Below are 72,089 nucleotides of genomic sequence, written 5' to 3' on the forward strand. Positions count from 1 at the left end.
AATGTGGAAATTCTGTTATAAAACACCAGATCAATCTCCCTCTTTCCCTGATGAAATTTGAAATGGAATATTATAAGTAGTTCAACTTTATTATATCTTTTGCAAATATTAATTATATGTTCAGTGTCATATAATGTGGCAGGAGGTAATGAAGTTGTAACATAATTATTAATCATCTTGAAGTATAAGAGGCATATTTTTCAGCTGTTACACTCATTGATAGAGATGATGGAAATAATTTCCCTCTTTATGTTCACCTGTATTGCAGCAACTTAAATAGACTGAAGTCCCCCACCTTCACCCAGAGATGCTTAATATTTTCCAGTTTTTCTTAGTATCTTTATTAGGCAAGGCTGGATTTCTTTTCAATTTTGCTCCATGTGTTGAAGCATTGCTGACCTTCACTTTATAGGTTGTAAGCAGCAACTGCAAAAGGTACCTGTAAAATTAATCAATCTGTCAATCAATACTCACCAAATAATTGTTTTTAGAACTCTGCGAAAATACTGTTAAAAACACCCTGTTATATCAATCATCATTAAGAATAATCATTATGCAAAAGATACAGCTAGGCCCTTTTTGTTACCAATGAGCCTGTCCTAAAACACAAAAGAGAAAAATCATTGCTATTTGCATTTTTTGAGATCCCTATGAAAAAGCACCTAATTATCCTTCACCTAACAACTAAATTCAAATACATAATTGTAGCAAGAATTGAACTGATTAAATGTTTAATTAAATAAGGTGAAATTAGAGTGTAAATGCAGGGTAGGTTCTATCATATATACAGTATTAATAATTGAGCATAGAACATGGCCACTTTTGGCTTATGGTATAATTATCTACTGCTGTGAAACAAATCAACTAAACCCTTGTTGGCTTAAAAATATATTAATTTTGCACACAAATCTGCAATTTGGACAAGGTCCACCTGGGTAGCTCTTCATTTCTCCACATAGTGTCCGCTGGAGCAGCTCAAAAGGAGCTAGAGAATTCACTCCCAAGATGGCTCACACACATGGATGGCAAATCATTGGTGGTAGCTTCTTTTCCCCATATGGACTTCTTCATGGGGCCAATTGGTCTTCCTTGTACCTGGGTTTTAAGTGCAAACATCTAAAGGGACATAACATGAAAGATGCCAGCTTCTTAAGGTCTGAACTTGTAAAGTATCTAGTGTCACTCTTGATTTTACAAAGCATTACAAAGTCCAGATTTGAGAATTCAAGTCAAGGCATCATAGATTCTACTCTTGATGAGTTGGGAATAAAGAAAAGGGGAGCCATCTTTTTAAATTGCCACTTAAATTTTTCATTAACATACTTCTCTTAACAACTGCATTAAGTTCCAGAATACTAACTGTGATCTTTTGTTAACAAATGTATTATCAAAGATATTGCTGAGACTTTCTCCAATTTATAGGTATAGAGTCCTAATGCTTAGGTTGGTGATGTGATTTTACTTGTTTGATCAGTTACTTTGCCAGTGGACAAGTACTGACCTAGAATAAATTAATCAGAGCCTGTCTTCTAAGAATTTGGAATAGGGTCTGAGAAACCATTAATCATCTCTGAAAGTGGATTGATTTTGAATTATATAAACTCAGGAATTTTGAGTTTATATCAGTTTATGTTTTAGCCTACATCAAATATGTGCATACAATAAAAGGAGAATCAGCTTAAAGAAAAAGAAAGAAGTGAATCAAACACTGCCTATGGTAGAAAAAATAAATGAGAAAGAGATAAGCTTCCCAGAGACTTGAGTGCTGATCATATTTAGGTTCCATTTTCTCAGTCATTTATGCATCACTTTATACCTACTTAATCTTCCTCCAGGCCAGACCCTGGAGATACCATAGTGAACAAAAAAGACAATGTTCCCACTTCCAGGGACTCTACTAAAAACAACAGAAATAATAAACAAAATAGCAAGATTAATATATAAAGAAATATGATACTTTCATATAAGGATAAGTCTTAGGTTTGGAGATAAGTTTTTCAGCTAGACTATTTAGGGATGGCCATTAATTTCATGGTTAGCAGCATATTCTACATGAACGTCATGCTCACTAAATAATCATAATTTTTATTATAGCTTCTTGATAAAATCTGTCATCAACTCTGCAATGCAGATCAGCAGTAATTATACTGATTCAATGATAAATTTTCAAGCTAAGGACTGAAATGATTAAAAAGAGCTTTAGTTTCAAAGTTCTGCTAATGTGTATGACATGATAATATAATTTTTCATTTTTCTCTGCTTTTTTTTGATTAAAAAGATACTGTGCAAGCAAAAAGTATGTTTAAGAGATGGGATAGGAGGATCATAGAACACCTATATTTGCTAATTGGCCTTATCCAAAGGAAAGCAAATATTAATAAGTTCCTGACAGGAGATAGTTTCACAATTTGAAGAAAGGTGCCTGAAATCAGGCTTCTACCCTCCCATAGAAATTAGGAGACAGAGGTACTGTATTAGTCAGTTTTCATGCTACTAATAAAGACATACCCGAGAGTGGGTGATTTATAAAGAAAAGAGGTTTAAAGGACTTGCAGTTCCACATGTCTGGGGAGGCCTAACAATCATGGCAGAAGACAAAGGAAGAAAAAAGGGACGTCTAACATGGCGGCAGGCAAGAGAGCTTGGGCAGAGGAAATCCCCATTATAAAACCACCAGATCTCATGAGACTTATTCACTATCATGAGAACAGCATGGGAAAGACCTGCTCCCATGATTCAATTACCTCCCACCAGGTCCCTTCCGCAATGCATGGGAATTATGGGAATGACAATTCAAGATGAGATTTGGGTGTGAACATAGCAAAACCATATCAGGCACTATCCTATTTGATGGTTACATTTCAAAGGGATTACTCTCAGGTCCTTGAGAAAGACATTCCTGAATTGTAAAATTGTCAAGAACTTTTTAAAAAGACTTGCCTCTGAAAGGAGCAGAGAAAGAATTTCTAAAGTAAATGCTCTACGGAAACAGAGGTCAGTAGCCTGTTTAAGTCATCTCCATTCTGTAAGGTTGGAGGTGATAGTAAAGTCAGGGGCCTAGAGTCAGGAAGAAACCTGTCTGAAGTTAGGCCAAACTGAGGGAAATGTCCAGGCCACCATTGTCGATAGGTTATCATAAAATAAGAATAGTTAGGGTTTCATGAATGGGATAGTTAGACTGATTGACAATTACAGCATTATAAATATTTATTATAAATACACATATTTGACATAAATGCATATATAATATAGTATTATATGTATAGTACAGAGTATAATGTAGTGTTATCCATATAATCTAATATACATATATGAGCATCATTAAGTGTACATAGTTGTATTAGTCCTTTGTGTTGCTATAAAGCTGGGTAATTGATAAAGAAATTAGGTTTATTTGGCTCTCAATTCTGCTGTACAAGATGTATGGCACCAGCATTTGCATCTTATGAGGACCTCCAACTGCTGCCTTTCATGGTGGAAGGCAAAGGGGAGCTGGTAATTCCAGAGGTCAGGTGGTGAGAAAGCCAGCAGGAGAGAGTGGGAGGCAGTCAGTCTTTTTTAAAATGAGCTCTCACAGGAACTAATATAGCAAAAACTCACTCCCCTACTCTCAGGAAGGGCATTAACCTGTTCATAAGGGGTCAACCCCCATGGGATTAGGTCAACCCCCTAATCCCATTAGGTCCTAACTTCACTATTGGGGAATCACATTTCAACATGAGATTTGGAGGGGAATTCAAACAATAGCAACAATGTATTTTTATGCTACAAATAAATATATATATATGTATATAATATTAAAGAAAGTTTCACTAATAAAATTTTTCCTTCATTTTCCAGTTCTTGTCTTACATATTTTACAGAGTTTAATTCCTGTCATACTTAACATCACCTTATAAAGAGCAATCATCCATCAGTATCCATGGGGAATTAGTTCCAGGACTCTGCATGGATACCAAAATTCATGGATGCTCAAGTTCCTTATATAAAATAGTGTAGTATTTGCATATAACCTATGCACATCCTCTTGCATATTTCTAATCATCTTTAGATTACTTATAATACCTAATGCAATGTCAATGCTATGAAAAGAGTTGTTTTGCCATATTGTTTAAGGAATAATTAGAAGAAATGAAGAAGCCTGTACATGTTCAGTACAGTCCTAACCATCCACTTTTAAAAATAATGTTTTTGTCTATGGCTGAGTCCATGGAAGCAGAACCCATGAATACATAGGGCTACCTTGTAAATATTATTACACTTACTTTAAAGAGAGAAAACTGTGGATTAGAATAGTTAATGTAATACCCATGGACAAATAGCATATAAATGATAGAAACAGGTAATCATAATAGAAGTATCTTACTCTTAACAAAAACAACTATAACAAAGGTAAATTTTACTTATATTAAATATAGAAGCAAAACAATAAATTTAGATATTTGAGAATAAAAATCTAAAAATTTTATTTATTTAAAAATATTAAAAAATTTACAGGGCTTTTTTGTAATACATACACAGTTTATAATGTGGATTTGGTTTGCTGATCAAATCCCAGATTCAAGTGTCACAATGATGAGGGGTCCAGGCTACCTGACCCATTTTTTTTCTTTTACACAGTAACAACTTGGTTAGCAGTTAAGGTTTGTTGTGGGAAGTCAGGGACCCCAAACGGAGGGACTGGCTGGAGCCGTGGCAGAGGAACATAAATTGTGAAGATTTCATGGACATTTATCAGTTCCCAAATAATACTTTTATAATTTCTTATGCCTGTCTTTAGTTTAATCTCTTAATCCTGTTATCTTTGTAAGCTGAGGATGTACGTCACCTCAGGACCACTGTGATAATTGTGTTAACTGTACAAATTGATTGTAAAACTTGTGTTTGAACAATGTGAAATCCGTGCACCTTGAAAAAGAACAGAATAACAGCAATTTTTAGGGAACAAGGAAAGACAACCATAAGGTCTGACTGCCTGTGGGGTTGCGCAAAAAGAGCCATATTTTTCTTCTTGCAGAGAGTCTATAAATGGACATGCAAGTACAGAAGATAGCGCTAAATTCTTTTCCTAGCAAGGAATATTAATATTAATACCCTGGGGAAGTAATGCATTCATCGGGGGAGGTCTATAAATGGCCACTCTGGGAGTGTCTGTCTTATGCAGTTGAGATAAGGACTGAGATACGCCCTGGTCTCCTGCAGTACCCTCAGCCTTACTAGGGTGGGGAAAAACTCTGCCCTGGTAAATTTGTGGTCAGACCAATTCTCTGCTCTCGAACCCTGTTTTCTGTTATTTAAGATGTTTATCAAGACAATATGTGCACTGCTGAGCATAGACCCTTATCAGTAGTTCTGCTTTTGCCCTTTGCCTTGTGAACTTTGTTGGGCCCTTATTGGTAGTTCTGCTTTTGCCCTTTGTACTGTTTCCTCAGAAGCATGTGATCTTTGTTAAACTCTTACTAGTAGTTCTGCTTTTTGCCCTTTGAAGCATGTGATCTTTGTACCTACGCCCTGTTCTTACACCCCCTCCCCTTTTGAAACCCTTAATAAAAACTTGCTGGTCTGAGACTCAGGCGGGCATCACAGTCCTACTGATATGTGAAGTCACCCCCAGCAGCCCAGCTGTAAAATTCCTCTCTTTGTACTGTCTCTCTTTATTTCTCAGCCGGCTGACACTTACGGAAAATAGAAAGAACTTACATTGAAATATTGGGGGTGGGTTCCCCCAGTAAAGGTTCTCCTTAAATGTCTCATCCTCAGAAAAATATCCACACACTCTACTCTCTGTTCAGAACATCAAAGACTATTGAGACACAGGAAGACACTTGAAGACATTTCAACCCAAAGTCACTTCTATTCTCTTCTCTGGTCTTCTTCAGGAAGCAGTTTTCTCTTTCTACTTAAAGGACTTGCATCTTTCTCTCACTGTATGTGCCTTTACACCTTCTTTTTCCCCTATACCCATCACCATTTTGTCTAGTTTCTAAGTAGGGGAACAAGTGGCCCTGAAAGTATGAAAAGCCTGAAAGCCTTTAATCCTTTATGTTTATACATACGCTGAATATGTTAAACAAAATTATAGGAGTCTGTTGTTGTGAACTTTATCATTAGGCCCCAAGAGACCAAACTAAACCAAACTGGAGTCATTCATGCTAAATGCCATATAATCAAACAGAAATATTGAGGAAGGAGATCAATCCCAAACATATCAGTGTTTTTTTATTTTATTTATTTATTTATTTATTTACTGAAAACAGAAGATTCCAGTTGCTAACATTTAAAAACACAAATGCAATATTTTACAAATTTGGAAAGGAGGAAAGGAGACCTTATTTCTTCTAAAGGGTTACAGCCTGCAAGGCGGTCATCCCCCAGGCTGAGAAGCATACCTCCAGCCAAGTCAATAGACATCTACTTCAAAGGAGGAGGGGTCAGAGTAGGAGCTTTATGTTGAACAGTTTAATTAAACATATTCAACAGGTTACAGGAGGAGCTACGATTACTCATCAGGGTGGTTCCAATTCTTGCATATTAAACAAAAACGCATGCATTCTATGACCCATATTCACTTCTGGATGGAGACTTAACATTTAAATGTATTACAATTAAGCATTAACATCAAAGTATCTTTTCCAGATACTAAGGCACACAAGTGCACAATCTCTGTAAACCAGCCAGAAGTAGTCCATGGTTCATGGTCTTCTTATCTTGAGAAAGTTATTGAAATCAGTCTCTTGCCCAAAGAAAGCTGTCTTTTTGGCTGGTGGAACAGGAGCTGGGGTTAAGTAAGTTAGTCAGCAACTGGTGGAGCTACAAATTGTTTTAATATTATCTCAAGGCCAGTGCTTGTTTAACACTAAGGAAAAAACAAAAACAAAAAAAATAAACCTTGTGGCAGTTAGAACATGGTTTATTCTTTAAGTGTAGGGGTGCGTAAATTAACCCTTGCCTGGCATAGACGTAGGTCCTGTTTATAACGTGGAGTCTTATTGCCACAAAGAGTCTGCTCTGTTAGTCTTGTGATTTCTATTTTAACATTCATTCTGGTCAGTTGTTGTGTGTAAACCACAAAAGGGAGGAGGTTTTAACAAGGCATGTCCAACCTCCCATCCCATCATGACCAGGAACTCAGTATTAAGGTTTTCCTGGGGTCCCTTTGGCCAAAGGGGAGTCCATCCAGTCACGGGGTTTTAGGATTTTATTTTTAGTTTATGCATTCTACCTGAGTCAGCATAATAGGAAACTCCCCTCTGCTTTACCACCTACAAAAAAGTAACCTGAAGTAACCCGATGTTGACTAATCTTTTTTTTCCTAGTTTTTCTATTGTTTCCTTTCCTTGAGTCCATCTTACAAAACCCACTGTTCTGCTATTGCAGAGTGGGAGCTGAGACCAAAGAAGTCCATTTACAATGGTGACAAAGAATAACTTCAATGCTCAAACGTTTGGTCAGTCTCTGAAAATTGAGAGGCTAACCAAAAGGGGAGGAGGTGTTAATTTTAGAAATCTCCATAGGAAACCTACATAGCAAACTGCAACCTAACTTAGTATGTAAACAAACTCAAAACCTAACTTAGGAATTTGTCATTGTAACAAAGAGCTCAGCCAATCACAGCAGTTGAGCTTCAGTCAATAGTGGCGGGAGGCCAACTGTTCAAACCAGGTTAAAGGCAAAATTAAGCATTAACCAACTCAGCTCTCTCTGTACCTCACTTCTGTTTTCTGTATGTTATTTCCTTTTTCTGGCTATGAATATAATCTACGAATGTGTTGGGATAGAGCATTCTGAACCATTTTTGGTCTAGACTACTGTCTGATTTTAGGATGGCCAATAAAAGCCAGTTAAGTCTGCAAAACTAGATTTGCCATAATTTGTCTTTTAAAAAATATTTCTCATGCAGAATGGACAGTAGAAATAAAAAATTTAGTTTTTTTTTGTACAAATGGGTTAGAAATAAGGGAAGGAAACTTATTTTAAAAATCAGCTATTGTTCTGATATGTAACTTAGCCACAAAGGTATGCTTTTGTTGGATTTTGTTTGCTTGTTTGTTTGTTTCTGTTTGAAGCAGAAACTTTTTTGGCTTGCATGGAGTAAATCCTAATTTTCCCATTGTAAATGGTATGCTCTGTTGGCAAGCTATGTGTCCAAAAAGACACATTAACTGTTTCAAGGCACTTGGTTACCATTCATTATATGGAAGCTCTAATGACTTAAGTAAATGACCTGTTTGTTAAGCAACCTTAATGGATCTTATTATATTTAGTTAATGGCTGAAAATATAGTATAATGGTCAAAATATATGAGTGTCATGCTCACACTCTGTAGACTACAGTATGACTTTACTACAGAAAAAAATAATTTCTTTTGCATTCTGGCCTTTAAGAACTATACCAGAAGTTAAGAAATAAGATTACTTTATGGATGAGTTACAGATATCATAAAGAAAATCGTCTATTTGACAGAACAAATAATATATGTATAATTTAATTAAAGTCTTGTGTCTTTGAAAATAATGGGAAATATTATAGATGATTTATTTAATGCAATAAAATATCAGTTTTATTCAGAACCATTAATAAATGACTCATTAAACTAAAGAACCACCATTTCTTTTGTTCCATGAAAACATTATTAAAACATAATGGATTCAATCAAGAATACAGTGTTTTTTTATCTTTAGAATACATGTCCTGAGAATATGCATCATTTTACTATTGTTATAGCTAATAATACCTACCATTTATCAAATATATTATTTGTAGTCACACTACTGAGTGCTTCAAATACATACTTTTAAACATTCTTACAACTATCAGTGATTTTCATATATGAAACTAGTTGTCTAAAAATGGTTAAATAACTGCCCCTAAGTAATAAGAATAGTAACTGGTAAAGCTGGAATCTACAAGTAGGTTTAATTTTAAAACACATGATATGGAATGATGATTGTTGTTTAATATAAATTAACATTGCTCAAACTGCATATTTAAATATATAGAGCTAAACTGGGTAAGTAGCATTGAATTCCAAATTTATTATATGAGTTTGTTGAATATTCGATTGTTACCATTACCTTTTGATGTTATAGCCCCTTCAATTCTGTTGTGTATGTTTTGAACAAAAATGTTGCTACCTGTATAAAAGTATTATTCCCCTACTATTGCTGTCAACCAATTACCCAGAAATTTAGTGTCTTAAAACAATAATTTTATTGTTTTATTGCCCTAGGTTTCAGAATAACTCAGTAGGCAGTTCTGGCTTGGAGTCTCTAACTTAATTGCCATAGATGGTGATTTAGTCTGCAGACATCCCAAATGCTCACTTACCTGGCTGGGCATTGATACTGTCTGCTGAGTGGTCATATGGGGCTGTCAATCTGAGTGTCAAAATGTGTGTGGCCTTTCCAGCATGACAGTCTCAAAGTGGGCAGACTTCTGGCCCTAGAATAAACAGCTCAAGAGTGTGCTCAGAAGTCAGAGTATAACTTCTGCTGAAAACTAGTTACTAAAACTGAAAGGGGATATAAGCCCCCTCCCCTAATTAATGTTGTGTCGAGAAATTTGCAGACATATTTTGCAACCACCACACTGCAGATATACATATAACAGAAAGTTATTATCAGTCAAGATATAATGGAAACATCAATAGCTTCAATATGTAACTCATTTCAAACATATACAGAGTTATTTTCAAAGTTTATTTTACCCTTTTCTACATTAAAGTGTTATGTATTTATTTCTCAACATTTGAAAAATACTGAAAATAATAATAAAACTTTTGAAAGCACCCAACCTCAATCCAAAAATAACTACTATATTATTTTATGATTTTATAGTCTTACTAAGATCTGAAAGATGTCTTACTAAGTTGAATTATATAAAATCATTATTAACTATGTTTCTCAATTTATGCACTAGACTATCTACTATATCAGTTTAATAATATTTATCTAGTCCAGAATGACTTTTTTGTAACCATTGATCATTAAATGACAAAAATAGTTTTATAGAGAATATAAAACTCTCTGTGTGGATTGAGAACTAAATGTATTTTATTATATAACATAATTATGTAGAAGTAAATTTAATGAATAAATAGTAGGCTTCTGATGAATACGTTCAGCTTTTCTTCATTATAATGTGTAGAAATGTTTACTGGCGAGCCCAAGAGAATAGTTTCTATGCCGGTAGATTCTTCTGATCCAATTTTCCCCCACAAATCCTTTGTGCTTCATGCTATTTAATTTTCTAATTTTAGGGCCCTTATCCCTATTGTTTGCAAGTTATTCTCAATCTCTTGTAAGTCAATTGCTCCCAGTACGCATTAAGTAGAGTATTTATCAACTAATTTCTATGGAGACTTTTTACCTTCCTAAATATTTTTCAAAACAGTGACATTCTGATTTACTAAAATAAGTCTTGATAAACAGCATCTTATTGTAACTTAACCTTTCAATGTAAGGATTATCAGTAGAGTTTTCCAGAAATATCAGAATTCTATGATCTTTCATTGCAAATATATTAAAATGGTTACACTCTGCTTCTTTTAGTGACTTCCTAAATCTTGTGTATTTGATGAAATCATGGACATCATGACAATCCATTTGCTATCTCATCAAACACTATTTTGTGCAAGTAAATGTTCAAATGTTATACTTTTTTAAAGGTGAATGCAGAAGCATATTATAAAAAGATATCTACATTTTGTTTCATTTGGAATATCTTCAGTCAGCCTCCTATCTTCCTAAAAAATGCAGTTGCAACATATTTGTAATAGACATTTTTTTCTGTCTCTCTAACCACTTGTATTCACTGTTTAGATTCTAACACTGTAGATATTTCATAGATGTCTTTTTATGTCTCTGGCATTTATGCATTAAGCTGGGTTCTATCCAGGGACTTTTGGCCCAAATTTTCAGCCTGGCTTCAAGACTCAGAAGGCCAATATACCAAGGAAGAAGAGATAAGATATTTAGACCCATTATCTTGATGCTTATTTATTAAAGTTTTTCTTGAATTCTGTAATACATTCTAGTATAGTTTATATTTAAACTAATTTTTGTTGTTGTTGTTGTTGTTTTATTTGAGATGGAGTCTCACTCTGTCGCCCAGGTTGAAGTGCACTGTCACAATCTCAGTTCACTGCAACCTGTGCCTCTCAGGTTCAAGCGGTTCTCTTGCTTTACCCTCCCAGCTGATATTATAGGCCCATACCACCATACCCAGCTAATTTTTTTTTTTTGTATTTTCAGTAGAGATGGGATTTTTGTCATGTTGGCCAGGCTGATCTCCATCTCATGACCTCTTGATCTGCCCAGCTCGGCCTCCCAAAGTGCTGGAATTACAGGCATGAGCCACCGCGCCAGGCCTTAAACTAATGTTTTACTTAAACTTTGGGTTCTTTCATATATTTTCAACTCTAGTGTTCTTAATTAATGTTGCCAACTTTTATATACTCAGCCTAGCACTAGCATTACTCACTCACTCACTCACTCCATTTATCTGAGAAGAGTTTGCCCAATCACCACCCATTTCCCCAACCAATTCACTTTTTGGGAGTATAAGCTTTGCTACTACAGCAACTCTGTGAGTGTGTGTGTGTGTGTGTGTGTGTGTGTGTGTTTGTGTGTGTGGGTCTATAAAATTCAACTGTTTTCCGTCAAGCTGAGCCAGTTAACAGGGCTATTAGAGATAAATTCATATAGGATAATGAGGTTTGATATTCAATTATTAATTTTTCTAGATTGGTGACTAATATACAGCTTCATATAATACACAGGCAAAATTTTGTATCATGGTTTAATCAATTGTTATGCCTCTTTTTGATGATTTTCTGTTACATCTTTGCTTGCTCTATAAGTGAAAACATAATATTGTAGTACACTGATTTATCTGAATTCTTTACACATTAAAGTTATTGCTAATTTGTCCTATATATCTGTCCTAATTTTGTATCAGTTTGCTTGTTTTAACTTCTCATTTCATTATAATTGTGGCATTTTAACATTTAAGGGTAGTCAAATATGTTATTATTGTTCTTTAGAATTTTTCTAAGTCTTTGAGGTTTAAACATGTATTGCCCTTCAATATTTCTGTAAAGTAGCAAAAATATATAACATGAGAGCTACCCTCTTAAATATTCTTATGGACAGTTCAGTGTTGTTAACTATAAACACAATGTTGCACAGCAAATCATTAGGATTTTTTTATCTTGCATGATGTAAACTTTATATCTATTGGACAATACCCGTTTCCCTTTCTGCTAGCACGTGGTAACTACCATTTTCTGTTTTGATGATTTTGATTATTTTAGATAAGTCATATATGTGGAATCATGCAGTGTTTGTCCTACTGTGGCTGGCCTATTTCACATAGCAAAATGTTCACAAGGTGCTTCCGTGTAATAACATTACAGTTTTGTGGCTGAATAGTATTCAATTGTATGTATGAACCACAGTTTCATCATCCTTTCATTCATCCACAAGCATTTAAGTGGTTTCAACCTCTTGACTATTGTGAATAATGGTGTGATTGCTGTGAATGCAATATATCCTCAAAACCTTGATTTTAATTCTTTTGCATACTTAGAAATCAAATTTTTTTAATAATATGATATTTCTATTTTTTTATAAAGAATATCCATACCATTTCACATTTTCACCAACAGTGCACAGGGTTGCATTTTCTCCACGTTCTTGTCAATACTTGTTTTTTCTTTTGTTTTTGTTTTGTGTTTTTTAATGTTGGCCATCCTAACAGGTATGAAGTGACATTTTATTGCAGTTTTAATTTACATTTACCTGAAGAATAGTGATGTTGAGAGGATCTGTTCATATCCCCATTGGCCATTCATAACTTTTCTTTGAATAAATGTCTATGGAAGTTCTTTGCCCATTTTTAATCAGTTTTTTTGTTATAAAATTATAGGATTTCTTTATACATTTTGAATAGTAACTCCTTATCAGATATATTATTTGCAAATACATTCTCTCATGTTGCGGGTTGCCTTTTGACTTATGATTGTTACCTTTGCTCTGCAGAAGCTTTTTAGTTTAATATAGTCCCAATTTGCCTATGTTTACATTTTTTGCCTGTGCTTTTGGGGTTCTATCTAAGAAATCACTGGCAAAACCAATGTTATTAAAAAAAAACCTGTTTTCTTCTAGGAATTTTACAGCTTTGTGTCATAATTTTAAGCCCCCAAGATATATATTATATATATATTTATATAATTTTGGGGCCCTCTATTCCATTCAGCAGGTTTATGTCTGTCTTTACGCCAGTACCATACTCTCTTGATTGCTGTAGCGTTATACAGCTTGAATATCTTATTCAAAATGCTTGAGACCAGAAGTGTTTTGCATTTTTTTTTAATTTGGGAACATTCGCATGCATATAATGAGATATGATGGAGATGGGAACCAAGTTTAAACACAAAACTAATTATATCTCATGTATACCTTATACAAATAGTCTGAAATTAATTTAATATAACATTTTAAATAATTTTGTACATTAAGCAACATTTGGATTCATTTTGACTGTGACCCATCACATGAGGCCGGGTGTAAAATTCTCTACTTGTGGGGTCAACATGGCACTCAAAGAGTTTTGGATTTTGGAGCATGTTGGATTTTGGATTTTCAGGTTAGAGATGCTCAGATTGCATTATAACATGTTTTGAAATACCAAAAAGTGATGCTTCTAGTTTTATTCTTTTTTCTCATTATCAACTTGGTTATTCAAGGTCCTCTGTGGTTCCCTGTGAGTTCAAAATTTTTTTTTTATGTTCCTGTAAAAGCATGTCATTGAGATTTTTATTTATATTGCATTGACTCTCTAGATTGCTTTGTGTAGTATAGACATTTTAATAATATTGTCTTCTAATACATTAATATAGAATTTTCTTTCATTTATGTCTTAATTACTTTCATTTTTTTAAAAAATACAGTGTATAGTATTTCACCTCCTTGGTTAAGTTTATTCCTAAGTATGTTATTCTTTTTGATTATATTCTTAAATTCTTTTTCAGAGTTTGATATTAGTGCATAGTCATGTAACTCATCCTATTATATTGATATTGTATCCTGAAACTTACTGAACTTATTAATTCTAACTGGTTTTTGTGTGTTTTGGTAAAAAAGATCTTTAGCGTTTTCTACGTGTAAGATTATGTCTTCTGTGAACAGAGATAATCCCACTTCTTCCTTTTCAATATGGTTAATTTTCATTTACTTTTCTTACCTAATTGCTCTAATACAGCCTCAGGTATTATGTTGTCCAGAAATGGTGAGAGTGGGCCAGGTGCCATGGCTTATGCCTATAATCCCAGCACTTTGGGAGGCCAAGGCCATATCAAAGGAATGAAATGAATCTCAAGATATCCACTCTAATGAAACATTACTATATTAGTTTCCCAACAAATAATTCAGAATAACTACCATAAAGATATTCAATAAGCCCAGGAAAACAATGCATAAACAAATCAGAATGTCAGCAAAGAGAATGAAAATATATATTAATAAATAAACACAAACATTTTAAAACTGACAACTGAAATAAAATATTTGCTCCAAGAGTTAAATAGCAGAAGTTATCAAGTAGGAGAATCAGCCAACTTCAAAATATAACATTTCATATTATCCAATCAAAAGGTTGGGGTGGGGGGCAGAAATAATAAAAAAGAATCAAGAATAACTAGGGGACTTATGGGAGACAATCAAATGGACAAATACACATAAAATGGGAGTCTTAGGGGAAAAAGAGATAGATAGGGCCAAACAATTTATTTAAAGTGACAGTGGCCAAAATTGCTCAAATTTGGGAGAGAAATGAACATCTAGATTCAAAAGATCTAATAAATTGCCAAACAGGATAAACCCAAAGAAGTCCACCAAGACACATTATAATCAAATTGTCAAAGTCAAAGACAAAGGGAATTTTGAAAGTAGCAAGACAAAAACAACGTTTCATATACAAGAGAATACTCCAAGAGTAACATTTCATATTATCCAATCAGAAGAGTGGGGGGGGGGGCAGAAGTAATAAATAGCAACACAGAAGTATATGAAAGTATAAAACTCATTGATGAAAATAAATATATGTAAAAATACAAAATATTGTAACATTGTAATGATATTGTATAAATAACTTCCAATTCTGTTTTAAAAGTTTAATTAAAACATATAAAAATAACCAAAATATAAAAAATAAAAAATATTTCCATAGATAAATGATATAAAAAGATGTAACTTGTGATATTGATACCATGAAGTGTAGGAGGGATATGAAAGTGGAGAGTTACTGTATGTGATTAAAGTTAAATAGTTATCAACTTAATTTTAAATTGTAACTATAAAATGTTTTAAGTAAGCTCCATAGTAACCTCAAAAATACCTATAAGATGCTAGAAGAAAATGAGAGAGAAATCCGAACATATCACTAAATAAACTCAATAAAACAAAGAGGATGAAGGCAAGAAAGAAAAAGAGGAACAAAATAATAATAAGACAAGGGAAACGTGAATAGTAAATCTTTCCCTGTGAATAATTTCTACAAATGTGAGTGGTTTCAACTCCTCAAAGACATAGAGTGGCTGAATGGACACCCCCCCAAAAAAACAACAACAACAACAACAACAACAACAACAACAACAAAAAAAAAAACACAAGATTCAAATATGTGCTGTCTACAAGAGACTTATTTTAGGTTTAAGGCAACACAGAGTGAAAGTGGAAGGATTAAAATATATATTCCATGAAACTGGTACCTCAATGAGAACAGAAGTCATCATACTTAATATCAGACAAATAGACTTTAAGTCAAAAAGTGTCATAAAAGTCAAAGAGGGACATTATGTTATGATAAAAGGGTCAATTCACCAGGAAGATACTACAATGATATGTATATACCCAACATTAGAGTATATAAATATATGAAGCAAACATTGTCAGTACTTAATGGAGAAATTGATAGAAACAACATAGTAGTAGAATATTTTAAAACCCCATTTCAATAACTGCCACACAAACTAGACAGAGAGTCAATAAGGAAATAAAAGACTTGAACAATATTATAGACCAAAAGAACTTAACAGACAGGTACACAACATTCCACTCAACAGCTACAGAACACACACACTTCTCAAGTGCTCAGGGAATATTCTCAAGGTTAGATCACATGTTAAATCACAAAACAAGATTTTTTTTTTATTTTTGAAATAATATGCTTAGGTTTTGTATTTTATTTTAATTGACACATTGACAATTGACAAATATCTATACGGCAGAATAGGAAGACCCAGACCATTCTTCCTGCCACAGAGACTCTGATCCAACAACAACACACTTACCAAATTCTTCGGTAAGAAATCCAGAAACCAGTTAAAAGTACTCTACACCTGAGGAAAGCATGATACCAGCTTCATAAAAGCCAATAGGACAATTTGTTGTACATTCTTGCCATAGTGTTTCCCACCAGCATGGTGCTACATGATCAGGAGAAAAATTCCAGCTCCTGGCTTTTTCCTGAGAAGGAAAAGAGAAGACTAGACTATACATCTGATATTTGGACCTTTTTTGGGGGGAATGGGGAAGCTGCCTAAAGGAATGGTTTCTTTCTTGCGTGTCTTGAAATGCCTATGGGACATAGAATACTCTAGATGTCTGGGGCCACAGAAAACAACAACAAGAACAGAAAGCTGGGTGGCATGCTGTTGATCCAGAGCAGGCAAAGGGGGATTCAGATTAGTGGCCTCTTTCTCAGAGGCAAAGAAAAGAGTGGAGCATGTGTGCTACATTGTGGATTTTAGGGGCCTGTCCAAGAGACTGATTTCCATTTTGCCTCTCAGGGTGTTGATGGCCCCAGCATATTCTAGATTCCTGGGAGGCACTAAAAATAAACTAAAAAAAAAAGAGTTGGGTGGTGTACTATGCTTCTACAGGAACCGTTATATAGCAAACAGACACTAGAGAGACTATGAGATTACAAATTACTGAATAAGAAACTGGTGACTCTAATTAGGGATATACATGCACAAAGAAAAGACATATACACATAAAATGTTTGAAAGGTCCGCAGAAACTCTAGAAGGGCTAATTGGTGAAGGTACTTTCATATTTGAAGCATGTTCATAAAACATGAAAGACAGGTAGCTGTTTTTCAAATATGTGAATGTCAATGTAAAGTTACATTGTTGTGGTAGTCTGGGACAGAACCCACGATATCGCCAAGGCATGCCTGTATACAAATTTTATATAAATGGCTAGTCTTAAATAATAATGCTGGTATTTTGGAATAAATCATTTCTACCTCTAACCCAGTAGTGTGGACCACTATGAAAACCTACAAAATATGAAGCCAGGATAGCTGACTAGTAAGAAAGAATGTTTAGAAGTCCTACGATGATGTGACAATTGCTAAGAATTTCCATAAATAGAGTGGCACTTGAATATAGTGGCGTGAATGCACATAAGTGCAATCTATATTAAAAGTAGTTTGTTAGTGACATAAAAAACATTTTCACAAAGAATGAAGTTTAGAAAAAAAACTGAAAAATATAAAAATTACTGTATTTTGTGACAGGTTGTAAATAAAAGCCTTTTGAACTTATTTTTACTTTAAAAATGTCTTTTAGTATTATAAATATATATCTGAAAGATAATTTAAGTTGTATTTTTTGTGACTTAATTGATGTTGCTTTAAACATATTCTGGTAATTACAACATAATAATTTTGTTAAAACAAAATAAATTAGCTAAGACTCAGGTAGCAATCTCAAAGTACATTGATTATGAGAACATTTTTCTGACAATGGAAAATCAAAATATTATATTTAGGGAATACAAACAAATAACATAGTTTTATTTTGAGTATAATGTGAAACCAGCTTGCCTAAAAATTGTTTTAATATTGCCTACAATTAAATTGAGTGAAATATAAATACAATTAAATAAAAATTACTGTATTTGTGTGGTATTTAACACTTTGTACACAGTTGTCATGGGTAATTAATACAAAGAGGTGAATGTTATTATCACACATGCTTTGGGAGCATATAAGTATATACTACTGTAGTAGTAAATAGTGTAGTTTTAAGGTTACAATACAAAGGTTTAACAGATAGCCTACGGTAATGTACACTTAGTGACCTAGTTTCCTAACATGTAAAATGAACAAATGGGCATCTAATATATCTACTTGTTTGGAGCATTAAACTTTATAAATAAAATATTTATTAATGTTAACTACAATTAATGTTAAGATTGGACTATCTCCTTGTTCTCAGGCTTTTAATTGCTTAATCCTTTTATATTTTTATTTTAGTTTGCTTTAAGAGGCATGAGCATCATCTAAATGGAGGCCAGAGTTCATAGACTGTAAAACAATTAAGGGGCCATCTATTCTGAAGCACTCCAAAATCAACATTTAGTTTACAATTTCAAAGACAAAGTCAACAGATTATTTCATATACACACACGGGTGTGTATGTGTATGTCCAACTTTAAAATATACTGATTTCTATCATAAATATAAAGAGAGATTAATACTTGTAAGATGTTTTCAGGACAACTATGATGCTGGATAAAATTTTATTTTATTTTATTTTTTTAAATTGATGTTTGACATGTACATATTTACAGGATACAGTATGATGTTTCCATACATGCATACATTGTGTAATGATCAAAGCAATGTAACTAGCATATCCATCACCTTAAACATTTATTATTTCTTTGTGATGAATACATCACAGTTTCTTCTAGCTGTTTTGAAATACGTGAAACATTATTGTTAACTCTAGTCATACTATTATGCAATAGAACACCAGAACTTACTTGTCCTATCTAATTGCAACTTTATACCCATTGACCAATCTTTCTCCATCCTCTCTCTCCTTTACTCTTCCCATCCCCTGGTAACCACCATTCTACTCTACATCTATGAGAATACTTTAATAGATTTCAAATATGATTGAACTAATGCAGTATTTGTCTTTCCCTGCCTGGCTTATTTCACCTAACATAATGTCCTCCAGGTTCATTAATGTCATCACAAATAAAAGGATTTCATGTTTTATGACTGAACAGTATTCCACTGTGTGTATATATATACACATACACATATATATGTTATATATATATATATGTTATATATATGTTATATATATAACACATATATGTGTTATATATATGTTATATATATAACACATATATATGTTATATATATAACACATATATGTGTTATATATATGTTATATATATGTAACATTTTCTTTTATATGTTAATCTTTAATAGACACTTAGGTTGATTCCATATTTTGGCTATTGTGAATAGTGCTGCAATAAATGTGGGTGTCCAGATATCTCTTTGGCATACTAATTTCATTGTCTTTGGATATATATATATATATCCGGTAGTGGAATTGCTGGATCATATGATAGCTCTATTTTTAATTTTTTGAGGAAACTCCATATTGTTTTTTTATAATGACTGTACTAATTTCCATTCCCACAAGCAGTGTGTAGGGTTTCCTTTTCTTCACATCGTCACAAACACTTGGTATATTTTGATTTTTTGATAGTAGTCATTGTAACTAGAGTGAGGTGATGTCTTATTGTAGTTTTGATTTTCATATCCCTGATGATTAGTGATGTTGAACATTTTTTAATACATCTGTTGGTCATGTGTATGTCTTCTTTTGAGAAATATCTATTGGACACAAACTATTGTACATTATATATGGGCAAACTATAGTGGAAAACCTTTTTAACAATAAATAATGCAAGCTCCAAACTCATGTAGATTGCATAAAAATAAGAAGTTTATCTTTTTTATGCTAGCAATACATACTCTTCCTCATAGAAAAACATCAGATAATCTATTGCATCTTCACATTAAAAATAACCATTTAGGTCTTTAAACCAATGTTCTCACCATAGAGCTAAAACAAACAAAGAACAAAAACTGATTGATAAAAGCCCATTAATTAAGGGTGTCATATATCTCCGGATATAAAAATTTTGAAATTACACTCCTAAATACATTTAAGACTGAGAACTTTGTAAAATTCATTAAATTATACTCTTCATCACATGCATTGTTTGATATATTAATTATTCATTTCAATATGACCATTACTTAAATAGTAGTTCCCATATTAAACATATTACATATTTAAAAATTCAAACAAGCTTTTCTTACTGGTGTTCAATTTATTTTCACATATTTTGATTAGTACTTTGGTAGAATGCTTAAAATAATGTTTTGTCCATTTTTTCCTAAATTGATTTTTTAATTGGCAAAAATTATATATCATTTTTATGTATAAAATAGTATTGTGAAACATGTATATACACATAGTGGAGTGGCTTAAGCTAATTAACATATGCATTGAAAGTAATGGCAAAAAATGCGATTAATTTTTTACCAATCTAATAATTTCTTAGTAATTTTCAAAAATGAATACATTGTTATTAACTACAGTTACCAAGTTGTTGAATAGATCTCCTGTATTTATTCTTCTAAGCTAACTAAAATTGTGTGTGTGTGTGTGTGTGTGTGTGTGTGTGTGTGTATGTGTGTTTGTTTTAGACAGAGTCTCTTTCTGTGTCCAGGCTGAAGTGCAGTGGCATGATCTCATAGCTCACTGCAGCCTTGAATCCATGGGCTCAAACAGTCCTCCTACGTCAAACTCCCAAGTAGCTAGGACTACAGGCACATGCCACAGAAGCCACCAGGCCTGATTAATTTTCTTATGTTTTGTAAAGATGGGGTGTTGCTCAGGCTGGTCTTGAACTCCTGGCCTCAAGCAGTCTGCCCATTTCAGCTTCGCAAAATGCTAGGATTATAGGCATGAGCCCCCACACCTGGCCTCAAAAAATTTTTTTAATGAAAACATAAAATAGCAAAATTTAACCAAGAGGTATTATACCTTAATTAAAGTATATAGTTTAAAAAAATTACTAAATATAAGGCAAAAGATCAGTGGTTTACAGAACATTCTACTTCCGAGTAATAAAATAAATGTCTCACATCCTTTCATAAAAATGGCAGAACAAAACAGGGTACAGAAAATGTCTGCAGCCAACAGAGTAGCAGAATCATTGTTGATCTTAAGGTCAGTGCATTGTACATCAAGTACTGAAATTTATGAAACGTTGTTGAAAAAAATTGTGCCTCTACTTTCCCTTGCTTTATCTGTTTTATTTTCCTGCTTGCTTCCTACAGCGTCTGCACTGCATGAATGATTGTAATGTCACTAACCACCCATTCTTGATTTTCTTTAGGCCGTCATTTTATTGAAATGTTTCCCCAAAGAGAAGAATGACCTCCTCAATGATAATTTATGTGAATAAGTTGCTGTTCATTCTGCAAACTATAGTACAGTAACTGGTGAACAATGGGTGCTCAATTAGTACTTGTATTACTTAAATGGGTGAGAAGTAACATCATTTACATTCATATGGTAGTAATGATATACACAACACTTATACTCATGTGTATTATAGACTCTGATGTACTGCATTTTATTCCTTTTAAGATGCATATTTTTTCACATTTTAGCAACCTTTAAATAATTTTAAATCTCACAATTAATGTTATTAAGAGATATTGGATAACGTTCTAATTAAAATAATTTTCACTGGAGTCTCCTTAATATAGTATGAATAATGGCGCATTTTACAATTTATGTCATCTTTCTTTTTCTGGCAGTTTCTTTTTTATTAGAAAATAACCTGTTTATATTTTCACATGTGTGTTTACTTTATGCTGGTAAATAATGAACAAAATATAGGTGATTTATGTGAGCAAACTTTGTACACTGGACCTGCCTGAGGGCAGTGTCAAGGAGTGACAAGTGGTTGCCTGGGACACTTTGTGCCTACAAGGTCCATGTAGGTGTCAATCATGGAATATTTCCTAGAAGAGTGGAAGAAGGAACTCCGGCCCCTGTTGACTATTTTTTTGGCATTCTTCTGTAGTAGATAAAATTCTGTTCTTTTTCACAGTCATCTGTAAGTGAAAGATCAAAGTGAGCATAGATCTCAGTTAATCGGGTAATAATTAAAAAGTAGTAATTAGATGGGATGATGGTTATCTATCTATCTATCTATCTGTCTGTCTATCTGTGACGTGGGAAATGAAGAGGCTAATGCATCTTTTCTTATGAGGGGTCTTGGTTTATCTGGAAAGAAAATCTTTCCTCATAAGGAGAAACACTGGGAAGGGGACTTTCAGTCATCTCCTTACTGTCTTACCCTTGCCTCCACAAGGGAGTGGATAGTGCAGAGTCTGACACCCATTGGGCCATGACTTATTAGAGTAAAAGAGGGTTTTTTAATTATTATTTTCAAAGACAGGCTCTGGATTTGTCACCCAGGCTGAAGTGCAGTGGCACAAACTCATCTCACTGCAACCTCGGCCTCCCAGCATCAAGCAATCCTCCCAGCTCAGCCTCTCAAGTAGCTGGGACTACGGTCATGCACTAACATGCCCAGCTAATTTTTGTATTTTCTGTAGATAGCGTTTCACCTTGTTGCCCAGACTAGTCTCAAACTCCTGAGCCCAAACAATTCGCCACAACACTTTATTTCTCTCCCTCATTCTACTAACTCTTCTTCCTTAATATACTGATAAGAATCAGGACCCAAGCTGGGGTCATGTGATACCTGTTTTTTCTCCCACAGGCACAGACTACTGCCCAAGTCATAAATTAGGCAATTTTTTTAGGTAGGAGTTAAGCATAAGGACAGAACATTCATCTCCGCCTCTTGGGTCAATGCCCGAGTGAGAGTTCAACCCACTGCCTTATCCTAGGGTCATGTGAACAAACTCAGGATTTGTTCTGGGGACCAATTATCTCACTCTTTTCCCCTGTAGTTGCAGTTAAAGGTACAGATCTTAAGCCTAATATTTTCATGGAATTTTGAAAGTATAGTTCGGGCTGGGCGTGGCTCAGGCCTGTAATCCCAGCACCTTGGGAGGCCAAGGCGGGCAGATCACGAAGTCAGGAGCTGCAGACCATCCTGGCTAACACGGTGAAACCTCGTCTGTACTAAAAATACAAAAAAATTAGCCAGGCATGGTGGCGGGCGCCTGTATTCCCAGCTACTCGGGAGGCTAAGGTAGGAGAATGGCATGAACCCGGGAGGCAGAGCTTGCAGTGAGAGCAAAACTTCAAAAAAAAAAAAAAGAAAAAAAAAAGGAAGGAAGGAAGAATAGTTCCGCATTTCCCCATTTCCCCTAAATCCCATTGTCCAATATATTTGGCTCCTTATTTTTTTCTGTATACTCAGATGTGGAAAAAAAGAGAAGGATTGAAGGGGTGAGCATAACACAAAATATTAGCATATATTATTACAAATAGTTATAATTTCATTTCTGCACTATGATAGCCCTTTAAATACATAATCACATTTAATCCACTCAACATCTGTATATATGATGCTGTACCTTTACCCTCATTTATTGCATGAGATAAAGGAGCCTCAATAATTTACTAAGATCTGAAAGGCGGTAAATGGCAAAGTCAGGTTTCAAATCATGGTCAGTCTGACTCTACAACTTGAGTTCTTACCCTATATGGAACAAAGGCCAGTGATTTTGACTGAGAGACTCCAAGAAAACAGCTGCTAAGTGAAGATCATAGAAGTTTCACACTGTGATTCAAAAAAGACAACTACTGCTCCTGCTGTTGTTTCCATGCCTGCATGTGGGGCCGCAGACACCACCACAGATCTGAAAAAGTTTTCTTTTCATTGTAACCATCATCTCCATGGGTGGAGTGTGGGAATGGGTGGTGATGCAGTAGATAACAGAAATGCTAGGGGCACAGGTATGTTTCCAGATTGGTCAGGAGGCATCACAGGCACAAAGAATCCCTGACTGAAAGAGATAGATAGCAGATTGCTTCCTTACATCCCAGACAGCAGGGCTCCTCCTGTCTTATCTTTAGGTCCTGGCAACCCGGACTGGTTTCCCTGGATACAAGAGCTTCCCTGCTTGGAGGGACTGAGTCATCAAATGTGTTTGAATTTGTTCAGCCTCAAAAAGGATGAATGTTCCCTGAAAAATATGAGAGGTTCTATTTTTAGAAAAATGAGCATACATATGTTGGTTTATAAAACATATATGATCAGATTTTATCCAGTTTTAGTTATTTTACAGTGATCATTAGGAATTTGTAGTAACACCTCTTTCAGCTATAAAAAAGTATCTGAAACAGATCTTGTTTAATAAATTGTTTTAAGATATTGCTTACTATCTATAAGAAGTCATCCAAGAATATCAACACATTCTATTTATCTGTCTTTGTAATAAGTGAATATAAGTCTGGACCTAAAGGAGTGTTATAATTGCTATGTTCAGGGTATCACAATGGGAATCATGTCTTTTCATTCTTTCTATCACTCATAGCACATATAACGGTTTCTTACAAATAATTTTTGTGTTCTTTCAGGTGAAGCTCCTTTCTCCAGATCCTAAATTAAGCAAAGTAAAAAGCGAACTGAATATAATCTTTACCATAGCAACTTATGTACCTACTCACTAATTCTACATCTTGAGATATTTTAATATTGACTGGCGTATATCAAAAGTATTTTCAAGTTTGCAAATGTAAAGATACTTCACTAAGAGTATATTAACCTGGAAGTTCCCAGGTAGGACCAGCTAAAAATTGAGAAAGAATAGAGAAAATGTCAGAGGCAGAGAAATTGGTTGTGGTCAAAAATCTGGCTTCTGAGCGAAGTGACCGACATCCTAAATCAGTGTGTAAAATATCATAGAAAAAATAAGCTTGACCTGATTTGCTGTGATGTCTTCCTAGGGAATCTGAACTTTAGGGGCTGAGTGGATGTGATATCAACAGAGACTTCTAAGAAAAGACAACACTTAGGTGGTTAACAATACTGTTGACACTTAAGGTGGTGGTGTCAACCACCTTCTTAGCAGTTCTTTGTTAAGAACTGTGAATCAGACCACACTTGCTGGGGAGAGTGTCCAGGAACTAATGTTCACGTCTTGAGGAAAGACGATAAATAGAGCAGATAATGTTATTTCAAAGCAAGCACTAGTTTGACTTAGAAATGGTCTGAGCTTCAGTGAGGGAAATGAAAGACAATTTGAAAATTGTAGTGATTGCAGTTAGGATAGTGTGGCTTGGTTGACACTACAGGACACCAAGTCCCTACTCAAGCACACAGAATACAGGGTGTTTATAATCATCTTGCTGTGGGTGAAACCTGGAAATGTCACATAAGCTAAGTGCTTTACTTCATCTGAAATATACCATGAAAGTATTTCAAAACCTTGATGTATAGAAAAACACATCAATCTCACACAGAGACTACATCTCTTACCTGAGAGAGATGAGACAGCATGTGTCTGTGAAAAAAAAATGGACCTAGGGAACCATGTTGTTTATCGCAACATCTCCTGCTTTGCCTATCAGCTTTGGTTGTAAGTATCTTTGTAATTATAAGTAAAGCTTGATATTCTGGAAAGATGCCTGATTTCTGAGATTCTAACTTGACAATTTGATGCATTATGTTAGTTCAAGATAACATACTGGCTACCAGCTGAAATAAAAGCTTGTAAGTCACACAACGAAGCATACATAGCTTTTTAATTTCCTTATAATCATTCTGTGGCTTATTTTTACTTTTATCTCCAATTTCATTACTGGGGAAGTTAGATTTCCCATGTCCTACTTCTCTTATAATAGCAAATAAGTATTATATCATATTTTTATATTATATTACCAAGTGAGGTTTTTAATCAATTATGTAATGTAAAAATTGCAGTCATTTGGCTTTATAGAATGGAAAGAAATATTACGTATATCTAAGTTATAAATAGGAGCATAAAACATATTTAACATTATCTATGAAATCCAAGATGGACTGTCCCCTACCTACCTCTTCATCATTCTTCCTCATGCTTGGTGCTATGTTCTTGGAGTGCACTGGTCTCATTGCACTTCTCATGCTCATGTTCCTTCCATCCACAAATTCTTTGCAAATGAAATACTCTATATCTGTAATGTCCCCTTTTCTTATACTGTTTAATTTTTCAGACTAGTTCAAGCATTATTACATATGCAAAACCTTGGACCACCCAAATTAATTTTGAGCATAAACTATTACTGTTATGCACTCTCATGGGACTATGCAACATGATTTCATAGCCCATATTGCAGTTTTGCTTACTAACTAATTTATTCAGTACATATTATTGAAAACTTTCTATGTATCATATACTGTTCTAAGCTTTGGGGATACACTAGTAGGCAAATTAAACACAATAATTTTATGTATATATTTATTATTATTTGATCCATGCTTGTCTTTCTCATTAGATTGTTTCCTAAGAGTCATTGGATCTTTATTTAAAAGGAAAGATTGCATCAGCTTTTGGTCACCCTTGTTACCAGCCTAAATTAACATGTGTTTAACAAATTAATATATTAATTTAATTATATATAAATATATATAATAGAAATGGCCTCATAATCAACTTAATTATCTTGTTTAGTGTTACTCAGGCCTGCCAGAGCAAATTTTTTCTCTTGACAAATTAAATGTGACCATGTATCTTAGTGTTTTCAAGTTTATTTGAACAATCCAGTTGGCTAGAGCAAGAGATCACAAGATATTCTACTCTTTCACTTTTCAGATAGCAAAATTGTGAATTGAAAGAAGACAAAATAAAAGCCAAAGTAAGCAGAACAAAATAAATAATAATAATTAGAGAAGAAATCAAGAAACTAAAAACTACAATATTAGTGAAGGCAAAAATTTGCTCATTTAAAATATCTTTCAAGGCTGGGTGTGGTGGCACATGCCTGTAATCCCAGCACTTTGGGAGGCTGAGGCAGGTAGGTCACTTGAGGTCGGGAGTTTGAGACCAGCCTGACCAACATGGTGAAACCCCATCTCTACTAAAAATATAAAAATTAGCCAGGTGTAGTGGTGCACGCCTGTAATCTCAGCTACTTAGGATGCTGAGGCAGGAGAATCACTTGAACCTTGGAGGCAGAGGTTGCAGTGAGCCAAGATTGCGCCACGGTACTCCAGGGTGACACAGTGAGACTCCATCTCAAAAATAAATAAATTTTATATACATACATATATATATACCAGCAATGAAAAATTAACCTGGAAATTTAAAACACAACACCATTTATATTAGCTACCCATAAAAATACTTAGGTATAAATCTAACAAAATATGTACAAGATTTATAGCAGAAAACTACAAAACTCTGATGAAAGAAATCAAATAAAACTAAATAAATAGAGAGATATTTCATGTTCCTGAACAAGAAGACTAAACATTTTTAAGATATCAAGTCTACAGGACTTGATCTATGCATTCATTGAGAACCCAATCAAAATCTCAGAAGATTATTTTGTGGATATTAATAAACTGATTCAAACATGTATAAAGAGAGGAAAAAGACTCAGAATAGTCAACACAATATTAAAGAAGCATAAAGTCAGAGCACTGACATTACTGGACTTCAAGACCCACTGTAAAGCTACAATAATCAAGAGAGTAGAAATAGTGAAAGAATAGAAGAAATAGATCAGTGGAACAGAATAGAGAATCTAGAAACAGATCCATACAAATATAGTCAACTGATCATTGGCAAAATATCAAAGGAAATTCAGTGGAGAAAAGATACTTTTTTCAACAAGTATTTCTGAGCATTCACAGGCAAAAAAATGATTTCCGACATAAACCTTACATCCTTCACAAACATTACGACAACGGTGATCAAAATTTATTTTTGATAAAGGACTATTCTTTAAAATAGCAGTCCCAAAACTTTTTGGCATCAGGGATCAGTTTGGAGGAAGACAATTTTTCCGTGTATGGAGAGGAGAGATGGTTTGGGGATGAAATTGTTCCATCTCAGATCATCAGGCATTAGTTAGATTCTCATAAGGAGCATGCAACCTAGGTCCCTCGCATGTGCAGTTCACAACAGGTTGGCACTCCTGTGAGAATCTAATGCTACTGCTCATCTGGCAGGAAGTGGAGCTCAAGTGGTAATGCTCACTGGCCCACTGCTCACCTATTGTGCTCCCACCCAGTTCCTAACACGTCTTAGACAGGTGCCTGTCCATGTGCAGTTCACAACAGGTTGGCACTCCTGTGAGAATCTAATGCTACTGCTCATCTGGCAGGAGGTGGAGCTCAAGTGGTAATGCTCACTGGCCCACTGCTCACCTATTGTGCTCCCACCCAGTTCCTAACACGTCTTAGACAGGTGCCTGTCCATGGCCCAGGGGTTGAAGACCCCTGCTTTAAAATATAAAGAAGTCTTGAAACGACCATAAAGAAGCAAACAATGCAGTTACAAATTGAGCCAAATTGGTGGACTTTAACAGACACCTCACCAAAGATGATACACAAATGACAAGCATATGCAAAGATGCTTCAGATCAAAAGGATATAAAATCCCAGTTTTACAGGAGGAATAAGTTCAAGAGATCTATTGTGCAACATGGTAACTATAGTTTTAAAAAGATACATTGTATACCTGAAAATTGCTATGAGAGTAGATTTTAAGTTTCCTCCACAAATAAATGAAAAGTATTTCCAGTAATGCATATGTTCATTAGCTTAATTTATCTATTACACAATGTTTACATATTTTAAAACATCATTTTGTATACCATAAGCTAGATCTAATTATTGTCAATTAAAAATAAATTTAAAAGGAAAATATGCTGTACACCATATCTTATAAGGAAAATGCAAATTAAAACAACATTGAGATACTACTGCATACTTATTAAAATGGCCAATATCCAGACCACTGATAATACGAAATACTGGTGAGGCTGTGGAGCAAGAGTAACTTTCATTCATTGCTGATGGGAATGCAAAATGATACAACCACTTTGGAAGATGGCTTGACAGTTTCCTGCAAAACTAAACATAATCTTACCGTATGATCCAAAAACTGTACTTCTTGGTATTTACACAAGTATGTTGAAAACGTGCACGCTAAAACCTGTACATAGATGATTATTGCAGCCGTGTTCAAAATTGTCAAAACTTGGAAACAACTAAGATGTCCTTCAGTAAGTGAGTGGAAAAATAAATTGTGGTACATTCATACAACAGAATATCATTCATTGTTAAAAAGAAATGAACTATTAAGACATAAAAAGACATGGAGGAAACTTAAATGCATATTACAAAGAAACCAAATCTAAAACTTTTATATACTGTATGATTCCAGCTATATGACTTTCTAGAAAAGGCAAAATTATGGAGACTGTAAAAATATCAGTGGTTGCTAGGGGATAAGGAAGAGGAAGAGATGAACAGGTGGAGCATAAGGGATTTTTGGAGCAGTGAACCTGTCTATAGGGTATTATAACAATGGGTACATGTTATGGTACATTAGTCAAAACTAATGTACAACATCTAGGTGAACTCTAATGTAAACTATAGCCTTAGGGATACTGGTATGCCAATGTTGGTTCATCTACTATAGCAAACGTACCATCTTGGTATAGAACGTTAATGTTGGGGAGACTGTGGGGAGAGGGAGCATATTTGAACTTAGTTTTGCCATGAACCTAAACAGGCCAAAAAATCATCTTTTAAAAATATAAACTGATATATTTTAACTGCCATGATACAAAATTTAATGAAATCAAGTTTAGAAATAAGTAGTATGTATTACTCTCATATTTAAGCTACAATAAACACATGCCTTAATATTAACATATTAGATAATTTTAGAGACTAAATATCACTGATGCAACCATGTATTACCATACTTGATAATTTTTGCTATAAAGCCCTCAACAATGTAAACGTATAGTGATAAGACAAAATCCATAATATTTCTATGTTACTTGGTGTATTAGCGTGTTAAAGATCCAAATTCATTAAAACAAGAAATTGCATTGTAGTAGTATTTTGAACTTAAATGGAACCACCTTTTCTCTCTTTATAAGTTCCAAAGTTTAGTTCTTGCTTCTTCCATACGGTTGTAATGCCTCAGAGATTTCCAGAAATGTAAACAGAAACATCAGAAGGAAGTTTATGGAGCATCCTTCCCTTATCCAATTGAACAGCACTACATGAAAGCTTCTCCTGGTGTGTTTGCACAAAGAAATCCATCGTTTTCAAAACCCTGTCCCTGATGCACACAGTTACGTAACTTAACTTCACTCTTCTTACCCAATTCTTCTTAACTCCACTCTTCTTACCTATTTCCAAAATAACTTACTTGTGTTGTTTTCAGTTTTACTTTTTAAATGTTTGTTACAATCCCATATGTTTAATTTACTAGTTTTTTTTTTTACTTTTATCCCTTACACTGAATTCATTAAAAATATACATATATTCACACAGAAATGAATTAGAACCTCAGCACCAACCTCCAGCAAGTCATTCAAATTATCAAAGCCTTAGTTTTTTCATCTGAAAATGGATCTAATGGGGATTATTGTATGGATTAAATGAGGTTTTATATAATAAACATTTATCACCATATCAAACACTTACTTGTTCTGCTAGGGCTGTCTATTGCTGGGAATGTTCACAATTTGTTATTTAAATATTGCAGCAAACATATAGCTCGTAGACAGATGTGCAACTCCAAACAATGCTGGGAATTTTCTAAAAAAAATGTGTGTGTCCAGGATCTCCATAAGAATTATGTATACAGTACTTCCAGTATATGAAATAAGCATAAGGATTTCGGAAAAATAAAACAAAACCTGATATTCTGAAATGCATGCCTTTTTTTCCTTAAACTTTTATTTTACATTCCGGGGTACATGTTCAGGATGTGCGGGTTTGTTACATAGGCAAATGTGTGCCATGGTGGTTTGCTGCACAGATCAGCCCATCACCTAGGTAGTAAGCCCAGCATCCACTAGCTATTCTTCCTTAATGCATGCCTTTTTAATAGTCATGAAATAAAAATGACAACTCTAAATGAATACATAAATTAAAACATTGACTTTATACAAAGAAATATCAAAACATTTGATATTATGCAAAATATTAGATCTTCCTTAATGCATGCCTTTCTAATAGTCATGAAATAAAAATGACAACTCTAAATGGATACATAAATTAAAACATTGACTTTATACAAAGAAATATCAAAACATTTGATATTATGCAATATATTAGATGTATGGTTTTTTGTTCACATAGAAGTATTATTAAAATTCCACTTTTCATCTCCCCTCAAAAATATATAATATTTTAAAATCACAAAATATATAATTGATAGATAAGAAAGTATGATTTCGGTAACCTTGACGGTGAGTCAGATCTTCACCAATTAACATATGAACATGGATTCAACAGTTTTTAAAATAAGCTGAAGAATGTGAGATTAACAAAATTTAAATTCCATTATATTAACATTTTACAAATATGATTTTGTGTCTGACTAAAATTGATATTGCAGGAGTAAATAATGACCTTTTACCTTTTCAGTACTTAACAGTAAACAATGTGACTATATGTTATTTTACATTAAATCAATTTCAGAACCAGTTTACATCTGCCTCATATTTAAAGAAACAGGTTGAAGGATTTTACTGCTTGCTCATAAGGAAGTGGCTGAGACAGTGGTTAACACCAAGTCTTAGAATTATATTACCAAAGATTCTTCTACTGCATCAGACAGATTGTAAAATCCAACAGTGGACTTTAAATTATCTTTAATTTTCCCTCCTCCAAACTCAGGAAGTATCTAACTAATTGAACCTTAAAATCAAAATTTTAAAGAATTGGCTAACAGAGATATTCAAATATATATGCTGAATATAATTTAATAATTATTTTAAGTGCTAGTCCTAAATCTTAAAAAGATTTTTTCTAAATAAAATCCATCTATTAGTTTAATAAATTCCTTTCATATAGGACTTGTGTGTCACTTATATCTTCATAATATTTAAAAATATTGTGTATTTTATCCTTTAATTTGAAAAGTAAACATAAAAATCTATCTGTAATATAGTATAGAATAAAATATAAACCTAAGTTCTATTGTTTTTTCGTGTTTTATTTTCATATTATTTAATAATTGGCAAAATTTGATGAAGTCATTTTATAAAATGTTCATTTATCTAAAACCATGCTAAAACCATTACATATACTTATTGATAATATTTATATATAAATATTATAATTATTTATATGTACACACATGTATGACATTTGAACACTTTTGACCTATGAAAATTCAATCTGTGTGTTTTATAGGTGTTTGTATGTGTATTTATATTGCCAACCAAAAAAGCAAAAATGAGAGAAAAACCCTCCAAATATGCTGAATGTATTTGGGAATTAGAAAAGAGGATTATGGCCTAACATGCACAGCTACGGCAAGACGCGTATGCAATGAAACAGGGGAGGATAAAGGGAAACTTACTGGCAAAAGAGGAAATTCATGTAAGCTGCTTGGAAACAGAGTTTGTTGGTTCCAGAGACCCAAGTCGAAGTTGGCATCCGTTCATTGGTGGAGCTACGTTACTGGGCACATGCCCCTTTGAGAATATCTTATATGAATTGCTGCAGCCCTAAAGAAAAAAATGTTTTGTAAGGTTATTTTAGAAAGTCCTGGAGACAGTCTTTATCTCAGAATTGCAAGAATGAGCCTTCCCACTTTAGGCTCTCCCAGCAATAGCTTCTTTGGATCTGACAAAAAAATGATTTCATATTGGTATCCACAACTTTCACAATATATCACATAAACTTTTTAAATGGACACAGTCTTACAAAAATGGAAACAGAAATTATATAAACAATTTTATTAGTGTCCATTTCCAAATGTAGCACTCTATCTATTGTACATTTTAGTAAATAAAAATTGAGAATTTTGAAAAATGTTATGCAACATGAATATCAAATTATATTATAAGCTCTATTGTAGATATCATCATATGTTTCAAAAATGCTCATCAAAATCTGATGATCACTTCATAGTTTATATTTCTGAGAAGGCAGCTTCTCTTTGAATTCTTGCAACCCTTAGGAAATGTAAAAATAATGATAAAACATGAAGTTATGTTTAAGTTTTCTTCCAAATGACAACAGCTGCTTTTAAAGTGTACCCTTGTTAGGATGAAAACTCCCAGTTACTTTGTTTGGGATGCATAATTCTAAATTGAAGCTATGTTGAGAAGAAAAATTAAATTTCAATTATTTATGAGTAAATCTGCATAGATAGCCTTGACAAACAATAGCATGCTCTGAAAATGTTCAGAATAAGCTCCTTAAATTTCCATGCCAAGCTCTTGGCAGATATTTCTATGAAACTCTTTTCTCTATGGTAAATTTTATTTTGTTTATTATCTGACACAGTTGCACAACTTTCTCATAAAACTTATAAGGAATTTAGAATTTAAATGTGTTCATTTAAATATTTTATATTATATATATATATATATATATCTCCTGTGAAGTCTTCAAGTGCCGTAAACCTAAAATTCATAACTCTGATGGAACATATTGAACAAATTGTAACAACGGAGTATGATTTTTTGATGAAATAAACTGCAAAGGATAAATCATAATCAGTCACATTGCAGAAAAATATGCAAGCCGACTTAATTGTAATTCTTGCTATTAATTTATTCTTTCTTATTGTTGTCATCTGCGAATATAAATAGCTTACTTAATTTTTAAATTCAACATGTGGATGTAAATAATAGTTCCCATCTTGATGATGATTGTGAACATGCTGAAGATTATGATGATTGTTGTGCAAATAATTTATAAATTTTGTGTGAAATGATTCATTTTAAATTGAAAAAGAGTAAAGGAATAATGTAAATTCATATTACCACCTATAGTCACAACATGCTAAAATCAGAAATTTAAAATTTATCTAAGATCAAACTTGTCACATCTTAGTGAAATTAAAAAAAAAAAGCCTAGAGTGATTACGTGACATGCTTATGTTCTTACAGGTATTTATTATTGTTTACATATCACTTAGGATAACATTCAGTGAAGACATAGATTTACTGGGTTCATAAGCATAGGAAGTTAAGTCCTCGTATTTCAAACTCGTTGTGGACATTAAATACTTTTATAGCACTCTATTCTTTCTATCTACTGCCTACTGACAACTTAATAAGACTGAAAAAGAACACATTCAGCTGGCCAATAGGGGTCTAGTGTTGAATAAAATATATGTGGTTCATTAAGAATGTGGGCTCTGGAATCAGACCACTTGCCTTCAAATCTCAGCTCTCCTACCTTCTAGCATAAGATTGTATACATGTGGTTAAAAGCAGTTGTCAGAGCCAGACTGCCGCCATGTGAATATCAACTTCACAATGTATTGGCTATGTGTCCTTAAGCAAGTTACAAAATTTTCTGGACATCAGTTTTCTTCTTTGACAAAATCGAAAATATAGTAATACCAACTCTAATATGGTTAGCTGTTCAGCTAAAATGAGTTAGTGATCCAAAGCCCTTACAGCATTATCTATTTCTGTCTCGCTTTGTCTTGCTTTGTGTGTGCATATGTATGTGTGTGTGTGTGTGTGTGTGAGAGAGAGAGAGAGAGAGAGAGAGACAGGCAGACAGAGACACAGTGAGTCAGAGAGACAGAGAGAGACACAATACTATCTACAAGACCTGCAAGGTACTTAGTACTGCACTGTGTCTAATAAATATTAAGTGCTCAGTAAACATTACATCTTATTATTTCATTTAGTTTAAAAAAATAAGTGCCTACTCTATATCAGGAAATATTGTAGGCCCTTGGGATATATTAGTAAACCAAATATCCTTGCTTCTTTGATAACATGTATTAGGGAATACAAAAATTACAGAAGTAACTTACAATGTAAAAACAAATAATAAGTAAGTTAGAAGATAAGGGCCATGGGAAAAAAAACCTATGTAGAACTGGACAGAAAAGGTTCAGAGGTTCAGGAATGGCACAGGTAGGTTGTAATTTTAAACATGTAATTTTAAAACACTAAGGGAGGCTTAGTGACATAGTGACATTTGTGCAGTGCTCAGATGTGAGCCATTTGAGACAGAGGGACCCATCTGCAGAAAAGCTTTATGGCAGAGACACCTGATACTTTCATGGCCTGGAAAGAAGGCTGTTGTGTTTGGTGTAGAGTGAATGGAATGGAAACGATCAGGAAATTGATTAAAGACGTAACTGGGGGAAATTAAGTAGGCTCTCAAAGGGCATAGTCGAGCTTTACGATTTAGCTTTTGTGAAATGGTAAACACTGCATAGTTTTCAGTAGAGTAGTGATATGATCTGAATTCTATTTTAAATTAACCCCTCTAACTGCTATATGAAGAACAGATTCTAGAGAGTTCAGAGTGGAAGTAGAGAAACCTGTTAGAAGGCTGTTGCTAAAATCCAGGCTAAAGACATTGTTGGTTCAGCCACTGTTTGTGATAGGAGATTTGGAGGTTATGGGTCAGATTCTTTATATATTTTGAAGGTAAACACCACAGAATTTTAAACAAGTATAGGGATATAAGAAAAGTGGGTTGTCTAGAATAATTTCACGTTTTTTTTATTTAGGGCAACTATATTGGTGTAGATGCAACTGGTTGAGAAAGAAAAAGTTGTGAAGACAGTAGGTTTGAGGGGGGAGACCAGAAATTCAATTTTAGACTTGTAGAGCTTCAAATCTCTGTTAGACATTCAAATAGAAATGTCAAGCAGGCAGTGTGATATACATGAGTCTGGAGGTCAGAAATTAATTCTGAGCAACAAACTATAACAGATAAAAAGACAGAAAAATAGACAAGATCAGATGGAAAATATTATAGCTACTGAAAAGAAGGAAATCAAAGCCTGAGCCCTGGAACTCTTCAAATTGAAACAAAAAAGGGGAAAAATGAACTATGAGAAAAGATGGAGAATGAGTGGTTAGTAAAACAGGAAGGAAACTGAGTTCTTGGTTTCATGAAAGCCAAAGGAGGAATGTGTTCTGAGGGGTTAGAGGGATTGATTGTATCATATCCTGCTGATAAAAGTTGCATACTGATTATATTGAACACAGAAAATTGAAAATATATTTAGAAATATGTTGCATGTAAGTTGAATTTAACAAAAGCAATTTCAGTGGAGTGGTTTTAAATAGAATATAGACAGTGAGTACAGACAACACTTTTGAGATGCTTGCTATGAAGAGGAGTAGAGGTAGAGTAGCATCTGTGAAGACAAGTGTCAAAGACGGGATTTCAAGATGGAATAAATAATTGGTTGTTTATACTGAGGGGAATGGTAGAGAAGGGAGAATTCATGATATAGGAAAGAGAGGGAAAAATTGCTAACAAATGACATGAAATAGGTGGGAGGAGATAGTATCTGCTGTGTAAATGGAAGGATTGTCTTTAAAGAGGAGCAGGTGGGAAGATAGAGCTTATGAATAAAGATATTTGTAGGTGGATGAATGTAGTTTACTAGATTTGTTTTCAAATTACTGAAAATTTCCCAGTTAATTAGAAAATAAGATCATCCTCTGAACACGCAGATCAGCTAAGGAGGTATTGGAGGTTTCGGGGAAAAGAAAAACATATACAACAGTTATCTGAGGGAATAAGGAAATAAACAGAGTTTCGAGTATGATTATCTAACAGGAGTAAAGCCTCATTTGTTTCTCATATTCATCTGAATGAGTACCTGAACAGGAGATAGACAGTTACATCTAACCATCTCTGCAATTTCACCAAACTCAAGAGTGAGATACGGGCAAGGGAAGCCAATTGCTACAGGACAGAGTGATCATGATCATTGAAAAGAAGATATAAAATAGGTAAGAAGGAAATCTAGACTTGAGAGTTTTAGAGGATGAAAACATCAGTGGTCCAGATGAAGTTAAAGAATTGTAGGAGCCTGTGATCCGAACTACTTGGGAGGCTGAGGCAGGAGAATCGCATGAACCTGGGAGACAGAGGTTGCAGTGAGCTGAGATTGCGCCATTGCGCTCCAGCCTGGGCAACAGAGCAAGACTCCATCTCAAGAATAGAAAAACAATTGCTAGATTCAAGTCACCTGAAGATTAGAGCTAAAAGGACAATAACTTGTCAGAGAATGTAACGAATGATAATATAGTGTATGTATAAAATTCTTGATAACATCAAGACCTTTGTAATGACCATAAGACCTAGATACTAAAATATAGTGGAAAAGAGTATTATTGGAGAAAACTAATTTTAATAAACTGAAAGAACCAGAAGTTGGAAGGTTAATCTACGTTTACTTTAGAAACTTCAGAACTTAAAAAAAAAAGTCACATTGAAGAGAGCCAGAAACTAAAATCTTCTTAGCAGTACTGTGTTACTCTTTACTATCTCAACAGTTTTCTCTGAAATTTGCATATAAAAGTGATTATAATTTGTGATTTATTATTATTTTATCCAACAATAGTAATCAGATTAGAATAAAGTAAAAGCATTAAGAATGGGCACACTGAACACACATCACAAATACTTTGTTGGTTAATGGAAATGCTAAGGAAATTGTGACCAGAAAGAAAAATCTATTAAAGTCAATGTGTGCTGAAAAAAATAGAAACATATTTTATTTTAATTTGAAAGTATGATTATTAAGAATGTTTTTTCTTTGAAGTTTCAAAAACAAACAGTAACATATGTGGTAGCTAGCTGAGCACTAACAAACAGTAACAAATGTGGTAGCTAGCTGAGCACTTTTGTGTCATATCATTTATTGTCGTGCTTTTGCGTGATTATTGTAGACTTTGCAAATTTTTACTTGACAATCATTTGTATTTATTTTCGATACCCTTTATTCTAGGCCTGGGGTGGCTAGAGCCTGTCCTGGCATCTCATGGATAAGGTGGAAACCAGCCTTCCAGCCCTAGACAGGACATTATCCCATCACAGGGTACACAGATACACACACACGCACTCACTCCTACTGGGACCGTGTAGGCACACCAGTTGCCCTAATGTGTACATCTTTGGGATATAGGAGGAAACCAGAGTACCTGGAGAAAACAAAGGCAGACACAGGGAGAATGTACAAACTTCACTCACCAGACAGTGGGCCTCTGGGAATCAACTTTTTTATCTCATTAACATTATAATAAACAATGTCAAATGAAATCATATTATTTGAGGATCTACTCTACAGAATTAACTAAACCTTCCTTGGATATTGCACATCAGCTAATCACGATACTCTGAGGCGTAAATTTCACAAGCCCAGTTTGCTCGGCATTTGTGCTTTGCATTTTAGAGATGAAAACATTTGTGGTATGGCAAGTTAATCAAGGGCCATGACAGCAATGTCTGGAACATGTATTTTACTTTTGGTAAATCTTTTGAACTCTGTAATGCTATTGCAACCTTTTGACCAAAAGCAGCTTAAAAGTCACTGTCCTTAATTGAGTATTTATAAAATGTCACATATAAATTCCATTTTATTGTTTTTTGGGCATTATAAACAGCAGGAACTTTTAGCAACACAATTAACTCTTTGTTGACACATGGGTTGTAATAAAATGTCATTCCCTGCTGTCCGGTTTCTACTGCTTTCTTGTGAGTGAGCACAGGGTTGAACTTGTTGCTGAACATTGGAGAAAGAAGGACTCTTCTCAGTCCATTTTTTTCTGATAGGCTTTCCTCAAGATTTAAATTGTTACCATAAACCTCTTAATGGCCTGTAAGGACTTTCAAAGATCTGGTCCTCCTTACTTCTCAATACCATCACCTACATGATAATGTCTCTTTCTCTCTGATTTATGGACACTAATCTCTTAAATTTACCATGACATTCCTAATATTTGTTCTCATATCACCTCATGAAAGGGATTCTTTGGCCACATGCTATTTCAAAATCTCCAGCATTTCTTGGTATCTTTTTATACTTTGTTTTTGTACTTAGTGTCTTTTATTAGCAACTTACTATAAATTTTACTTATTCCTGTTGCCTGCATTAGAATGTATGTTCCATGAGATAAAAAGTGTTTGTCTTTTATGATCAGTAATTGCAGATTTTAGATCCATGTCTATCACATAATATGAAATGTTGAATTATTAAAATATTAAAATTCTCAGAAGCTAAGTTTTCAGAATCACATTCTCTTGAGAAATCTCAGAAGCTTCTTAATCTTATCTTTAAATTTTTTAAAATGAAGTACCCTAAGTTCAGGGAATTGAAGAAATTGTCCATGGTCAACCAAAAAGTTGAAGACAGAGAAAGTACTAAATACCAATTCCATTCTCCTTGGATGAAACTGATTTTATACCCCTTTCCTGCTTTTACTGGTAAACATTGGTAGGCTTTGGCCATTTAACAAAATTCATTTTGGGTACGGCTGTTGTTTCAGGTGAGGGTGGGAGCCAAAAAGAATTTTAGAATGCCTGCTGGGGAAGTATAGACAAATGTATTCTCTCCCACTGTATATAAGGCAGTATATAGACTTGACTGCTACTGGCTGCTGTCTGATAACTCAGAGTAATTGCTCTGACACCTCAGATGGTACAGCACAGAGATAAAGATACTGAGTTCCTTGAGATATCAATGAGCCAGTGGATCACCAGATCTTGAATTGTGTCCTATACCTGTGCTTCTACTTATATTAACTAATTTTTTTATTAAGAGAAAAGAAATGTTTTTCATATACTCTTGGCACATTTTTGTCCTACCTCAGATTTTTGAAGTGTCAGAAACAATGGAGATTGCTGGTGGCTAATACACAGTAGAATAAACTGGGGAAGAACATTTATTTCTAACTAAATCTGTGTGTGTGCATGCATGTGTGTGTACATGCATGTGTATATGTGTTGATTTATATCATTGATGTAGACTTATTAATTATTGATGTGAGATTCTTATATTACTTAACAGTAATTACATAACTCATAAGACCTTTTTAGATTTCCAGCCAAGGGCATGAGCAGGGATTGAAATAACAAAACCCAAGGTCTATTAGTCTGCTTTCTCACTGCTGATAAAGGCATACCTGAGACTGGGCAATTTACAAAAGAAAGAAGTTTAATGGACTTACAGTTCCACATGGCTGGGGAGGCCTCACAATCATGGTGGAAGGCAAGAAGGAGCAAATCACATCTTACATGGATGGCAGCAGGCAAAAAGCTTGTGCAGGGAAACTCCCGTTTTTAAAACCATCCTATCTAGTAAGGTTTATTCACTAACACTAGAACAGCATGGGAAAGACCCTCCCCCATGATTCAATTACCTCCCACCAGGCCCCTCCCACAACAAATGGGAATTCAAGATGAGATTTGGGTGCAGACACAGCCAAACCATATCACAAGGCTATAGAAGCAATACATTTTATTCATTTATTAACTGTTTACACATGATTTATTGTTTTCATTTTAGTGTGTGATTACAGGCTTCATTTTCTGAACTCAGGTCCTTGTTTTGTGTGTGTGTGTGTGTGTGTGTTTGTGTGTGAATTATGATTCTTTTTTCTGACTGGTGCCTATGGACTCAATAGGGAAACCTATTTACTAATTAGTTTTGTCTTTTTCCATAGAGAAAGCTTGGACTATATTTCTGGAAGGTACCCACTGTGGGGTGCTGCTTGTTATCTGGTGTTGCCATGCAGCGACTTGGAGGAGTGGAGGGCTGCAGGAGACCCTCTAAGATTCTGCTTTGTGCACATGCTCTGCCTTCAGGGCATGGGGTTCTCCAGCCCATAAAGCAAGACTCCTCAGGCCCTGTGACTAGCATCCCCCCACACATATCAGCCACTAGCATTTTAAAGATGGTTTTAGGTGGGCACATAAAGGCCCAGAAAAAAAGTTTTACAATTATTTTAGGATCCTCAACCTTCATGTCATAGCTAGTCAGTGAATGAAGTTACCTTTTAATCAAAGAGCCTCATCCTTGTTTTCTTGGTACTAAAAACTTTTACCAGTCTGAATCCTAGTATCATACTCTATACACTAACCCCACCTATTCCTCTGTCGCCAGATGGAGATTTTAAGCTTGCAGGCTTCCAGCAAGGATTCTCCTGATAAGCGTGTGTAGCAGTGCAGCTGGACACACTTGGGAACAGCAGGCTGGCCTTCAACACCTGGCTTCAGAGGCAGGGTGGGACTCCAGGCGCTTGTGCAGGTGGTTGGCAAAATCCACCTGGGTCTGGGACAGGACCTGGTTGATGATGCTCTTGGGAAGCCACCCCTTGAGGTCGATGCTGAGCAGTCATGTAAGTTTGGTCTTGGAGGGACTTCCAGTCACCAGGTGAAGCACCATGCAAGTGGGACCATGCTCCCCCTGATGACACCCTTCTGCTCGGGCATGTTCCCGAAGTCTGTGGCCATGCCAGCCAGCACACAGGTGGAGCCTTGACGCTTGGCACAGCACATGCTCACAGAGTCACAAGGCCCCACTAGGTTTCCTGCTGCCTCTGCAGCCAGCTCATGGGCAATGAATGTATCTTTTCTGATCATCTTCTGCAAGACCTTGATCGCCTTGATATTGGAGTTGCACTCCCCCATTGCCTCCATGCACTCCACGAGCTCTTTGTAGAGCCTCTCCATGGGCTGGTCCACCACGACTTCCAGCCGGAACACCTTGCCCCATCTGGAACCACTTTACTCATCACTTTATCCCCATTGTCCTGCTGGCTCTCCTTCTTCCAGCCCTCGTAGTTGCCGAGGGCTAAGGATGCCCAAGGCCTTCTGCATGGCCTCCTCCCCACTGCTGGAGATAGGTCAGCTCCTGGTCACTGTAGAGAGTCTTCCCCGCCCGCCCCCCCGTCCCCGAGTTCAAGCGATTCTCCTGCCTCAGCCTCCTGAGTAGTTGGGATTACAGGCCCGCACCACCACTCCCAGCTAATTTTTGTATTTTTAGTAGAGATGGGGTTTCACCATGTGGGTCGGGCTGCTCTCGAACTCCTAACCTCATGATCTGCCCGCCTCGGCCCCCCAACGTGCTAGTATTACAGGCGTGAGCCACCGCACCCGGGTAGAGAGTCTCTTCCAGCAGAGAACGAAGCAGAGAGCTCCGCCGCGGAACCTGGTTAATCCAAGCGCTTGGGGTGGGGCCCCCAGGGCCCTCCGGTTAAGCTCCTGCCCGATGCCCCCTCACAGCCTGTTGCCTCAGCCCCTTCATGTTGCGCATGTGTCTGTAGGAGCTCCTGGAGCACAGTTTGAATGTCGCTAGCAGCATTCTTTCCTGGCAGATGTGGCAGTGGTGGGGCCGCCAACGCCGGTGAGGCTGCCTCTTCTTTCAAGGGTGGTTCTTCGTCCTTCCTGAGCCACTCAAGCTTTGCCTCTGAGTCCCGCAGCTGCAGCCTGGACCCGGTGTTCCACGTATTAAATGTCCCCCACTGAAGGCTGTGCATCATCATCAGGAGATATAAACGCCATCACTCACTGGATTCTTCCTGGCAGTGCTCAGCTCCCCGTGCAGCGCCTGCTGCCATCCATCCAGTGCATACCTTCGCCACTCCAGGGATGCTTGCAGTGCGGCCTCCCCTTGGAGGCTGTCCTCTGTGCCCCTCCTCACTCTACTCTTTAATTAGAATCCAATATTTTGGCCAGGCTCGATGGCTCAGGTCCTTCTTATAGACTCACTGAATATTGAAATCGGTAGGACACACCTTTTTGCTTATTTATTGTTCTCATTGAGTGCTTATCTCTGGTCTTTCCTGTCCTTTTGGAGTCACCAAAATTTGATAACAGAAACTTTGACTTCCATTTCTGATCCCATGTGATCTTCCCAGTAAGTCTAACCCTAGGATGTGATTTGTATATCTGTTACCCTCTCACCCACATACTCCCTACTAAGATAACCTGAAGCATAACTGAGTTGTCCATTCTATGACTTAGCAAAATATATTGTTTTATTCCTCTAAATAAATTTCTCAAGGAGTTAATTATAATGCAAAGCCAGTTACTCATTCTGGCAATGTGCAAATTCAGAAATATACAGAAAATGTACAACAACCCAGATTAATCTTAATATACACATTATGTCATTAAAATCAAGGTAGATATGAATTTCTATAATCTTTATATGTAAAGCTTAATATCTTTAAGAAATATTTAGGTAATGTTGCAGTTTTAATTTGTGTCTATGTAGTTTGGTCCCCTTTGTTCCATTTTAATTTATTTCCACTCTTTGTATTACTCCCTTGTTTTCATTTGTTTTGCTACTATTTCCTCTTTATTATTATTATTTTGATATTTACAGAATAGTTGCAAAATTTTATAGTGAGTTCTTACCATTTACTCATGTTTCTCTAAGGTTTACATTGTAGGCAACCATGAAACACTTATCACAACTTAGAAATTCACATTCGTATGATGCTGTGAATCAAATTGCAGACTTTATTCTGATTTTATCAGCTTTTCCATTAATATCCTTTTTTTCTGTTTCAGTATTTAATCTATGATACCATGTTGCATTTTTTTCTAGTGTTCTCCAGTTATGAGTTCTCACTCTTTATTTTTTTGTAAGCTTGACACTTTTGAATTATACTGATCAAACATTTTGTAGAATATCCTTCAGTTTGGGTTTTTCTGCTGTTTTCTCATGATTAACTGGAGTGAATAAATTTTCAGAAAACAATACCACAGAAGTAAAATGCGCTTCTCATCACATCATGCCTACCCGTCTTTAAATCATAACTTTCCTTCTGTTTCACTCTCACAGCTCTGATTTCTGAGCTTTCTCTTATTAGAAGAATATCATCATTTTCCACCTCACTTGAGTTTGTTTTCTATAAAAAAGATCTGTACCTGGAATTAAAATATTCTGCTATTCAGCATCATGATGCTTAATTGACCAGCATACTTTGAGATAATTTATAACAAACCAGTGATTTCCTACTGTATTTTTTAAGGATGCATGCTAATCACCAATATAATGTATCTAAGATCTAGTTTCTTTTTCCCCCATGACAGAAAACTGCAGATTTTATACGAAAATCTCAAAAAGAGAATCAAACTTAATTATGAAGCCGAATGATTGACACCAATTGGTAAATTCCCTTGACAACCTAGACAATTCTTAGTTAATATGAAAGTTTTATAATAAAAACAGACTTAATGCCACATATTTTAATAATTACTTCTCAAAAATGTAGTGCTAAAGAAGAAATTCTATTATCAAGGGGATAAATTGCAAAAGGGCTATTATTCTAGTTTTAAAAGACTCCTCTAAAAGTTATTTTTAATATTATGAAATATTGAAGTTGGTTGAAAGTTAAGAATATTTCTCATTAAGTTAAATTAGATATAATGGGGAACCACTTATTCATTTATTACTTACACCTTTTTTTCCCTCTTTTTTTAAGCTCTTACACATTTTTTTTTTGAGTTATAGGAAGGGCATTCTGAAAAATGTTAGGATTAATAAAGATGGCTGACTAGAAACAGCTGGGATACTCCTTTTCAACAAGAGGAACCAAAATATTGAGTAAATCTTGACACATCCAACAGATCTTTTGAGAGAGAATACTGAAATTTAATAGAGAGGCAACAGAAGATGCTTTGATTGAAGAGGGAGGTAGGAGACTTCCTGCTTGGCATCACTGGGTGCCAAGACTGCCCAGACCTAGATCAAACCCAAGGAAGGGGTGAGTAAAGGAACCCCATGGCACCACATTCCTACTCTGGGCCACTGAGATCCTAGCTAAAAGAGTTCCCACAACACCTACAAACCTTTGGACTGTCTGGGAGCTACCTGGAGAACACATAGAGGCACTGCCTAATCTCACTGGGAGCCCAAAAGATTTCAGTGTGTTGGGCAGCTGCAGTAAAACATGACTCAGTGCCCACTTCTCAAGTTTCTGTGTCCTGCCCTAAACAACTGTAGCTCATGTTGTCTGCTGGACCAGGAGAGAGTGGGGCCTGTGCACATTCAGGTACCCAAGACAGGCCACAGCACCATTGCTCTGGGACTGAGGTGCATTCTGAACCACAAACTCCCATGGCTGCTGGTACCTCCCATTACTGCCTACCTGGATTTTCTTGCAGGGGCAGCCCACAGTATAGGCTTCATTGCCCTACCTGAGTGGTTTGTTGGGCAGCCTGGGAGCAGTTCACTTCCCCACCAAAGGTAGTGCTTGACCCCAAAAGGCCAAAGGACAAGTCTGCTGGCCTAGTCCCAGTTCCCCAGTAGTCAAGCACACTACCTAGGGGTATAGAGATGAGAACTGTGGTCTGATCTCATGCTGGAGAGGGCCCCCCTGTGTTAGAACACAGAGAAGAGCATGACACACGCTCACATGATGGTGCAGGAGCTGTGTGCCCCTTCTTTTATGAAACCAGACTGCCAAGAGTGAGGCCTAATATTCTCAGTTTCTTCTACAGGGAGTCTCGCCATCTGTAACACCTGGGACAGCATGGTGATCTGGGTGTGAATGCTTGAGATGAGCTTAGCTGGTCGGGTCTGTTGTTCAGGTTAGACATTGGAGGGAGCCCCCTGAGGGTTCAGGGGAGTAGTAAATGGGTAGCCTCCATGGCCTTTTGCTAGGCTGAAAGCCCCAGACTATCCCCTCTTTCCCTGATTAGGCACTGTGGTAAGAGGATGTGCCTCCCCCATTCCCTAGAGGATTGCCCGAGTGGCCTGAGAGCTGCCTCTACAACCCCATCAAGGTCAGGACTTGCACCCAACCCAACCCTATCTATTCCTGCCATCTTGGTGGGAGAACACCAGGCAATAATATTGAACCCCATTCCCCATCCATTGCCAGGGACACTCTGATACTTCCCCCCATCAACTAAAGTCACATAGAATTCCACTGCCATCAGCACATATGCTTGTCACTTGCAAGTGCCAACTACTGATCAAGAGGTCAAACTGCATGGCCCATGACAACTTCTGCTGACATCAGTGTACAAGGCTCAGCCAGCTCTTACCCACAAGCACCACCAACTAGCATATGGTGTGGGATGTACAACCAAATATAATTACTGCTGACAAAAGTATACAGTACTGGGGAACAAAATAAGCCTCTCAAGCCTCCACCTCCCCATATCTGTTGAAGACAGTGAGCCTCACCACATACAGAGCTTATTGTAGACTTCTACCACAATCTACAAAAACAGACAGAGAAACAAAAAAACTAGCATTTGAGAAATCCATTACATTAAGGCTATCTATTAGCACAAAATTTTTATACAGAGAGTTGACCCTATAAAAACACATGGGAGCAAAGCCAAAGGACCATGCCCAACGTACACAATAGTCACACCCTCAAATGAGGAAAAAAATCCCACCCAAACAAAAGCAAATAGAAAAATAAGAGGTAATAGCTTCTACAGATAAAAAACAGTCAGCACAAGAACTCAGGTACTATGATTAAACAATGTAATAACACATCCAAAGGTCACACTAGCTTTCTAGAAAGGGATTTTAACCAAAATGAAAACTTTGAAATGATAAAAGATTTAAGATACATATTGTAAGGAAGTTCAATGAGATCCAAGAGAAAGTTGAAAGCCAACAAAAAGAAACCAGAAAAACAATTTAGGAGATGAAAGAAGAGATAGATATATTTTTTAGAAAAACAAACACAACCTCTGGAAATAAAAAAAAAATCACTGAAGAAATTTCAATAATGCTGTTGAAAGCTTTAACAATAAACTAGACCAGGCAGAAGAAAGACTTTCAGAGCCTGAAGACCAGTCTTTTGAATTAATCAAGTCAAATAGAAACAAAGAAAAAAATAACTTAAAAAAACGAGCAGAGCTTTCAAATATATGGGATTATGGAAAACAACCAAACGTACAACTTGTAGGCATTCCTAAGGGGAAAAAAGAAAAAGTAAGAAGTGTGGAACATATATTTGAGGAAATAATTTTTTTTAATTTCTCAACTTTGCTAGAGACATAGATGCCCATATACGAGAAATTTGGAGAACACCTGGAAGACACTATGTAAGGTAAACATCACCAAGGAACATAGTCATTAGACTATTTAAGGTCAATGTGAAACTCTATGTCTTAACGGCAGCTAGAGAGAAGTGTCAAATCACCTATAAATAATATCCCACTAGACTAACAACTGACTTCTCAGTTGAAACTTTCCAAGCCAGAAGAGATTGGGACCTATTTTTAGCTTTCTTTAAAAAAAATGCCAGCCAAAATAATTTTATATTCTGCCCAACTAAGTTTCATAAATGAATAAGAAATTAAATATTTCCTTAGATAAGCAAACACTAAGGACATTTGTCACCATTAGACTAGTACTACACAAATTGCTCAAAAGAGATCTAAACATGGATATGAAAGTAAAATACTCACCATCATAACATCACACATAAGTAGAAACCTTACAAATCCTGTAAAGCAGTTACACAACTGAGACTCCAAAGAACCTAGCTAGCAAGCTATGACAGGAACAAAACCTTATATATAAATATAACTTTGAACATAAATGGCATATATGCTCCACTTAAAATATATAGACTGGCAAATTAGATTTAAAAAAAAGAAGACGCAACCTTCGGCTGCCTACAAGAGACCTCTCTAATGGCTAAAGACATCTGCAGGCTCGAAGTAAAGAGATTGTAAACAATATGTCACAGTCACACAAATGAAAAGCAAAAGTGAGCAAGAGTAGCCATTCTTATATCAGATAAAACAGACATTAAACCAACAACAGTAAAAAAGGACAAAGAAGGGCATTATATCATTCAAAAGGAGTTCAATAAAACCAGAAGATTTAGCTATCCTAAATATAAATGCACCCAACACAATAGCACCCATGTTCATAAAACAAGTACTATCTGACATAAGAAAAGAGACTGATGGCAATACAATAATAGAGGAGACGTCAACATCTCATTGACAACACTAAACACGTCATTAAGGCAGAAAGTCAACATAGAAACCCTGTACTTAAACTGAACTGTAGACCAAATGGACCTATTGGACACTTACGGAACATTCTACCCAACAGCCACAATATTCCTGTTGAACGTAGGTGCAAAAATCCTCAAGAAAGTACCAGGAAACTGAATCCAACAGCATTTTAAAAAGGCAAATCATTCAAGTGGATTTTATTCCAGAGATGCAAGGATGATTCAACATTTGCAAATTGATAAATATGATTTGCCACATAGACAATTAAAGACAAAAAATTATATGATTACCTCAATATATGCAGGAAAGGCTTTTGATAAAATCCAACATCCCTTAATGATAAAAGCCCTTAACAAACTAGGCATTGAAGAAACATACTTCAAAATATTAAGAGTCATACATGACAAACACACAGCGAACATCACACCACTTGGGAAAAAGTTGAAAGCACTACCCATAAGAACTGGAACTGGACAAAGAGAAATTTCACACTTTATAAAGCAAGTAACAATGTTAACAGTATACTTGTTAACCATTTTAAATTTTACAAAGAAAGGTTATTTTTTTGTTTGTTTTGTTGCAATGTTTGTTGCTAATATTTATATTATCTTTTTTTTACTTTTTTCATCTTTCGTTATTTATTGTACTCTAAGTTTCGGTGTCATTATCAAATACAAATTATTAGTTATCTTATCAGCATGGTCAATGAAAACCCATAATTTGGGTTAATGGAAATATCTTAGTATTGCATACTGAATGGTTGCCTAATGTTCCTAAATCCTTACAATTTAATACAACACTTTTCTTCATTTCCTCAGTGGAATACTAATAGAAGGATAGTGAAAAATAGTGCTAATTAATCCAAGATCTTCTTATGTCACACAACATGAAAATGAAAATGAAATGAAAGTATGAATGGCTTATTTGAATAAATTATTAAAAATATGACTACACATGATTTTAGCAAGCATATAATTATTTAGGCAGTCTATTCAGGAAGTCTTTCACAGTTCATTGAAGAGTTAAAATGAAAACAAAACAAAACTTTGGGAAATATATCTGTTTCTGCACAGAGCCACTTTATTCCAGGCATATACCTAATAAAAGCAAATATTATATATATATGTATAAATATATACATGTATAAATATGTTTATATGTGCATATATTTATACATATATACATATACATATTTATATACATATATTTATTTATTTATAAATATGTTTATAAATTTATATTTATTTATAAATATATTTATATTTATACATACATATATTTCTCCCACATCAAATAGTATATTCTAAATACCATAAAAATTATAATTGACCAACTTAATTTTAAAGAAATGTGTTCTTTCTTTTGAAAATAAAATAGTAAGTAACTATCACTGAAATAATAATACTTTTATCAATCTGAATGTTATTCGCAGTTTTGCTTCAGTCCATAGGATCAATTTTTTTGACTCTTTACAACATTTACTAAATTAACATTTACAACATTTACTAATTTTACTAAATTTATCTTGGAATCCTTAGAAGACTCAATAATGAAAGTAAACACAATTATCTAACAAAACTATTCAATGTTCTTAAATGCTTATTATATTTCTCCATCTCTGTATAAAGTTTATTGACTAATTGCTGAAATTGTGTTTTGCTTTCTCTTACAGATAGAACATAACCATTGTCAGAAAGTTCTTATATTGCTTAGTTTTATATCTTAGCTGAACATAGAATTCTGTTTCATCAAATATTTAATACTGTACAATAGGCTTTATAATTGATTGATACTGTAACAGAAATAAATACTGGCTTACTAATAAAAAAAGAACAGTAAATCAGTAGAACTAAATAAAACTAAATGATGACACATTAGTGAAATTACAGTGACAAGTTCCTTTCTGTAACCAAGTACTTACAATACAGAATATATAAAATCTAAGTGTTAGGCCCTTGATATTGCCGTCGTTATTTTTGTCTGAGCATGAGACACAAGAGATACCTTTGACAAACGTAATCAATATGTCTCATGGTTGTTTCAATTCTATTTCCTTATCGGTCTTTGAGAAAACAGTAATTTTTGTGTGTATAATCACTAAGTCTTTAAATAATTTAGCACAGTAAAGTATAATGTATATGATTTAGATTAAACTAAATGAAGACACTCTTTTGCAGTTATATATTAGAAAAGATTAAATGCTTTTTTTCAGTCGTCACTCAGACACTTCTTAAACTAGAAAGCCTGGGCTCATTATAGTTGAAGATAATGATTCTCTGTTTGATATGGAAAATAAAAGTTTTCTCCTTAAATATATAGGACATAGAAAAACTCTTAGGAGCATAGTAAAAACAGAAGAATCTTAAACATTTTAGGAGATTTGGACCCTGAAAAAAAAGTCCTTAAAATCCTTCCTTCCTGTATTTGTTTCTACAATTTATTATTTCTCAATTGCAGCCCTTGCTAATTCTACTGCACTGCTTATAATACATGTTTTCAGACAAATGACTCTTTCTTTTGGCCAATATTACAGTGAATAACATTCACAAGTGCCTTTCATTTTTAAATGCTTTACTATTATAAATCAATCTTCTCAGCAACCAGGAGAGGATAATTAACATTATCTCCATTTTACAGACAGGAAAACTACTGGAAAAAAAAAAAAAAGGTGGGAGCTGATGCCGAGGCACAAGGTACAGAAATATATTAGAAAGGCAGAGTTTTTCCAGGATATTTAAAGAACATTCAATTTCCTAAAGCATCAGAATGTTCTGAGTGGCAAGGAACTGGTTCTGGCAGGGTCATATAGGTGTCTCTATTGTATCCGTACAACAATATATATCATATATTAACATACAGCAATCATAAACTACATGCCCTTATATGCACCCTTCATGTATGCCTCCAGAAAATCTTCCTTAATTAGGCTCTGAATATTTATTTAACCTATGTTTGGGCACACAAATATTTTATGACAAATTAATGCATACCAGTACACATTGTGTGCTACATGATGGGCATATTTTCTGTTTTTCATATTTTTCTATGTAGTTATGTATCTTCTTTTATACTCCATGACTTTTTTAGGGAAAAAAGCTGTCTTCCATTATATTATTCTAGTGCAGTCTACATAGGAGAATAGGCCTTAACAATGGGCACTTATAATAGATAAAGGTTGGAGATGACCACTATAATTTAATAACTTGGTATTGAATGGAATGAAAAGCAAGGTGTCAATTCAGGATAAAGAATCTTTGCATATGTTACATAGCTTTGCTCTTCCTTGTGTTTTTCATGTATGAATCCAAAGAAAACAGAATAGAGTCTGGTGACACAATGTGTGAGACAATAAAATGTTATTAGCTTATGAGGAATGTGGCATAAAAAACATGAAACATTTGGTGTGTCTCCTAGCTCAACACAAATACTACCTGACCAGAAAGACATTTATCCTTCTCATTCTATTCAATTCTAGAAATTCCTTAAAGCATTGCCTAGTAAAACAAGTTAGGATGTTGTTCCAAAAACATCTCCCTTACACTTTATTCTCCCTAGAGATAGATTCTGTTTCAAGTGAAGAAACTTGTGTATGAACTGTTTCGAAGATGGTGCTTTTATTTCTCTTTTACACTAATTTATCTCCAATTAACAGATATTCTGTGGGTTCCATCCAATTATAAGAGTGTAGAATATCCTGAAATTCTCTAGAGCAAGAGTCAGCCATCAACTAACCAAGGGTTAAATCTAACCCACAGAATGTTTTTGTATGGATCAAGAACTAATTTTTATGTATATTTTAGGGTATAATAACAAAAAATATATGACAGAGACTATATATTGCTTTCAAAGCTTAGAATGTTACCATTATATCTTTGAGAATGAAGCCTACCTAGCCCCTTATAAAAAATTTTGTCAGTCTGCCAATTAAAACATCTCATCAAGTACAGTGTACATAAAAATCATATTCTAAGATGTGACTTTCATGGAGACCATAATTCTGCCTGCCAAGTTTCCTGCAGAAGACTTAAAATTCACTGGGCTGTGGGTCTGGGGATGTGAGCCAGCCATTACCCAAGAACATAGATTCATGCAATATTGAAACTATTAATGGCATCTTGCTTAAACTCTATCTTTTCTAGTTAAACAGCTGAAACTGGATCAGGTGAAGTGGCTTTGCCCCAAATCAAATAACAGCTTTCAGCAGAGTCAGATCATGCTGGTTCTCTTGATGCCTAGTTCAGCAATATTTTGTTGTGTTTTGGGCCACTAGGATGTAAGCAACCAAGGACAGAGACTTAAATTGTCCTTTTCACTATAATACAGACCTCAAAAAATTGTCATTTCCCTGTAAGTATCATATAATATTTGTTAAATTAATGAATGAGAGAATGAAATACTTTGATACTCAAGGAAACTGACAGCAAGCCGCAGATGAAAGTAAAGTAATATGCCAATGTTTTACTGGGCTCCATAGGACCAAATATGGTGATAATTCTTGCCATTCTTATTCACAAGGACATCTAGAGTTAAGCTGAGGGTATTAGGCAGAAATCTCAATAAGGTAGTTTGTATATTTCTGGATATGAGATGAGATGTGAATCTGTTATTTTAATGTAGCACATGCCAATCCACATATTTATTTAGTCCTATTTATACTTTAGTCTAATTCAGAGGTTTGCAAACTGGCCCACAAGCTAAATGGAGCCCATACCCTTTTTTCAGAAATAAAGTATTAGAGTCAATGATGTCTATTCAATTACTTATTGTCTACAGCTACTTTAGCATTGCAGTGGCAGACTGTGTACTTATAACAGATATTATAATAAATTACCTGAAAAGCATAAAATATTTGTTACCTGGCCTTTACACACAAAAAAGAAAATCAGTAAGAATAAATCAAAAATCAATTGACCTGGTTAACTGCAAGTGCTAGAGAATGGGGTGAAAGAGATATGAAGGAAATGAGGGCCAGGTGCAGTGGCTCACGCCTGTAATCTCAGCACTTTGGGCGGCCAAGGCAGGCTAATCACCTGAGGTCAGCAGTTTGAGGACAGCCTGGCCAACACTGTGAAACTCTGTCTCTACTAAAAATACAAAAATTAGCTGGGTGAGCACCTGTAATCCCAGCTACTCAGAAGGCTGAGGCAGGAGAAATGCTTGAACACAGGAGGCAGAGGTTGAAGTGAGCTGAGATCCTGCCACTGCACTCCAGCCTGAGTGACACAGCAAGACTCCGTCTCAAAAAAAAAAAAAAAAAGAAATGACACTTCTCTGAGAATATCATTTTGTATTTTGTTTTATATTTAAAACAAATTTAATTAATTTTAAATAATTATAGGGGAGACCAAAAATGTAAAAATAAAAATAAATTGAAACAAATGGGCCTAACTTTTACAAATGAACACTAAGAGGCCACTGATGAAAGAAGAAAAGAGAGAAAGAAACAACAATAATTAAGATATTTATGAATATGACAGTCAACCACATTCCTTTAATTTGGGGCAGGATGAAATACTTGACTACTGCAAATAAGTCCTGAATTCTTTTTCAGTAGTTTTGTGTATAGTTTTATAGATTAAGTTATATTGGATTTATTTTGTATATATTACAAGATTGAGAAAATAAGTAAACGTGCTAATCTTCTTGGGAGTCAGGGCTCTCAGTTTGGAAAAACAGAGTTACAGATACAGATAGGGAAAGGCCAAGAAAAGCTCGGATTAGAATTGGAATCCTTGATATTAACTTGAGATTTCTAAAGTATGTATTTGTGAAAGTATATATACCTATACACACACATAGTCAATACTCATTATTCACAGAAGGTATGTTACATAAAGTTGGCATACTGAATTTCCAATTTCCTAGATGGAAAGCATGGTTAGGTTTCTCCAAGTCTGTAGTCTCAATAGTTCTATCAATAGATCAGTACATAAACTAGTTTTATATGTGTTTCTATTTAAATATATGTTATTAAGCATATAATGTTGATTGATTAACACTGAACTTGTGGTCAATAGCACTCTAAGCTTATTTTGCATAGAGAAACACTAGACATCACTTGCTTCAGCACTACCATGGTGTGCTGTTTCAAACAGTGAAATCAACAACAGAAGGCACAAAAATGCAAAAAAAAAATACATGTGACACTACATAGACCCTCAGACACTTGTTTACAGTATGAGCTCTGAAACAAGAAGGCAGGGTCAAACCTTGTTTGACCTCACTTGGGAACCTGTGTGTCAGTAACTCAAAATGCTTGTCTCTCTGCTGCTCTGTGAATTTCTGCAAATAACCGCAATAGTACCTTAAGTATTGACTTTGGGGTTACAGATACAGTTTGGTGAGTAGACAAACTCGCAAACATGAAATCCATAAATAATGAGAATTGACTGTTTATGTGCATGTGTATATATATGTATGCATGTCTCTATATGTATGTTTGTATATATGTATGTATGCATATGTACGGATGACTAGACATATATATATTTTTGAGTTGTGTGGACTAAAAAGGCCTAGGAGAAAGAACTCTCTAATAGTAAAGAATATATCTAACACTCGATTTTTTTTTTTTTTTTTTTTTTTTTTTTTTTTTTTTTTTTTTGAGACGGAGTCTCGTTCTGTCCCCCGGGCTGGAGTGCAGTGACCAATCTCGGCTCACTGCAAGCTCCACCTCCCAGGTTCACGCCATTCTGGTGCCTCAGTCTCCCGAGTAGCTGGGACTACAGCCGCCCGCAACCATGCCCGGCTAATTTTTTGTATTTGTAGTAGAGATGGGGTTTCACCGTGTTAGCCAGGGTGGTCTCCATCTCCTGATCTCGTGATCCGCCCACCTCGGCCTCCCAGAGTGTTGGGATTACAGACATGAGCCACTGCGCCCAGCCCCAAATTTGTGTTTCTAATAACCATTCCTCATTAAAGAAGCCAAAGCTCCTGTGAGAAGTGACTGAGTTCAGGGTGAGACCTAAAGAGAAGCCTGGAACAGTTCGTTATACCAGGATATAAAGAGGTGCTCAATAAAATAATGCAGCATGTCACAAGCACAGCTGTATTATTTTACAGGGCCAGCTAGAGCAACTTGCTCTGGCCACTTCTGGGACAATCTGAGCATTAAAACGATGTTTTTTATCAAGGCAATTACTAAAAATGTTTGCAGAAATGAAAATATAACTCTTCTCACTACATGTTTATTTTAGTGAGTTTAGCTTTTTAACAAAAACTATGAAAAATTTATTTATTTGGACATGTAGTAAGTTTATCGTTGATACTTTAAAATAAATAAATATATATATTATCAATTTCTGAATAATTATATTTCCGGAAAAAATTGATAGACCTTATTCACATAAACAAAAATTCTTTGAAGTCCATAGTGTTTTTTAAAGTGGAAGATGTCCTGCGTTTTTTAAAAAAATGAGAGCTGCTAGTTTTGGTAAATTCTATTGCTATTATTATTATAGTTGCAAGATATGAAGGGAGTTACCAATTATTAGAGTGAAGAGATAAGTTGTTCTTTCAGAGAAGAGTTTATCCTTCATCTCAGCTGTTCTTAAAAGATGATCAAGTAGCAAAAAGATAGGAAGGATTTTCTTGAAGGAAGAGCAAAAAAGGATGTATGTTTGATATATTTGAAATAATGTGGCATTTATCTATTAAATTTAAGTACTATAGCTTTTTACTGCTTAGGTGGGTTTTTTTTTGCTTTAATAAGGACTATAAGAAGTGAAGTAAGTATTCCTTTTAATATTTTTAATAAGAAAAATTACTTCTTTAAAATACGAGATCCTAATAGAAAAATATGAAGCCTGAATTTCCACTTAGAAATTTCCAGCGCACATTAGCTTCTCAAGCTGGGAAATAATCCAGTAAAGAAATGTGTTCTACTTTGTTTACTCAGCATTAATCACTCATTTAACCCATAAAGGAGTATTTTGACACCAACCTCTTTTAATGTTTTGGGAATACAAATGCATGGTATTATAGCATGCATGTTCTTATTGTATAGTAAGTGGGAAGTAATTTTTAAAATTTTAGCCATGGAATAATATGATTAATTTTGTGTTTACAAGTATCTGTGTACTACCAATAAATGCACTGGATTTGAAACATCATATCTAGAGGTGTGTCTCCCAAGCTAAAACAATGAGAGTTTAGATAAAGAAAGAAACAGCACGATAAAGAAGCTGGAACATATCTAAGGGTTTTTAAGGCAGTAGATATATTGAGTTCCTGACCTCAGCTGGATGGAAGGATGTGAATGAAGAGGAGATGAGAATGATTAGATTTATAATGGGAATAAGACAAATTGTGTAATTCACCAAAATAGGGAACCCAAAGTAGAGTGAGGAAAAAAAGTTTAGACATATTCATTTGAGATACAAATAAACAAAAAAGTTTAAAGTTTAACTTTTAACTTTGAAAGTTAAACTAATCTCAGAAACACCAAACTGAGGAAAAAAAGTAACTTGTAGAAAATGCATGCAGTATGAAAACATATATGTAAATGTTTACAACAAAACATTAATATACATTGTTTAAAGATACATGTGGAGTAGAGTAGAGAGATAGGAATGGCAATAAGTAATCAAATAGAGGTTATGATTGGTGGGAAGAAAGATATGATTGGAAAGAATACAGGAAGGTTCAAATACATTTATAACATTTTACGTCTTAGGTTGATAGAGACTAGGTGCTTAATACATATATGCACACATGCACACACATACGCATCCACATATATGAGCATATATTTATTTTTTGGTAACTGAAATAAAACAACAAAATCAGAAACTAAAACAAAAAATAAGTGGGAACTCTAGAATCAGGCTGCTTATGTGGGATCTTCGTGCTATATTTAGTAGTTTTGCAACCTTGAGAAATGTACATGCCCTCTAGGCATTGGGTTTCTTACTTTTAACATGGAGAAAACAGTAGAAAATACTTAATTGGCTTGCAGTGAGTGTTCGTAGAGTCACTGTGTGTCAGATACTGAGATCAGTATCTGGCCTATAGTAAAGTGAACTCTTTGTTTAATGAAAAAAGAAATCCAATAGGAAGTAAGATGTTTGATGATGAATGTGGTTTACTTACTTGGGGAAAAGAGAGCTCAGACTCTAAGTAAAGGGATATGAAATGTATTAAAAATTACCTTCCCACACCAAATATATATTCAGTGATTAAGATGAGCACCAAATGTGAAATGATCAATCAAATAGTCTATTGTCAATAAACTAATATCTTTTTAGCAGAGTGTTCAGCCCTTGATTGAGATTCAGGGATTTTTGGTGCCATATTCTTTATAGAAATAAAATGCATTATGTGTCTTAGGAAAATGTTCAGAATCTAAATCAGTGATCCAAAAAAACTTTATATACTCAAATTATTTTCATCTAAGTATTTGCTTAGGTGTATCACCACTCTACATTATTTTTAGTATAGCATCTATCATATTCTAACACAATTATGATAGATGCTATACTAAAAATAATACAAAGTGGTAATACAGAGAAGGATGACCATCTGGTTCCTGTGAGTCTGAAGAGGACTCCACAATGGAAATCATATTAGCATTGAGATCTGCAGTTCTCCCATACAACACTACTTAAGAAAAAACACTCAAGAGGAAAGAAATAAGATCTGCAAATTTTATTTAAAGAAATTCGATTAGTTTGTTAGAGTTGGAGTATAATGTACAGGTCAGGCATTGGAAGGAGTCTGGAATGTAGATTGGGGTCTGGTTATGATGTTCCACGCACTAGTTACTATCAATTCTCTGTCTAGATCTCTTTAAATCTCTTTTACCTTGGAAGGAAGATGCTAAACCAATTGGTCTATGATTCACTCACTCTGGGCTATCCTGAGGTAAAGGAACAAAAGCAGGTGACCTAATCTACTTTCATGTCAACTAGCCTTCCAGGTAAATAAGCTAAAGGTATTTCCTAGGATAAAGAGAGCTTATCTATTGAATGACCTCAGATAAAATGCCATTCATGGTAAATTAACCCATAATCAATAGGGCATAGCTTCCTGATGGATATCACATAAGGTACTAGCCTTTCTGAGGTATAACATTAGTTTTTCTTGTCATTTAAATATTTATTTTACTATGTGAGGTAACTCCAGAAACCTCACTTAAATACCTATTATTCTAGACCAGAGGTGAATGCCTTATAGGTATCAAGGGGAGCTGTTGACAATATCCCAGACTTCTTTCTGCTTGGTTGAGGCCTCTTGATGTTCTGTATCATTAACATTACTACTAAAGCTTTAAACTGGGTAAGATCTCTCATTAGTGTGCATCTAATTGACAACTGATCCTGTGTGTTATTCACAGTGATTCTCAGCACCCACCCCACAAGTCCAGCACGCTTGCCTACAGGGAGGACAAACACCGAGGTATACTTTATGTTACAGAGTTTCATGTGATCAAGCTGTGATAAAGGTTTTTGATTGAAATTGCATCCTCCTCGGCTGGGAGCAGTGGCTCACACCTGTAATCCCAAAACGTTGGGAGGCTGAGGCAGGCGGATCACGAGGTCAAGAGATCAAGACCATCCTGGCCAACATGGTGAAACCCTGTCTCTACTAAAAGTACAAAAATTAGTGGGCGTGGTGGCGGGCACCTGTAGTCCCATCTACTGGGGAGGCTGAGGCAGAAGAATCGCTTAAACCCGGGAAGTGGAGTTTGCAGTGAGCCGAGATCACGCCACTGCACTCCAGTCTGGTGACAGAGCCAGACTCCGTCTCAAAAAAAAAAAAAAAAAAAAAAAGAAATTGCATCTTCACTTGACTTCTCTTTCTCTCCTTTGCTTCCTCCATTTCCCTATCAATTTCTTTTGATATTACTTTCTCACCAAGTTACTTGCACATGAATCTTTGTCTCAGCATCTGTTTCTCAAATACTTGACTATATATATAGTGAGATACTTGGACTTTAATATAACTTTAATATGTACAAATGTTGAAACCACTGAAGGGTGTGGAATAGAAAAATAATGACTGAGAATAAAAGGAGCAGAACTGAGCTGCGATACTCTTCATCAAAGAAAAAAATTCAGCTTTCCATCTTATTACTGACTTGTTTTCTGTTTTTTCAGTTCTTCACTTTACTCATTGCAATTTTTCTGAAGTTCAATGATATAAATACTGAATTTGAAGGACAATTCAGTTCTCATAAAAAGCAGCACTTTAAGTCTGTTGGAGCTAAACAAGTAAACTATGTTATAATCAGTAAACATTTTTCTAGGTAGCATTGTGCAAATGCCAATATATAAATGAAAATTTAAATCTTTTAAGGAACCAATTGGAAAAGCAATTTTGCTTAGGAAAGTGTGAAGAGTATAGAACCAATAAAGTGCAATAAGGATTGTTAGGACATTGGTTCATTGCTCTGAACACTCGAGAGACATTTCAGGCTGAATCCATTCAGAATAGCTTCCCAGTTCAAATTGACCCAATATCTCTTCATTATTTCTGATTAAATGACAACAGTAGACATAAAGAAGGAAAGAAAGAAGAGAAATAGGCATGAACAAAAAAGTTTTAGAATTAATTCTGTATTAAGAAATTTTAAAATCTGATGTTTATTTATAACGAGTAAAATCAGACTATAAAATTCATTTCAATCCAAGTTATAAAAACTGATTAACTCTCCCCTATAAAGTAGATCAATAATAGCACTTTAAATCTTAGATAATAAATGTTTCACTAGAGTCTTCTGGGAAAAAATAAATTTTTATGTAATAACAGTTTTTTAATGTCATAAGTTAATACAATTAACTCTTGTATTTATATGATTAGAACTGACAAAAGATATTTAGTTACATTTCTTTAAAGACTGAATTTTAAAGCATAAGAAAACATGTGCCCATCTGAAATAATAAAGAGGGAATTAAGTAAAACCCTTTGAATGAAATAAGATTTTCTTACATAAGCAAAAGCAATGTGGCTTATTGTTTAAGGGCATGGAAGCTAAATTCGTTCTGCTCAGGTTTAAATCTCAGCTCTGATATTTATTAGAAGCATAATTTGGGGCAGACACTTTAAAATTCTGTCATTTTCCCATTCTCTAAATTAAAGATAATAATAGTACTTATAACACAGTGTTGTTGGGAATAATATTTATAAAGCATTTAGAATATTGTGAGGATTATATGTAAAGCACTTAAAATGAGGCTGTTATAAGCATCATATAAATGCTATATTCTGTTATTATTATTAATGTTTATGCCTTAATAATAACTGAGGAATAAAACAAGTGCAAAACAGTACTTGTTGAATGTTACATTAAAAAAATGTTTAAATAACAAATAGACAGAATAGGCGAATACTTAATTTAAGAAACTAAAAGTGTCAGACCTTAAATGCTGGCTTCCCATTAAGCAAATAAATGCACTTGTAAATATCTGAATTTTCTTCCTTGGTTATGTTTTCTTTTTTATCACTGGCATTTCCAAATGTTTATGCAGAAATATTGCTTCAAATTTTTCATGGGATAATATGTCCACTTAGCAAATGAATTCTTTAATATGTATGAGAAATACAAAAATTAAAGCATTTAATGTCTATTAATACATTAATTAAACACTAATAATTGAAATTCTATTATGTATTAGACATTAGAATGTTCAGAGGTATTAGGAAAATGAATGTAATAAACTCCCTGCTATAATGCAAGCTCACAGTCTATTAGAGGAAAGAGATACTTCATAGTTTCTATACATTCTGTGAAGTTTATGATAATGATTTCTGCAAATTGCAAGGAAACAGAGTTGAGGCTCTCTACCTGGTCTGTGGAACCAAGTAGGGCTTTCCAGACTGAACATTGTTACACTGAATGTGAATTAAGGTATTCGTATTGTTATTTTTCTACTATAATATTAGACTATACAATATTTAAGATCCTCATAAACTACACCCATCATGCATGTTGTAGGTGTCCTTATTTAGGAGCAGCAAGATAAGTTTAGTTCAATATAAAATATCTGACAGCAAATTGGCCTTGATTTAACACTAGGATTCATTCTACCCTACTTACTAAAATTAAAAGTTAAATACTCTGACCGTGTTATGAAACATAAACTTGTGAAAGGTATCTAACTTGTTTGAGTTTTCACATTTCTAAGAGAAGTTACATAAACTTAACTCCTAAGACTGTAGCACAAGCTACAATGCTTGACACATGGTAGAGATTCAATACATGGTAGCTAATATCTTTATTGTCATATTTTTATTATCATTAAGAGTGGATTAAATTTAAGTTAGTGGCAACGCCCATGAGAAAACATAACTTTCTCTGTTTATTTTTATATTCTTTTTTAGAATTAAGGTCAACTCAGCACAGATAAATGCCCATAGAAATGACCAATAAATCCGAATTGTTTGTGTCTGGTCAGAAATTTTTAAAATATGATTCTTATCATTAGCATTTGAATGTGCAAATGAATTCTCTGGAGAACATTAAGAATGTTATGTAAAATATTCTCAAATAAATAAATGCACATACATACAATCTTTAGAATAAGGTTAAGAAACCTTACACTAAAGCATAAGGTTTATATTGTGGTATACAAAGTATACTAAGGTATAACCTTAATGTAAGGTTAAGAAACACATACTACATGTATACATATATGTTTGTGTATGTGTGTGTATGTATATATATGTGTGTGATCTTTTATATACAAATAGATATATATGTAATGCTTATGCTTGGATCATATGAGTTGATACAGATAGACATATAAACTTAACTTTTATATACAATTATATATGAAACGGGAAAAGTTCTCTTGTCCCCCTCGCAGGGCGTGTGATGGGGGTAGGACTCGCTTCTTCAGTGGCCCGCTGCTCGGAGTTCTAGGGGAGCATGCAGACAGGCAGGCCGTGGGACTCCGACCCCACAGCCGTAACTAGCGGTGAATGTTTACAGCTCCTGAAGCCCCAGTGGCGTGTGTTACAGGGTGCTGTTTTCGTTTTGCCATCTATAGGCGGCTTGTGTTAACCAGCACAATTAGACCTTCTCCCTTATCGCAAGGACAGAGGGCTTTCTGTATCCCGGGTTCTCGCCTTGGTGTACCGGGAGAATCAGATCACACTTGGGCTTGGAGAATGAGTGCAAGGTTTTATTGAGTAGAAGTAGCTCTCAGTAGATGGGGGAGCAAGAAGCGAGATGGTCCTCCGCTGGTGTCAGGCCACTCAGCGCCCCGGGTTCTCCTCCGATCGCCCTGGCCAAACTCTGCGCTGTTCCTCCAGCCATGGCCAGTGTACTCCTATGGCAGTGCGTTCCTCATACGTCCAGTCGCACGTGTGTTCCTCCGCTGATGTGCTCCTCTCCACATCCGGGCACCTGTGTGCTTGCCTGTTACGGTCTTGGGGGTTTGTATAGGCAGAGGATGGGGGCATGGCAGGCCAGGGTGGTCTTGGGAAATGCAACATTTGTGCAGGAAATGCCTGACCTCACCTAGGTCCCTGGGGCTGGAGACCTAGCCAGGGACCAGGCCCTCCTCTACCCAGCACTTCCCTTCCCCGCTTCCGATCATTTAAAGGGACCACACCCTTCCCTTTCCAGCAATTCCCTTCCATATCATATATATGATATATAACACACATAATATAATATGTAAATGATTTTATACACATAAATGTACGTATAAAATCAACTCCTATGAACCAAAGGGAAACATTACATATTATGTCAAAATTGTTAATTTGCTGAACTCTATCTGCTTTATTTCAACACTTAAAAGTTGCTTTATCTTTGTGTGGGTTATAACAGTTTTATGTTTACAGTATAGCAGATATTTTAGATTAAAAAAGGTAGAAGTTGATAAAGGAGGAACAGGTTTTACCATTGAATCTCTATTCTAAAATGTGTATGGTAATAAGAGAAAATCTATTTTTAGAGGGCTCCTTAGCTGTGGGAAACATCCAAGCACCTTTGCACTTTATGAATGGCATGCTTTCTGGTAAATCTGCAAAAAACTGTAGAACATAAATATCTCTCTTATGAGGATATTTGGAACTGAATTTTTTAATGTTAAGTCATGTGGAGCATATCATTGGAAAGCTATGATTTTACCATCTAGCATCATAACATAATTAAAATACTGCTGTTATCATTTTAATGCCACAGATATTAAACAAGAATAATATTCATAATTTAAAAAACGATATGTCTTTCAATGTTCATGCTGGTCTTTGAGCAATGTTAACATAGTCATATCTCCCCTAGTGTGGAGAGTGGATATTTCAGAGCAATTGAAAAGTCAATCTGACTCAGACTCACTAGAGTGTGAATTGGTATAGCAAACTAAGATAACCAAAAATCAGTAGCAAAGTCGAATCCTTGAACTTAGAATTTTACTTTCTTGATTTCAACCCTCTCTGATGCTTAATATTTATCAATCTCTTTTCTTTAATTAGCTTTCATAGTAGCTCTCATTTTCTAGTTAAGAGTAAATTGTCTCAGATTTTGACTCATTTAATTGAGCAGTAACTGTCTTTCTTTTCATCCTGGTACTTCCATGATGGAGAGAGGTGTTCAGGGCCATGCTGAAAACTATCTAAGTTAATATTTTAGTATCATAATAGCATATCGCTTTTGTATACCAGGCAAGACAATTTGAGCTAATTCATATATTTAGGTGCTAATAACTCAAAAAACCTCTCGCTTTTATTTACCAAAAGTACATTTTATCAATGATCAAAGTTGTATTTATGGTAAAGAAAAACTATGTGATATGTAGAGTGAGGGATGGTCTAAAATATATTTTTTAATCTATATTTCTACCCACCCGATTTATGAGGATTTCTCACTAAGAAAAATGTAAAAGACAAAAACAAAAACCTAAAACATTAATTCTCTCTCTCTCTCTCTCTATCACAATCACACACACACACACACACACAGACACACACATACACAAATACACCAAAAAAAGAAAACCTTTCAAGCACACTAGTAACAAAAATGCAAATTAAATGAAGCACAGGCTGGGCACGGTAGCTCATGCCTGTAATCCCAGCACTTTTGGAGGCAGAGACAGGCAGATTGCTTGAGCCTAGGAGTTCAAGATCAGCCTGTGTAACCTGACAAAACACTGTCTCTACAAAAAAATATAAAAATTTGCTGGATGTGGTGGCATGCACTTGTAGTCCTAGCTACTTGGGAAGCTGAGGTTGGAGGATAACCTGATCCCAGGAATTTGAGGCTGCAGTGAGCCATGATCATTCCACTGTACTCCATCCTGGGTAACATGGTGAGATGTTGTCTCAAAAAAATAAAAATAAATAAATAAGGTACAATATTTTTCTATAAAAGTTTATTAAAAATGCACAAAACATAAAGAGACAGTGGTTCATTTATTTCTCAATATGTATTCAGCACATGCTATCTAACATTACTTTGAAATGTTTGAGCTATATATATTATATAACCATAACAAAATACATGCATTCATAGAGTCTGTCTTCTAGTGAAAGGCTACAGAAAACAAGCACCTAAATAAATGAGGAATAAAATAAATTCAGGAATAAATAAATTCGATGAAGAAAATTAAACAGAGTGATATGCTTGAGAATGACTACATTGGAAGGAAGTATTTTGATTGAGTACTTGGTGATAGCTTCTCTGACGAAAGCTTTTAGCTTTTTGTTAATGACAAAAAGCCAGCCTTGCAAATAACTGAGGAAAGTAGGGTTTTTGTTTGTTTCTTTTGGTTGTTCTTTTGTTTTGGTTGTGTATTTTTATTTTTTATTTTTCCTAAGCACAGGAAATAACTAGAACTACAACACAGAATCTAAGCAAGGGTCAATTTAAGCATCCCCAGAAATGAGGCCAGTGTGAAACCAGCATGAAAGAGGGTTATAGAAAAATGGGAATTTTGTAGGTCCTGTTAGCTTTTACTTAAATGTGATGAAGAGTTTTGAAAATGAAAGGGATATGACCTAACTATATTTAAGGTTAGAAGGAAGGAAACCAGTAATACTGGCTTACGTAGGATGGGAACAATAAAGATAGAGTGAAGTAAACAGATTTGGGTGAAGGCAGAGCCAACAGGTGCTGTTGAAATCCAGTGTAAGGGGAGAGGAAACCAGTGCAAGGAATCTTAGAGACATTAAGTTCTAGCATAAGCCAATGTGACATATAATACTGAGTATCACATGCTGAGATCCAGAAGACTCAGAAAGAACAGATTCAATAGGGACCTCTTGGATTCGTTTTCTATGAGTTGCCTAGAACTAGATTGCCAGTAAGAAGTCAAAAGGGGAGGAATAGCAGATAAAAGCGACTGCCAGATACTGGGTAAGTGGTAGCTGAGAGTTGTGTAGGGTCATATAAAACAAGGTAAGAAAGAATCTCAAAAAAGGTAGTAATCAGATAGGTCAAATGCTGCAGAGAAATCAAAGAAGAATACAAAAGTCATCTTTGTATTTAGCAACCTGAACACCCATATTGACCTGAATAAGAAATCTCTGGATGCACTGTAGAAGCAGAACCACAGTTCGATAAGATTTTTTTCAGAAATATGAGGTGTAGCCAATATTTTATTATTCTATCTTTATGAGAGAGCAAAATAAAGAAAAAGAAAGAAGGAAAGAGCAGATAAATGAGTCAGTAGACAAAAGTTTATTTAAGGTGAAGAAATTATTTTTAAGATAAAGATGCTAGAGGATATCTGTATTCAGAAATAATTATTCTAAAAATAGGGATGGAAAAAGAGATAAAAGGAGTAGAACAATTATGATGGTAAGATAAATTTGTATAATTTTTGCCAAATGCAGTTAGTTTAAGTTTTTAAAATGTTTATTCACTTTGAAAAGTTAACCTTGTTTCTGGGAATATAATTTAAATAGTTAAGTAATAAAATGTTATTGATGGTATGATTTTAAATACCCAAATGTGTTTAATATGGAAATGTTCTACAAAGTAGTCCATCTCTACAATAGCATATTATACAGTTATTTAAAAATTATGTTAAGAAATATATTCAAGAAAATTAAACATGAAATAATAATGTTATGTGATAAGGATTTAAATTAATATTGAAAATGACTCTAATTATATATATGCATGTTTAAGTTTGAATATATTTGTATCTATAGATACATGAGGTATGAGTATGTCTTCTACCTATGTGAATTTTTAAATATGTTTTCAGTTTATATTTCTGGTTGCTGAAGTAATTTTTACTTTTTCTAAAGTATCCATATATTCCAAAATGTTTTTCCAGAAATAGGTGTGCAAATTTGTATAATTAAAAATGATGCATTAAAAATATATAAATATATTATTTTGAGAGAACAGTGAAAGTCAGAAACAGGTGCAGTAATTGGAAGGGATTTAAACATAGAAGTTTGGAAACAGTTGTGAGGAATAGTCCATGAACAATGGACTCCTCAATAGCACTAAACATGGAAACCATTTTTTTCTCCACTTAAAGCTAGAAGTTCTATAAATAACTTCAAAGTTAATCTAAAATAGACCTTTCCTAGTGGGAAAATATATATATATGTGTGTGTGTGTGTGTGTGTGTGTATGTGTGTGTGTACTGATATAGATATATGTGTGTATATATGTATAGATATAGGTGTAAATATGTATATATGTGTGTGTGTGTATATATACATAGAGAGACAGAAAGAGAGAGAGAGCATTTTGCAAGAGTAGGAGTGGGACAAATTGAATCTTCAGCAGTTACAGTATCTATATAGTTTCAGCAATCAAAAATTACTACAGAGTAAATTTTAATAAAAATATAATTTTCTTAAAATGGTATTCAAGTAAGAAACTATGTAATTTAGAAATAAAAAAATTAGAAGTGTTGAAAGATTATTAAAGAAAGCCTTAAATACAAAGAAGTTTCTAATTTGTATTAATACAAGTAGACTGTAAATACAGAAGAGAAAAAATAAGTTAGAAACTAGCATAGATATGTGATTTTAAAATTGAGATATTTCTTAAATCCATAATCCTAGCCTAATCATGAGAAAAGCATCATGCAAATCATCACTGAGGGTCATTCTACAAAACACCTCATCAGCACTCCTCAAAAGGGTCAAGCTCATCAAAAGCAAGGAATTCTGAGAAACTGGCCTAAGGATTGTTTGGTTAATGTAGTGTGGTATCATGGATGTTATTCTGGAACACAAAAAGAGATTGGTTAAAAACTAACAAAACTGAATAAGTTATGGAATTTCATTAATAATAATATACCAATATTGGTTCATTAAATATAGCAAATGTATCATACCAATGTAAGATGTTAGAAATAGGATAAGCTAGGTATGGAAATTTTGTGCTATCTTCACATTCTTTTCTGTAAATCTGAAACTGTTCTCAAAAGGAAGTTAAGGAATAAAAACAAAACAAAACAACACAAAAAAACTGGGATATGGGCAAGATGGCCAACTAGATGCAGCCCGAAATGCTGCTCCCATAGGGAGAGACCATGATTTCAACTACATCAACATAATTTGAGCAGATCTCCAGAGAGAAAACACCAAATATGTCTGGAGAAAAGACTCAGATTCTGAGGCTGAAGAGGGGGGAAGCTGGGAAGCCGGATTGGGGAAGCTGTGAGGCCGGATTGGGGTGGCTGAATGCTATAGACCTTTGAGATCCTAGCTGCAGGGGAACACACACCCTCACAGATGTATGAGCTGCCAGGGGGATCTCCTTGGAGATTAAAGACGGAACTGCAGTGGGCACAGAGCCAGGAACTTTTCAGGGGTTGGGGAGGGCGGTGCCAGCTGTGTCAGCTCCCACAGAGCCTGGTCATAAGACCCCAACGCTCAGGGCTGCCTATTTCTCTCTGACAGGCTGAGGTCCCAGCTAAATACTGGGGAGATAGCAGGGTCCACTTCCCCACAAGACTGGGACACATTTGTCCTACAGGTTCCCTTGCCCGCCAGTCCTTCCTCGGGACCCTGCCAGGCCACCCCATAGGAGCATGTACACAGTGCAATCTTCACTGCCCAGCTGTGTAGTCTGCTCCATCTGAGTGCAGTCCTACAATCTGAGAGCCCTTTGGATCCCCCACCACACCCAGAACACAATCGTAACATCTGGAGGATGAACCACTGGCAGGTCCTGGCACCCCGGGGCTGCATCCAGAGGCTCAGGAGTGTTGAGTGGAGATCAATGCTTGACACTCCAATAGGAGAGCAGCCTACACCCTCAGAAAACTGAGAGTTTTATGGGCTGGCGTGGGGTCTAGGGATGCCTCTCTGAAAAGGGCTGATCTGGTGAGGGTATGGCTTTTCTTCTTACCAGACCTCCCCCCAAGAGAGGCCTGAGGCTGGAAAGACCTAATAACAACAACAACAAAGATAAAAATCATGGGCACAGTACCAGTGATTGGAGATAGCTCCCCTAAGGCCCATGAGCTGACCTGGTGAGGGAGTCACCCCTTTCCCATCACATCACACAACATAACTGCAAACACAAGGATATACAAATGAACTGCATGGCTGAGTAAGAGCCTATGTACTGCTCACTGCTCTGAAATACTATCTACTGGATTGCAGCCCAAACCGCAACACCAATAATCATGTTGCTAATTTTCCCTGCTGTGAAACCAAGGGCAAGAATCCAACAACAAACAAAAACCCTGTACAGAGTATTAGCCCTCTGAAAACTTCCAGAAACAAAGCCAAATCACTATCAATTTTCACCACAGTTAAAGAAATACCAGCCCTCCCAGGTGAAAGAGAATCCATGCAAGAACCCTGTTAATTCAAAAAGCCAGAGTGTTCCCTTACCTCCAAATGAGCCCTCTAGCTCCCCAGCAATGGTGCTTACTAGTCTGAGCTTCCTGGGATGACAGACACAGAATTCAGAATCTGGATGGCAAGAAAGTTCATTGAGATAGAGAGCAAGTTGAAACTCAATCCAAGGAAGCCAAACAATCAGGTTAAATGATTCAAGAGCTGACAGATGAAATAGCCATATTAAGAAAGACCCAAACTGAATCTGCTCAGCTGAAAAATTCACTACAAGATTTCAAAATACATTCCGAAGTTTTAACAGAAGAATAGACAAAGCTGAAGAAATCTCAGAGATCAAATATGGGCTCTTTGAATCAACATAGTCAGACAAAAATAAAGAAAAATAATTAAGAAAAATGAACAAAACCTCCAATAAATGTGAAATTATGTAAAGAGACCGAATCTATGACTCATTTGCATTCCTGTGAGAGAATGAGAGAGAACATGCAACTTGAAAAATATATTTGAGGATATAGTCCATGAAAATTTTTCTAATATCACTAGAGAGGTCAACATGGCAATCTAAGAAATACAGACAACTCTAGCCAGATTTATTATACAAGGTGACCTTCCTAAGGCAAATAGTCATCAAATTCTCCAAGGTCAATCCAAAAGAAAAAACATCTTAAAGTCAGCTAAAGGAGAAGAGCAGGTCAGATGGAACCCCATCAGGATAACAGCAGGCCTCTCAGCAGAAACTTTACAAACCAGAATAGATTGGGGGCATTTTTTCAGTGTCCTTAAAGCAAAGACATTTTAACACAAAATTTTATATCCTGCCAAAATAGCTTTGGTACTTTCAATGAAAGAGAAATAACATCATCCTCATATAAGCAACTGCTGAAGGAAAAATCATTTCAACTAGACCAGCATTACAAGAGGAACTTAAGGGAGTGCTAAACATGGATTCAAAGATTGATACCTACTACAGCAAAAGGACTTAAGCACATAACCCAAAGGCACTATTAAGCAACTAAACAATCAAGTCTATGTAGTCACCAGTTGACAACATAATGATCCACATGTATCAATACTATTCTTGAATGTAAATGGGCTAAACACCCCACTTAAAAGACACACAGTGGCAGATTAAATAAAAGATAAGACTCAACCATCTGTTGTCTTCAAGAGACCCATTCGCGTGTAAGGACACCCACAGGCTCTAAGTGAAAAGGATAAAGAAACAAATACCTACCATGCAAATGGAAAACAAAAAAGACCAGAAGTGTCTATTCTTATATCAGATAAAATAGCCTTTAAACCAATAAAAATTAAGAAAAATGAAGAGCATTACATAATGATAAAGAGTACTATGAAACAAGAAGCCTTAACTATTCTCACTATATATATATGTGTGTGTGTGTGTGTATACATATATATACATATATATACATATATATACACATATATACATATATATACACATATATACATATATATACACATATATACATATATATACATATATATACATATATATACACATATATATACATATATATACATATATACATGTATATATACATATATATAAAGAATTACATAATGGAAATAAAGATAAGGATTATGAAATGCAGTGGGTCTTTAAGGGAGCAAGAGGAGTTTTTAAATAACTATTATCTAAAACCCAAAAGCAAATATTAAAATCTCTGAGAATAATAAAAAATACTGGGATTATTATAATCCCAAAGAAACATATCAAAGTACCAGGAATAAGTATATGCACAGAATAACATAATAACATAATATTCCCTTTCAGATTTTCCAAAATATTTATAAGAGGAAAATATCTATTTTGAATATGTGCTGCCTTAAAAATGGGGACATCTGTTTGAAGATGGTGAGATGAGCATACATGGTTTATTTCCCCTCCAATAAGCCATTGAAATGAAAGTACAGAATTAGAAAGGCAAATTTATTTGCAAAAATACTGTTGATGGAGAACAGGAGTCTCTATGAACTAACTATTTTAATGAAACTCTCAGTAAAGGCAGCTGGAATCATACTGATATTCCAGGCAGATACCACCGATATGAAAGAGTCATAGCTAAGAAACACACAGACACATTTTTCATAGTGAGTCGTGGCTTATTGCAGAGCCCTTGTTGCTTAGTTACTGAGAATTTCAGAGAAAGTAGGGTCAGAAAATAAAGTAATTGAAAAAAACAAGTCTTCAAAGTATCTGCGTTATTTGGCCATTCTTATACTGCTTTCTTCATCACTACTTGTTCAGTGACATATATCCCTATCTGAAAACAAAAAAGAATATTTCATGTAATCTTTCTTGGAGGGATTAGTGCTGCCACGCGGAAAAGTGGCACCACCAAAGATGCTCTATGTTTGGCTGTAGCTGACTTGGGATTGGGATGTGAGAGAGGAGCCTGTCTCCTTACTTCTCATCTATTCAACATAAAGTTAAAAATTTCAGCCCAAAATACAGAAACTTCATATTAAAAACTGCAATAAATTATCACTCGAAAGTGACGTTAGTGAAAGCAGAGAAGACCTGTCACTAAAAACCAACCTCTGATTTTTTTCATAAATAATCATGAGTAGAGGCAAGAATAAATAGCTATAGGATGTAAAGAAAATTTTCAGTAAATATCAATTACGGAAAAAATAAATAGCAAAAAAAACTTTGTAAAATTTATAATACATTGTTGAAATAAAACAACAAAAAATAAAAACTAAAGGAAATTGTGGCATTTTTAATTTTCCTGTGATAAATTTTTTTAAAAGAGGAAGTAACTGGAAATACAAGAGGAAGGTTATTATGTCCAAGTAGATAATCTTAAGAATATTGACATACAGCAAATAGGCATTTAAGAAAGAAAAATAAGAGACAAAAAGCATAGAAAGAAGAAAATAATTAAAATATTAAGAAAATTTTATAATTTAAGAAAGTCAGAGCCATTCACATTTTAGAGAATACAAGTGTCATATAACATGTTGGAGTCTCAAAAAAAATAAATAAACATGTTGGAGAATATGGGTGTTATGTTCTAACTAGACACGTTTACCTGAAATTTTTGAGTATGAGGGCTAAAGAGAAATCCATGAAAATTATTCTGAGAGTGTGTTTTGTTCATTAAAAAGGAACATACACCACATTAACATCAGATTGTCATCACAATCTCTGAAAGTAAATCAAGCAATGTCTTCAATGATCTAAGAGAAAAGAGTTTTGAACATAGAATTTCTTGTTCTAGAAACATACCAATCAAGCATAGTCAGAAGATAGAGTCACATTTAGGCAGGCAAGGACTCAAATATTTTTCTCACACATATATTTTTATGAATTAGTTGATGATAGACCTTAAAAACCTAAAAAAGTCCTTGTCCCCCAAAAAACGAGACTAAACAGAGACAAAGACTAATGGATCAATCTAAAAAAAGTAATGTAAAGGAATAAATTGTTCTGTGGGACTAGATGACAAAGTTCAAATCAGTATAAAAAGTTCGTAAGCTGAAAGAAAAATATAACAAAAGAGGAAATATATTTTTCATAAGTAAGTTAAAAGTTGG

At 34.9% G+C, this 72,089-nt stretch overlaps 1 pseudogene; it reads right to left on the bottom strand.

Moving 5' to 3' along the window:
* Positions 11,251-42,272, bottom strand: STARP1 (steroidogenic acute regulatory protein pseudogene 1; annotated as a pseudogene).

Source organism: Homo sapiens, chromosome 13 (genome assembly GCF_000001405.40).
Source record: "Homo sapiens chromosome 13, GRCh38.p14 Primary Assembly".
NCBI lineage: Eukaryota > Metazoa > Chordata > Mammalia > Primates > Hominidae > Homo > Homo sapiens.